This window comes from Balaenoptera borealis (genome assembly GCF_965194805.1).
Source record: "Balaenoptera borealis genome assembly, chromosome: 4".
Classification (NCBI taxonomy): domain Eukaryota; kingdom Metazoa; phylum Chordata; class Mammalia; order Artiodactyla; family Balaenopteridae; genus Balaenoptera; species Balaenoptera borealis.
In genome coordinates this window covers 39,234,060-39,306,148 of record NC_138861.1, presented here as the reverse complement: position 1 = coordinate 39,306,148, position 72,089 = coordinate 39,234,060, and the positions used below count along the sequence as shown (strand labels likewise).

The 72,089-nt window shown below is 37.4% G+C and overlaps 1 protein-coding gene across 5 annotated transcripts; it reads left to right on the top strand.

Moving 5' to 3' along the window:
• Positions 1-11,639: 11,639 nt before the first annotated feature.
• LOC309627239 (uncharacterized protein) lies at positions 11,640-70,980 on the top strand. Of its 5 annotated transcripts, none has more exons than XR_014243612.1 (6): positions 11,640-26,232; positions 33,262-33,391; positions 50,103-50,177; positions 63,621-63,715; positions 65,291-65,351; positions 68,026-70,980. XR_014243612.1 is itself a non-coding variant. In XM_082389043.1 (5 exons), the coding sequence occupies exons 1-5, from the start codon at positions 26,427-26,429 to the stop codon at positions 68,075-68,077; spliced, it is 369 nt and encodes a 122-aa protein (XP_082245169.1). In that variant the 5' UTR covers positions 11,640-26,426; the 3' UTR covers positions 68,078-70,980. The 5 variants fall into 5 exon arrangements, 2 of the variants coding, with proteins under 2 accessions (XP_082245169.1, XP_082245170.1); XR_014243613.1 differs by having other exon boundaries at positions 11,640-26,512; XM_082389043.1 differs by lacking the exon at positions 33,262-33,391 and having other exon boundaries at positions 11,640-26,512.
• Positions 70,981-72,089: the final 1,109 nt, after the last annotated feature.

Sequence of the window (72,089 nt, the reverse complement as noted above, 5' to 3'; positions counted from 1 at the left end):
GGGTGAAGTAAGTCAGAAAGAGAAAAACAAACACCATATGCTAACACATATATATGGAATCTAAAAAAAAGAAAGAAAAAAATGGTCATGAAGAACCTAGCGGCAAGATGGGAATAAAGATGCAGACCTACTAGAGTATGGACTTGAGGACACGGGGAGGGGGAAGGGTAAGCTGGGACAAAGTGAGAGAGTGGCATGGACATATATACACTACCAAATGTAAAATAGCTAGTGGGAAGCAGCCGCATAGCACAGGGAGATCAGGTGGGTGCTTTGTGACCACCTAGAGGGGTGGGATAGGGAGGGTGGGAGGGAAGGAGACGCAAGAGGGAAGAGATATGGGGATAACAGGGTGTTAAAGTGAAGGGAAGGATTCAATCCCTTTTCAAGGAGGGTGTCTCCATGTGGGCAGAAGTAGAGAATAAATGGGTCTTTAATTAAAAAAAAAAAAAGACTGCATCAAGTCTTCCAAACCCTAAGGTCATAATGAATGTGTTTGACAGGTTCTTTTTTTCATGAGTACTCAGTTATGTGTCCAAGTTTAAAAATATATATATAAGCTTTTATTTAGGTCTCACATTTTTTTTTGTTTGTTTTTTAATTTTGGCTGTGTTGGGTCTTCGTCTCTATGCGAGGGCTTTCTCCAGCTGCGGCAAGCGGGGGCCACTCCTCATCGCGGTGCGCAGGCCTCTCACCATCGCGGCCTCTCCTGTTGTGGAGCACAGGCTCCAGACGCGCAGGCTCAGTAGTTGTGGCTCACGGGCCTAGTTGCTCCGCGGCATGTGGGATCCTCCCAGACCAGGGCTCGAACCCGTGTCTCCTGCATTGGCAGGCAGACTCTCAACCACTGCGCCACCAGGGAAGCCCCACATTTTTTACTTTAAAAATTGTATTAGTCTGCTAGGACTCTCCTAACAAAGTACCACAGACTGGATGGCTTAAACAAATTTTTTTTCTCATAGTTCTGGAGGCTAGATATCCAAGATCAAGGTGTTGGCACAGTTGGTATCTTCTGAGGCCTCTCTCCTTGGTTTATAGGTGGCCGTCTTCTCCTTGTGTCTTCACATGGTTACCCATCTGTGCATGTTTGTGTCCTAATCTCTTTTCATAAGGATACCAGTCATATTGAATTAGGACCCACCTCACTGACCTCATTCAATTTAATTACCTCTATACAACCCTATCTTCAAATACAGTTACATTCTGAGGTATCGAGGGTCAGGATTTCAATGTATGAATTTGCGGGGGGACACAATTCAGCCCATAACAAAATATTCATTACTGTCTTTCTTCCTCCACTAAGTGTAATATTGTTAATAAATTGCCAGTAATGCATCTATATCTTGTTTTATTTTTTTCCCAAACTATTTCCTAAACCCAATCTAGGATGTTTTGTTGTCCTAAAAACTTCACTAATTCTATTTCTTTTTAAAAAATCTCTTTGATTTTGCTTTTTTGTTGACAACAAAGCAGCTCATCAATTCAGTCAAACTGGACAATTCTCTGAGGAAAAGAAAAATTAAACTACATGTTTAGTGCAGTTGTTTGGTCTATATTGCCAAGATCACTTAAGCCAGTAGCCTTATATCTAGCCTTGGTAGTTTTCTGCCTTATTTCCATTTCAAATGTAGCTCTGTGTACAGAAACTTCTCTTTTTTTCACCTTTCATTATGTTTTATGATATTTTCCAAGAGTATGCTTAACTCTTTTGGACAGCTTGGCTCCTTAAGCTCTCTTAGTATAGAAGAGAACTTCTAAGTTCTCTTAGTATTTTTTTTTAAACTAGCTACCTAAGATTATTGAAACCTGATTTCTGAAACATGTTAACTTTACTTAACTAATAGAAAAGAATCTATGAGGTAGCTACAATCACCAAAGACATGAATAATTGGATTAAGAGATGAAGAGTCAAGATTCCCCGGTCTCAGATCCAAGTGGAACTGCTTGGTTAAAATGTTGGGATGTATTTCACCAACATTGCCTTAGATCCTCTTCTCCTTTTGATCAGGTCCCCACATGAATCATTAATTCCTTTAATGCTCCCTCTGTGTAGATTATTTTCAGTCCAATTAACATACCAACGTTCTCAGCTTTACCTTGGGAACCTCTACCTAAATAGCACTCCACGTCATTAATGACCCCTTCAAATCTGCTCCTTCTCCATTTCTCTTGACCCCTACTCTCCTAGTTACCCAGGCTGGAAACTTTATAAACAGACATGTGGTTTTTCTCTTCCTTCACTAAACTGTCTTCCACTTTGCCTTCATTACCTCTGACTTAAACCATCCACTGATCATGTAAAAAGCATCTTAATTTATTGAATTTCTCTTCCACCACCCCCACCACCCATTCAATTCCAGACCCTATCTACTGCTAGACTGGTAGATATAACAATACAATAACAAGCTGTGTAGAGAAAGGAATGGAAATAAGGAAAGAGCCACTTTCTTAGAGATAAAGAAGAGAGATATTAAAATAAAGGAAAAGTTGCCTCCCTTAATTAAACAACTCCCAATTCAAATATATATATATATATATATATATATATATAATGCCTTCCAAGGCCTACTGAGCAAAATTCAAATTCTTACCCTAGGTAAGGTATTCAATGCCTTCCATATTCTGGTGCTAATTTCCCCATAATTCTCCTTTGATACTCTAAAATAATGGAATTTCATTATTCCTTCCATATACCCTGTGTTTCCACAGCAGTACTTACTCTCCTCCAGTTTCTACTCATCATTCAAATTTAAGTTCCTGTGTAAAGCTTTCTCTAATGTGTTCAGATATGAGGGACTCATTCCCAAACCATCCTCCAACCTAGAAGTCTCCAAATTAGTATACACACACTCCAAGAGAAGAGCAAACAATCTATTGGAGTGCGGAAAGAAAATATTTGAACGTCTATGATAGTTCCTTTTAAAAATAAGAAAGAAGTTAAAGGCTACTATTATTTAATATACATACTGACACTAGGACCCTCACTAGATCCATGCATCAGACGTGGATTCCATGGAAAATTAGCCTTCAAAAGTCTGGAGTTCCACAATGACAAAACATTTGCTGTGACACATATCCATCATCCATTTTCAGTATATTATGACATATTGCAGTTTATACAGGTTTTTGGATAGTCTTATCTAGTTTTTAGCTAAACTAAGCCTCACAACATGCTTAATATTTTTTCTACAAGACCCTACAAATTAAAAATAATATAAGCACCAGCAAACAAGAATTAAATGACAGATATAACATTCCCCTCTCCCAATATGAGATTTACATCAACCACACTAGATGCAAAAATCAGATCTGACATATAAATCGCATTCTTACTGCCAAAAAATTATTAATTGTATACTTAAGAAAGTAAGAAGAGTTTTCAATTGTTCAACAAAATTAAAATCATTTCAAAAAATACTGTTTCCTCTTAAAATTATCTTTTTAATTTCTAATATTGTTTTTGATTATAATGTATATAATATATTAGTATGGAGTGCATACATGTAACATATATAAATATCATATATCTCCAGCAGGCATGCAAAATAATTTGTTAATGGGCTGCACAAACCAAAAGTGTGGGGACCAGTCTTCCGAACTGACATAGCACTGTTCATACCTCTTAAGTGGAATTCATTTCTTTCTTACTTGTATTCTAGTCACTTACAAAGAGGCACTTTTGGCCCCCCCATGTCTTCTAAACTACAGTCTCTTGGAGGAAAGGGATATCTTATTCACATTTAATTGTCCACTGTGTTAAACACATTTATTGAGCACATTAGTGACTGATCATTCGATAAATGTTTGGTAGGAGGATAAATGGAAGGCTGGATGAGTAAATGGGAGTGTTCCCATGAAATTAAGGTTCTTGCCTCGTCACGGAAAGAATTCGGAGAAGAGGCAGGGAGGTTAAGAAAGGAAAGTGGGAATTTATTTAAGCAAGTATACGCTCTCAGAGGGAGAGCGGGCAGACAGGTGAGGAGCTGCTGCCCTGGGTTTCTCTGGCAAGCTGGTTATGAGGGGCATACAAATGAAGGGGTGGAGTATTCACTGAGGCAGGAGGAGTTTGGGGGTCGTATTCCCTGATTTTCATCCCAGCTCCACCTTCCCGAGGGGAAGATTTTTGTCCTTATTTAGCTTAGATCAGAAGTGTCATGGCGTTAGTGTATGATGGGTACTTCTTATCTGCAAGGCTAATTTTATTGTAATGACAGCACAATAAGCAATAGGTTACATTCGGATGCGGGAGATTCCTGCCTTTCCTCACCTTTCTTTGTCTGCCTCCTGGACACTTGTCACCCAAAATGTGTGGTTTCCTGTCAGTCTGGAGGTTCCTGCTTTTCTTTGTCTGCCCATGGACCCCTGCTGTTTACCAGATGCTTGATTTCCTGCCACCTGGCCCCTGCCCCCATTTCTCTGCTCATATCTAGCTGCCTGCCTGCTGTAACAGGAGGATGAATATATTGTGGTTTAAAGTGCTATTTAAATTGTCCCTGGTTGGATGACCAAGAAAGAACACTTCTGATAGCCCTCCCCAAGCAAGAGGGGTTAAAGAGCATCTTAGGTGGAGCTACAAGAACCAACATAAGACCCCAGATTTCCCTGAGAAGAATGTCATGTTTCAGGAAGTAGAAAGAAGGCAGAGTCAAAATTAGTAGTGACAATGGTTTTCCTCTTTGAAGAGAACCAGGGCTCCTGACACATTCTCCAGGCTGCTCTCATCATCAGCACTAGTTTTCTTCTGACACGTATTCTGTGAACGTGCTACAGGCACTATAACCCAGGCTCTGGTTTGTTACCTAAAATGAACTGACTCACCAGGACATGCATTTTTACTGCTCTTTTTTAGATGAGTATCACAGCTCTGTTTACAGTATAAACGTTCATCAAGGTAGCCACATTAAAAATATCATGCAAGACAACCACCAATGATAAAACATTTTAATCACATAAGTCCTTCACAAGGCGAGCACTGTAATTACCAAAGTTTTAGTATCGCCTGCATTTAAGGAGACATGCTAGGCAATAATAGATGATAATGCCCTATGACACCAATAAACCTGAAAAGGAAGAGTAGGAATGAGTCTGAAGGCAAGGAGGTTGCTGGGGAAAAGAAGTGTCTGAATCTGATAAGAAAACTGTAGCACATGCTGCATTCAAAGCAAGGGATGAGGTAAGAGGATGAACTGATGTGGGGAGAGAAAATCCAACAGCATCCACAGAGATGGAGAAAGAGCAAGGCAATGCACACTCCCCGTGTTGTGTAAGTGCTATTTTGGGGTATAGATGTTTTACTGTATTTTGGGACACTGTGGAGTTTCAAGCACCACAAGTCATTTTGTTTCTGACAATTCTTAGCTAAACACAGAGCTCGTGAAGTCCAGATATCACTAAGCCTAAAGCCAAGTTCAGCCATGAAGTTGCCTCCAATTGCTCAGCCAGAAGGTGACTAAAAGAACAAAGGGGTCAAATCAGCCAACAGAGAGGCCCTGCCCTCCCACCCACTCCTCAGCATCACAGCATCTCAGGGCTTGTAGAGGATAAGGTGAGCTCTGAAAGCACAAAGTCTCAGGGAGTCCTGGGAGGGGAAATAATGCCCCTTTCACATGTCAGATCCAGCTGCAGTTGAAGTGTGACAACTCCACTAAGTGTTAAGAATTGACTAGTTGCACAGTTGAGAAGGGGAAGGGAAATTGGAGGCATACCAGAGACTCAGAGTTGAGAATGTAGGTTTGTTACCACTTCCCTGAAGCTCAGCTAGAAGCCTGACTGGCCTATTCCAAGCAGTTCAGAGCTCCCTGTGTGCCTTCAAACCAGTCCAACACTAGAGCCCTTCCTATGGAGGGTGCTCATACAGTGGGAGAGGTCAAATCCCCACACTAGGTGCAAAAGAAAGGTGTTAAAATGAAGTAAAAAACAGATTGGAGGTGCACTTTGGTAAAAGGTTGAGCAATTCCTTATAGTTACATACATATCTACCCATGCCACAGCAACTCCATTCTTATACATCCAAGAAAAATGAAAACATATGTCCACACAAAGACTGGTACAAGAATGTTCAAAGCAGCTTTATTCATAATAGCAAAAAACTGGTAACATCCCAAATGTCCATCAACAGGAGAATGGATAAACAAATTGTGGAGTATATACATATAATGAGACAATTCTCAGCAAAAAATAAATGAAAAAGCAAAACAAAACTATTGACACGCACAACACATATGCATGTTACAGAAGACATTATGCTGAGCTAAAGAATCCCAACACTAAAGAATACACATTGTGTTTTTCCATTATATAAAGCTGTAGAACAGGCAAAACTCATATATAATGAAAAAACATTAGAACTGTAGTTGCTCAGGGGAGAGAGAAAGAATTGCCTGGGAGGGGGAAATTGTTGGGATGATGGAAATGTTCAATATCGCTATTGGGGTGTGGATTTTACTAGGTATGCGTTTATCAAAATTCACTGAATTGTGTGCTTAATATTTATTTTACTGTATGTAAACTTTACCTTAAAAAAACAGTAAACAAATGTTGAAGCCTAGTTAGAAGGTTTCTTTTTTACCCCTCCACAGTGGTATGGGTTACCAATTCCTATGCTAATTTCTGTGTATTATAATCTTGAGCAAATGAGTAAATGTATTAAGGGTAATGAGATTCAAGTTTCATGTAGTTGTAGAAGAGTTACAAATACGGAAAAGAGAGAATCAGAATGTACCCTGTAGTGTTAGATTGGAATTGAAAGCACCAAGGTCATAAGGTGCTTATGCATATGACCATAAGCATAAGGTCATAGTTTTAATAGATGAATGAATATAAACAGAGATAGATAAATAGATAGATAGATAGTTTCCCAGCTCTATACATGTGAGAGGACCTAGAAGCAATGACATCCATTAACAATGAGCATATGTAGTACTTATAATATTTGGCTTCTAATTTTTTTTAATTAATTAATATATTTTATTTTTTTATTTTTGGCTGCGTTGGGTCTTCGTTGTTGTGTGCAGGCTTTCTCTAGTTGTGGTGAGTGGGGACTACTCTTCATTGTGGTGTGCGGTCTTCTCACTGTGGTGGCTTCTCTTGTTGCAGAGCAAAGGCTCTAGGCATGCCGGCTTTAGTTGTGGCACGTAGGCTCAGTAGTTGTGGCTCACGGATTCTAGAGTGCAGGCTCAGTAGTTGTGGCACACAGGCTTTGTTGCTCCGCGGCATGTGGGATCTTCTGGGACCAGGGCACAAACCCATGTCCCCTGTATTGGCAGGCAGATTCTTAACCACTGTGCCACAAGGGAAGCCCTTGGTTTCTAATTAATAGTGGCTTCTCCTTTAAAAATAAGCCAGAGATCCATGGGAAAGGTTGATTATAGAGATGGAACAGAGAAAGTACAAATTAATCCTGGAACATCTCATTATACAGAAATTCAGAAAGTGGTCAAAGAATGATGGGACTATATCAAAAGGATACAAAATCCTAATTTCTGCTTCCACTTCGACCTTAATATCAAAAACAAGCTTAATAACCTACAGTCATAGTTTTTTGTAAACTCATCAGATAGTTGAGGATAAAAAAAGCCAAAATGAACTAAAACCTAGAAAGTGGCAAGCCCTTTGTAGGAAATGCCCTACAGCTTCTATCGTCTTTTGTAGGGCAGTGGGACTAGGAAGATGCCACCATTAATGGGTTTAAGGAAAAACTAACTGAACTCTGTAAGAACTTTAAAGACTAAGGGACAGTTGGTGTGATGTTTGAATCCTGAGGAGTTCTGTCTACACCCACTCATCAGATCTTTCTCATAGGCCCTCACTAAGTGCTCATGCAAAAGATTATGAGCAGAGCAAGAGAGCTGAGACAGAACCCGTAAAACACAGGCGCTTGTTAAATGCTAGAGGAAGACAGGAGAAATGAGAGAGACTGTTCAAGGCACTGCAGGTTCTTATTCCATCCTTCTCGGAGGTTGCCCACAGCTGGAGGAAGAATAGGAGAACCAGGAGAGACCCCTTTGAGAAGCAGGTGCCCAGGGCCTGAGAGTGTCTTTCAGCTCTTTTGCCCTCCCTGTCATAGTTAAGCCATGCTAAATCCCTACAGACATTCTGAGCATTCACTGAATATACTTCCCAGCACTCCAAAGATGCAAGAGCAAGGCAGAAGAGCAGAAAAAGATCTCTTGAACCACAAAAGTCAGGAGGCAATTGCCATAATTTGCCATGGTGGAAGTGTGTGTCTGCATCATGTCATGGCATTCCTTATAGAGGAAGGTATTGGAGTTCCAAGGAACATGAGGGCTTTGTTCCTCCTGGGAGCAGCAAAACTCTTTACCACATTTCCCCCTTTCAGGTTACCTCCTCTGAGTACAGATTCATCTTAATTACTGTCCCTTCTATTTTTATTGACCGGCTGTAGAGATTTATTGAACGATCGATGTGTACTTAACCACTCCCCTATCACATTGATAATATGACTTATTACTGTCCATTTAGTCATTCCCCGATTAAGCACTCTTGAATTAAATAAGGGTGTGGTGTATATGTGGGGAGGAGTAGGAAAAGTTGGCCCTTCCTTTCTCAAGAAAGGCATTCAGTAGTATGTAACTATGTGACTTCTGATTGGCACACCAAGCTAATAAGGAGAAATTTTGGATTCCAAACTTATGCTGATCTAGGGCTAGCCTGATTAGTCTCTGTGGCCACAGGGAAAGTCCCAAACCTCACAGCCATATCATAATGAGAATCAACAGAATTTCCTCCTTCCCTGGAGAAATATTTTATAGCAATGATCCCACTGGAGGCCTGATAATCTCTTTTTCCTAGGTGAAGCCCAGTTTGGCCACAGCTGTAATAATTATTTTGGCCATAAGTCCCAGAAGCTGCAGTGTTTTCTTAGTACATCATATATAATAGGTATTAATATCTGTCTCCTGAAAAATGATTCATTGATAGCAATATCTTTGCAGTCACCCAGACACGATGGGCTGGGAATAAGGGGGTTTCCTCTGTCTGAAATCATCGTGACCCTCCACTTCCTCCATCTCCATACCGTCAGTAACCACGCCCTTTTGCTACTTTTTAAAGTTTCCCCCATCTTCCACTACCATTTAGTTCCTACTGAGGGCTCTCTGGTGTAGGCCTGCTATTACTTGAACTTGAAAGAAAGAGTACCTTGACGGAATTAAATGAGCTGATATTAAAAAAAAAAAAAAAAAAAAAAAAAAAACAGGAAGGAAGCAATGAACAAGAAATAATTAGGTGATATAGAGATACTGAGCTGGACATTTCCAGCCACCAGCTGGCACAAAGTAGAGCTGACCATTGGCTTTTTATATCCTATAATGTTTTTAGCACTATTTTTCACAAATCTCTATGAGACATATTCTCAATAATATTTGTTAACTGAATGACCTCTACTATGTATGTACAGAAGTGACAGCACACAGCTTTTACTGAAACTAAAAGAGGAAACCACTTTATGTTGTTTTTTTTTTTTTTACTTTATTATTTATTGATTTATTTTTGGCTGTGTTGGGTCTTCGTTGCTGCGCAGGCTTTCTCTAGTTGCGGTGAGTGGGGCCTACTCTTCGTTGCAGTGTGCAGGCTTCTCATTGCAGTGGGTTCTCTTGTTGCAGAGCATGGGCTCTAGGCACGCAGGCTTCAGTAGTTGTGGCTCATGGACTCTAGAGTGCAGGCTCAGTAGTTGTGGCGCATGGGCTTAGTTGCTCCGCAGCATGTGGGATCTTCCCAGACCAGGGTTCGAACCCATGTCCCCTGCATTGGCAGGCGGATTCTTAACCACTATACCACCAGGGAAGTCGCTATGTTGGTTTTTTTAAATTTTATTCAGCACACTTTTCACAACCCCCAACACACACACACACACACACGGTAATATATAAAGATCTAGGACTTTGAGATCAGACAAACTTGATTTCTAATCCAGTTCTCTCCTTATTACATTTGTGACCTTGAGAAAGTCACTTAATCTCTGTAAGGTCTAGTTTTCTTGTCTATAAACACGATTAGATGAGATAATGTAAAATTCACTTACAAAAGTTAGATATTATTCTACTTCTTTCTAGTATTTTATTTATGTTTATATAAATTATTCCCTCAAAATGCTAGTATGATTTTATATTGGCCACATATAAAACATGTTGAAAACTTTCCAGAAGTTAGTTTTCCATTAAGCACATGGCCACATAGATACAGTTCTCATGAGTAAGATTGTGCCACTATCCTCAAATAATCTCACTCCAATTTTCAACCATGGCTGCCTGTACTCAGAGAAGGTGCACACACATGGGAAAAATATTCTACTCAAGGTTTTCACAGTCTTGCACTCATCTTCCTTAGATCACATGGTGTATATCCCAGTGACCCAGGAACAAATTACCACCAATGGCTAATATCCTGCATTTACTGTGCTGGAGACAGCATCCACCTTTATCCATGGGATGCCCTCAGGGCTTCACAGAGCCACTTTGGGGGCTCATTCCTATTCCAGAGAACCATAAAGAGATGGTGAGAGAAAGCAACTTTCCTGACTCACCCTGCTACCAATATGTTCCATCCCTCAGAGTAGTTAAGGGCAAAGTGTCTGGAGCCAGATGCCTGAATTCAAATCCTGGCTCTGCTCATTACTTCGTCTATGACTTTGGGGAAAATTGTTTAGTCTCTCTGTGGCATAGTTTTCTTATCTGCAAAATGGGGATATTTGTAGAACCTACCTCAAGGTGTATTGTAAGGATTACATGAACCAATATATTTAAAGCACATAGTCCACACCTGGCACACTGGAAATGCTCATTGTAAGGTTTGGTAGACTTGGTGAATGTCCTGAGAAAGACCAGGCTCTACCTGAAGAGACTTAAAATCCTGGCCCACTATTGACTCACAGCACAGGCTGGTCATTTCTTAGCTCAAGAAATGAGGGTATTAATAAGTCTGTGGGTGTTAATAAGTACCTGTATCCATACCAGGAAGCATTGCTGTGCCTGCCTAATCTTCTCACCTTTTGTTAATATATTTCTGGAGCACAGGGACCAGAGGGTGTGTCATGGATATTAGTGGCACCAAATACCTATGCAAGTTAATTCATTCGCACAAAGGACAGAGAAATACAAATACTATAGGTGCAAACAGGGGTCTCTAGGGCTGACCTAATTTTTCTTTTTTTCTTTTTTTTTTCCAAAAGTTTTGTATTTAGGTTTAGAATAGAGATTTGTGGCCTGAGGGAAGGCCATGCCCAAGGAAGTTGGTTGTTGGTGTTCAGTAGATGGTGGGAAGGTCTTGACCACCATGAGTCTCTTCTGGCAAATGTGATAGAAAATTGCTGTCTTTCCCTTCTTCTCAACATCATGACACTATCCTGCACACATTCATGATTATTAGATGGGGACTGTCCCTTTATACTCAGGAGAGTTGCTACTCAGAAATGTCTCACAGAGTGACAAGTCAGATCCTGGCAGTCCTCCTCTAGAAGGGTGTTTGAGGGGGAGGTCAAGTTTTTTAAAAGTTGATTTTGGATTTTAAATGTCCTCCCTACAAAAAGAAAAATGTTCCTTCCTTTAGAGGTAAATGATAACTATACTCATATTTGAATTCTTTTTTGAAGAGATAAAGATAGATAATAGATACATTAGATAGATAGATAGATGATAGGCAGACAGATAGATAGGTAGACAGGTTGGTAGGGAGATAAATACTAGATATACAAAGTCTATACTTATATAATCTTTAGTGTGCATGTATGCATGTATGTATACATCTATGTATATTATGTATATGTTAATGTTATTTATAGCTATGTATGTATTTCAGAATGGGAGAACTACACAGTTATCTAGGGTTTGGTTGATCCTTGGTCTACGAGGCCCTTAGTATTCAACAACAGGGTGTTTCAGAGAGGACCTGACCTTAATGAGGAAGAATAGGAAAACAAAGAAAATAAAACACAAGCAGGCAATGCAAAAGCCAAGAGAAAGTGATGGAGTCCACATTCAGACAGGAAACGTGAAGTGTTAACTGCAAAATCAAGGTCACAGGCATCCTACCACAGCATTTTGATAGTTCATTTATCATTGCCCACTTGTGAAGTGGAATAAAGAACAAAATGGCTTATGACTCGTATTGCTGGAAGTAAAATGGCCTAGAACATATTTTAATAAGAAAAAATAGACTCCAATAGCAGAAAAAATGTAAAGAGAAAACACAAATCACTCAGTAACTAACCACAGTAAATAAGCTCCAGCCAATGTGGATAATTCTGGGAAATAAGGGGCAAAAGCATAAAGAAAAACATACAAACTTGTTCAAGAGAAAATGCCATCCTTTGTTATTAGAAGAAGGGGTTGGGCATGGGAATTGAAAATCCAGAAAGTTCACTTGTCTATTTTTGTTGTTTTAATCCAGGGCAAAATAACCCCTTAGTTTAATGTAGTTCAACTAACAGATATCAAACAATACATATAAAAAGCGAGAGGCTACAGCTTTTGAAGAAAACATGAATAGATAACAAGAACTAGACACTTAAAAAAGACTCCTGGGGAGAGGAAGTGACTATATCCTTCTTTGAAGGAAGCTTCTCCTTTTATTTCATTGAGTTAGTAGTGTTGGGAGAAAACACTGTAAAAACTTTAATGAAGCAATAAAACTCACTTTGAAACCTTCTGTATATGCTTTGTTTTTCTCACCGAGCAGCTCACAATTACATCCATGTAAAAAAGAAACAGCCCCGGTAACTGACCTATGATTGCTTATTAAACATTTACCTTAGTGACCACATATAAAACAGTCAAATATAAAAGGAACTCTCAATTTCACAATTTATCTAGTGCACAAATGGCAGCTCCAAACTGCTAAATGGGCAAGGGACCAAAAGAGAAGTGCTCCCTGAGACTTTGAAATCCAACGTCCCCTTGTCTAAAAATGCTTTAAGAGTATAAATTGGCAGCGATCTACACATTGCCTGAGAGCACTCCACCTTCACTCCAAATCTATGTAGATCACCTTTGAGCACAGCTTCCTCTCCAGGTTTATGCTCCTACCAAAGCCATGCTCTCCTAGGTCACAGTGCTTTCCACATGGCTTCCCTTCTTGCTGCAACGTGCAGCTTCAATCCCCTCTCCTCTACAAGGATTCCCTTCATTTAATTGAATGGCAATGATATATTGGGTTGGCCAAAAAGTGCCATTGGTTTTTAAGTAAAAATAAAAGACAAATTGTTCATTTTGACCAAGAACTTTATTAAACAACGTATTCACCATTTTGTTCCACTACGTTCTGCCATTTTTCAGGCAACTTCATATTTCCATCTTCCCAAAACTTTTTATCTTTTTGAGCAAAGAACTGTTCCAGTTGCATTTTACAGACTTCCAGAGAGTTGAAATTTTTTCCATTAAGAGAATTTTGTAAAGACCGAAATCAATGGAAATCTGAAGGTGCAATGTCTGGTGAATACGATGGTTGAATCAGAACTTCCCAGCCAAGCTGTAACAGTTTTTGCCTGGTCATCAAAGAAACGTGTGGTCATGTATTATCCTGATGGAAGATTATGAGTTTTCTGTTGACTAATTCTGGATGCTTTTCATCGAGTGCTGCTTTCAGCTGGTCTAATTGGGAGCAGTACTTGTTGGAATTAATCGTTTGGTTTTCTGGAAGGAGCTAGTAATAGAGGACTCCCTTCCAATCCCACCATACACACAACATCACCTTCTTTGGATAAAGACCGGCCTTTGGTGTGGTTGGTGGTGGTTCATTTCACTTGCCCCACAATCTCTTCCATTCCACATTATTGTACAGTATCCCCTTTTTAACTCCTGTCACAATTTGTTTTAAAAACAGAACGTTTCGTTACGTTTAAGTAGAGAATCACATGTGTAAATGCGGTCAAGAAGGTTTTTTTTGCTTAACTTATGTGGAACCCAAAACATCAAAGCTATTCACATAACCAAGCTGGTGCAAATGATTTTCAATGCTTGATTTGGATATTTTGAGTATGTCAGCTATTTCCCACGTGGTATAACATTGATTGTTCTCAGTTAATGTCTCAATTTGATCGCTATCAACTTCAACTGGTCTACCTGACCGTGGAGCATCATCCAGAGAGAAATCTCCAGCACAAAACTTCACAAACCACTTTTGACACGTTTGATCAGTCACAGCACCTCTCCATACACTGCACAAATCTTTTTTTGCGTTTCAGTTGCATTTTTACCTTTCTTGAAGTAATAAAGCATAACATGCCGAAAATATTGCTTTTTTTCTTCCATCTTCAATATTAAAATGACTACACAAAAATTCACCAATTTTGATGTCTTTTTTTAAATGTATGCTGATATGACAGATGTCACATGCAATCTAACAAAACTGTTTCGAATGAAGTTAAAGACAAGTTAGTGACTACAGCCATCTTACGGAAAAAACCGAATGAACTTTTTGGCCAACCCAATATATATTTCTAACAAGCTAACATAAGCAAGAACTTTTAGCTGTCATCACCAGTAAGATGACCCACAGGATAAATTACTATTGTATATTTGTTTATGTACCATGAGGACAGATGCTATGTTTTTCTTTCAACTCTACAAAGAAGGTATTACAGTATCAAAGGCCCTCGATGCCAGATGATGATGTTAAACTTCCTCTGGTAATGGGTAATAAAGAAGGAAAATAGGTGGAGGGTGGGGGAATTGGACCATTAATTGATTAAAAGTGTAGAAGTAATATATACATGACATATATCATAAGACATATATATATATATATATATATATATATATATAAAATCTTAGTTTTCTAGCTATAATAGATTACAGTCTATAAGTTATTTAATTTTCATACCACAAACTTCAATTATATTTCTAGGTGTAATTTTATGTGTAAGTTTATAGTATACCATTTTTGTTTCACTAAAAATGATCTTGATCATCATTATATTGTGTAGGGTCAAATACTAAGTATCCTAAAATAGCCATTGGTAGACTTTTCCCCCACTCTTGTAGCTCTCTTCTCTATGAAGTCCAATTGGCTTAAAGTTACAAATGCCTCTCTTGACTATTTCTTTTTCTATTGGCTCTTTTCCAGTCTAAACTTACCTCTATTTTTTTTTCTCATTATGAAAGTGAGATTCACCTTTCCTAGTTACTGGGTACTCCAGATAAGAAATAGAATTTGGATTGGGAAAATATGGGCTATAAATGGGGATTCATGGATTTTTCCCCCTTGAAATTTAAGTTCTTCAGACAAAACACAAAAGGTCATTATTTCCAAGTTCTTTAAGGATTTTTTTCCCTGGATTTATATTCTACGTCCATATTTTCAAGACAATAGCTGTGGCTCTCTTTGTCAAGTCCTATGATATAATTGACTAATATTATTTCCATTATCTACTTAAAGTGTTCTGTGAAAGTGTCATGGCGTTTCAAGTATCCAATATTAGCTATTGATTTAAGGGAAATTTCTGGCACTTTTTTTTTTGCCTTAGTGGTTCATTACCAAGTCAAATTTACAAACTAATTCCATTGAATTTACCACACTTCTATGTTGGGAATTAATAACATTCCCTTCTATTTGAGAAACCATTTCTTCCAGCTACTTGACAATTGTGGTTGCTGCTGTGTCCAGTGAAATACCACTAAACTAAGAAAGTATGTTTCTATCTCTAAATTAAAATTCAAAAAAAACCCTTCAATCTAGAAAAAAATAAAGATAATAGAAATAAGAACACCCCCCGCCCCAATTTTTTCTTTCTGCATTCTGCTGAAGAGTTTCCCATCCTTCACAATACTGTCAAGAGCACTGGCAATGCTACATGGGTCAACTTGTTTCTGCTCTAGCTCTACACTTGATTTTAGAAAATAAGTGAGCAATGGAGGAAGCCACTAGTTTTGTCTTTCAAAATGGTCTCTCTCAGAGGTGCAGTCACACCCAACATGAGAGCAACTGTCTGTCTGAAAATGGCAGCTGTTTTGAAGTGAGATTCAGCTGAATATTCTCGTATGAGATTTCATCATTAACGACAGTGTTATTTACTTATATGGTGAGGAAAAGTGCAAGAGGAATTCTGCAGCATGTGACCTGTAAATCCTTTTACTTCACCTGACATATTTGCTCCATTTGGGGCTTCTTGACCTGACCAAGAGCAACATCAACCAGTGTTTGATTTTTCCAAATTCTCTGATCATTTTTCCCAGTCTGTCTTGTGTCCCATAACTTTTGAAAGTTCAAAAGACCAATAAACCTGTTCTCTAATTGTTTATGATCTTGTCCTTACTGATTGCATTTAGGACAATAAAACTTTATGTTTCCCATAGTATTGGTACTCCCTGACAAGTAATGTTAAGCACTCAAGAAATATACTAGAAAAAGCTGTGTAGAATATTTCTAAAAATAATCTCCAAGTTACTAGCAAATGGACCAGTTTGGTTTGATATGGTTTCAGAACATAGGAAAAGTTATAAATCCTATATGAAAGAACACATAGAGGAGGCCAACAACGAAGATCAAGAACTAATTTAATTAAGAGATACAAACCTCCAGTTACAAAATAAATGAGTCACAGGGATGAAATATACAGCATGGGGAATATAGTCAATTATATTGTAATATCTTTGTATGGTGACAGATGGTAACTAGACTTATCATGATGATCATTTTGTAATGTATAGAAATATTGAATCACTATGTCGTGCACCTGGAACTAACATAGTATTGTAGGTCAATTATACTTCAATTACAAAAAAAATATGTAGACACTGGGAAGAAATGCATCAACATGCTAACGGTGGTTATCTCTGGGGGTGGTGATTATGGGTGATTGTTATTTTTTATTTTATGCTTTATGTATTTCTAGTTGTCTGCAATGAACATGTATTGCTTATAAAAGTAAAAAAACAATACATCATTAAAAATGAAAAAAAAAAGACCTAATTGAATTAGAAGGAAAAAGGTAGGAGAAATGGAATCATTTATAGAAGACAGGCTTAATCAGTGCTACTTGAGACATGCACTCCATGTATGTGTGAAATCACACACACTCCATGTATGTGTGAAATGTATTTCTTCACAGAATCATAGAAGAAAATGTGCAGCTAGAATGCTCCTTTGAGTTATTCTAGTCCCAACCTATTTAGGCACCAAGGAGTTAACATGGGTTGTTTTTTTAGCTATGTTTGGGAACTCTCAAATCAACTTTGATTATCTTTGTGATTTGCTATCTCAGGGCAAAATGTACTTTCCCTATTCTTTGGTTAATGTATATTTAAGGGTTTTCAGAAGAAAATCATAAAACTAATAGACCCACTTAACTGAATATTGTGCCTTTCCTCTAAAGAAACCAAAAGATTTTCTCCTCATTTCTCCTTAAACAAATAACGTGATTTAATATATGAGGAAAAGGTACCATTATTCTTCTTTTATAAATGTAGAACCAAGGCCCAGGGAAATGAAGCAAAAATCATACCATTCTTTTTTTCAGAAAATGAATCTTCTCACATAAAGCTATACTTGCACGTTTAGTATCTTCCTCAGTCATTGTCATGAATTTATAGTGAATTTCATAACTATGCTAACACTCTCATTCTTACCTAATCCTTCTTGGATACTTTGGATATACTTTGATGTACTATATTAGACATACACATGTATATCAATACATGTGCACACACACACATATAAATGGCCTTTTGGAATTTGCACTGCTGTGTTCATACTGACCAATTTCATCAGCACTCTCATTTTGAGCATTATAAATCCACATAATGACTGGCAAGGATTAGAAGTTCAGTCTGTGATCAAGAAACAAAGAAAAGCTTACTGGCCCACACTGAGATCAAATGGGTAAACTTAGTCTCATTACTGTCTTTGTTAATAAAGCTAACCAATTGCCCTAAGACAGAAACACAACAAAAGGTAAATTCAATGCATCTAATATCTAACTAGCAGCTCTCAAATTTATCAAGTGGTACTATAAACTATACATTGAGATTTGCCACTAATAATTACTAAATTTTGTGGATCATTCATTTCAAGACCTCAATCTTTAAACAAGATTAATTTATATTTTGTTACAAATCTGCTACTTATAATTCTACTCATTGGTCTGTTTCAAACTGAGTTTCTCTGATTTGAGGATTTTCACGCTACAGACAGTGGTAACTAAGGCATTTAGAAAATGTAAGTACTTACTCAAAGTCAGACTTTAATAAAATGGTAAGCTGCCATAATTTGAATCCATTTTAGTTTGATTTAATTTAAAGTTGTTCATTTTAGCTCGCATACAATTAATTCCCAAGAAATTAGCAAGTGCTAATGAATGATTACTATGTGTTAAGCACAGACTAAGCTCTAAGTAATTTTATTAACTTATTTAGACTTCATAAATACCCCCCCCCCCCATTTTATAGATGAGAAAATCAGTAACCTGGAGTTAAAGATACAATGTAGTTCATACCTATAACTAAAACTTGGCCTATATGTAGGCAATTAGCGGATCACCTACAGAGTTTAAGGGCATTATTTACAAGCACATGCTTCCACACACCCCTGACTTACATGGGCATGCTATTCCATCACTAGAGAGTAAGTCCTTTGAGCTAAAGCATCATGTCTTCTGTATTCACAGCTAAAATATAAAGGATAATAAAGCAGGTAACACACTATCTTAAGTCAGGCACACCAGAAGCAGAGCCCAACAAGAATTTATGTGGAAGAGATGTATATACTTCCAGGGGATATCAGAAAGGATGGGGGGACAGGAGAGGCACAGGGAGGAGGCCAAGCATTCTGCATGCCTGATCGACAGGGGAACCCTGAAGGGTAAGCTTTGTCTCAGTGTTGTCTGACCCAAGCTGAGAAAGCTGGCCTTTCATAATCCTATATTCCTCAGCTGTTCTTTAAAGCCTACTCCAGAAGAGTGTAAATCCCTGCAAGGTCTCCCCACTGCAGAATTCCCTGAAATTAAAAAAAAAAAAAAAGAGCCAAAGACTTTAACAGACCCCTTACCAAATAAGATGTACAAATGGCAAATAAGCACATGAAAAAATGCTCCACATCATATGTCATCAGGGAAATGCAAATTAAAACAACAAGATACTACTATACACCTATTAGAATTGCCAAAATCCAGAACACTGACAACATCAAGTGCTGGTGAGAGTGTGGGGTAACAGGAACACTTATTAATTGCTGGTGGGAATGCAAAATGGTACAGCCACTTTGGAAGATAGTTTAGCAGTTTCTTATAAACTAAACATACTCTTCCCATGTGATCCAGCAATCATGCTCCTGGTTATTTACTGAAAGAAGTTGGAAACATGTTCACACAAACACTTGCACACAGATATTTATAGCAGCTTTATTCATAATTGTTAAAATTTGGAGGCAACCACAATGTCCTTCATCGTAGATAAACTGTGTACATGCAGAAAATGGAATATTATTCAGTGCTCAAAAGAAATGGGCTAGGGCTTCCCTGGTGGTGCAGTGGTTGAGAGTCTGCCTGCCGGTGCGGGGGATGCGGGTTCGAGCCCTGGTCTGGGAGGATCCCACATGCCGCGGAGCAACTGGGCCCGTGAGCCACAACTACTGAGCCTGCGCTTCTGGAGCTTGTGCTCCGCAACAGGAGAGGCCGCGATAGTGAGAGGCCCGCGCACCGTGATGAGGAGTGGCCCCCGCTTGCCGCAACTAGAGAAAGCCCTCGCACAGAAACGAAGACCCAACACAGCCATAAATAAATAAATAAATAAATAAATAAATAAATAAATAAATAATAAAAATAAAGGAATTCCTTTAAAAAAAAAAAAAAGAAATGAGCTATCAAGCCATGAATAGACAAGGCAGAAATATAAATGCATATTGCTAAGTGAAAGAAGTCAATCCAAAGAGACTATACACTGTATGTTTCCAATTACATGACATTCTGGAAAAGGAAAAATTATGGAGATAATAAAAGGATCAGTGTCACCAAGGGTTGAGAGTGGGGGAGAAGAATGAATAGGTGGAGAACAGGGGATTTTTAGGGTAGTGAAACTAGTCTGTTTGATGCTATAATGGTGGATACCTGTCATTATACATTTGTCCAAACACATGGAATGTACAATACCAAGAGTGAACTTTAACACAATCTATGGACTTTGTGTGATAATGATGTATCAGTGTAGGTTCATCAATTGTAATAAATGTACCACTCTGGTGGGTGATGTGACAATGGTGGAGAATAGGGGTTATGTGAGAAATCTCTGTACATTCTCCTCAATTTTACTGTGAGCCTTAAAATGCTCTAAAAATTAATCTCAATTAAAAAATTTTAAAAACAACCCAAAATTCAAAAATTGCTCTTTTTCACTTTTAACTAATCTTTAAAAAAATGTTTTCTGGCCAAATATATCTATAATAACTGCTCTTCTGAGAAGTCAACATTTACAGCTGTTTGTTTCCTTACTCTTGAAATCTCAAATTATGGAAATGTTATAGAGTTTATATGACGGTGGGGAAAAATATACTTTGTACCTGCTTTCAGAAACTCTGTTCCATGTTCACATTAATCATGTTTGGGATGATTTATTTCTGCATTCATGCTGGCCAATTTTATTAGTGTTTGGTTTGGCTGAATGGAAGAAAATCTGCTTTCTATTTCACCTCTGTAAAAAGAAGAATTAGATTTGTGCTAAATTATATAAAGTTTATAGCTCTGCTTTGTCCCCAGTATCAGGCACTTCCATATTCATCTTTCTTCTATATTCTCCCTCTACAGCATCCTCTAGAAAAAGTCTCTTGATCTAGGTCTGCTCAAGTAATGCCTTTGGTTTGTTTTCCAAACTCTTCAGAATCTTTAGCACCTACAACAGGAACGTTTCATGTTCACCATACGGATCTTGTCACAACCATTCCCCACTTTAGTACTTAGTGTTCATTGCTGGCCTCAAATACTTTTACTATTGAGACTGCTCCCTTCATGCTCACCATCCTCTACACTGCCACCATTAGCCTGGCCCCTGCACAGCCCCAAAAGCCACCTTCCTTTGACCACTGACACACTAATGGCCCATTATTCCCAAATACAGCCACATTCTTTTATACCACAAAGCAAACGCCCTTCATCTTTGCAACCGCTGTTCAACTCTAAACATTCAGAAAGTTTTCCCAACTTCCTCCCCAAAAATATTGCCTCAAACTTTGCAAAATGGTCAACAGCACGTTTCTTTCATAACCACTACTACTCCAGCCTCCCGGAGGGCAGGAGTTCACATTCAGCAATTCCTAAATTCCTAATACAAGATAAGAGTCCATCAGCCTGAGCAGTAAATTACTCTTGGATTTACTATGTCATTTTGGTCATACTATTTTGATTTTCTTTTTCAGGTGGGAGTACTTCTGAGATAGAATTTCAGAGGTTCCCACACTCCACTTCCCATGTTCAAACTTCCACCATTTTCCAGCACTTCTGCCGAAGAGCAAATAGTTTAATGAAAATCCCATCTCTCTGCTATATATTTGTATACCTACAATGTTTCAACCTTGTGACAAATATTTGGCTAAATTTGGTCCCTACCTTATAGTAGATCCATGTGAATAATCAAAGGTAGGTCTAGCTTCAATTAACTCGAAAGTTATAAGCTATAAAATTGCTGGCCAAGTTCCTGACTTTAAATGGTTCAGGCTATTTTAAATCATATGGATGAAGAGTAAGACATCAATCTTCTGGATACTTAGTCTACGAGAGAGCAGTGGTTAAGATTTTAAGCTAAATTTTTTAATATTCTCTACAGATATCCCTGCTGCTATAGACTCAAATGTATAAAGAGATTTGAAGTTTCCAGCAGCACATTGAATATAATGTTTTCCTTTTCTCACGTTCCTTTATGTCCTACTTCATCTGGCAAATAATTGGGGACAAGAACTATTGTTCTGTGGTTGTGTAAGAAGCTGGTTCTTGTAGAATGGGTAAGAGAAGAGGGCCATGGATTTTATTGTATTGATTTGGAGCTTAGACTTTGAAGCTTGATGAGACCTAAAGTCCTGGCTCTCGCCCTGAGCCCAGGGCAAGTTCTTTAGAATCTCTATACTTTTGTTTCCTTATCTGTTAAATAAGGACAACACTAGTACCCATTTCACAAGGTTTTATAAGTATTAAATGAGGTAATGGATGTAAAGTATGTAACTTGGTGCTTAGATAAATCAATGATTAGTAAATGTAAATTACTATTATTATTGTCACCACCTTTATTCCATATGCTCTATATATTCAAATCTCAGTGAAGCTCTAAGCAAAACATGGTGGAATAAAGGAACTATGAAAACTGTTGATGGAAAGAAAACCCAACCAAATAAATAACTTATTTCCACAAAATAAAGATCAGAAGCTTGATACATACTCATTAGGTAGGTTGACTATATAATTTATCATCCTAATTGGGACACTTTGGAGACTGAAGGGAATGCTATTAGTAATTACTCCAGGACAAAAGCATAAACAAAAACCATCAATGGTTGAACCAGGAGTTAGGGTCACCTTTTGTTAGCACACTCTGATTTCTGGTATTCTAAAATGAAAGAGAAAGGAAAAACAACATTCAGCTCTGAGATTTTCTATGTGTTATAATCCTTGTATCCCTTGGTAGTAGAGAGAAAATAGTCGAAGCCCCCCCAAATTACCAAGGTACAGTTAAACATCTAGAAACACAGAATGAAATTCAAAATAATGAATTTGTAGAAAGGATGCAAATTTTAACATCAAAACTGTGGGTCAAGTTCTAGTTTTGCATTTAAATCGCCATGCTACTTGAGGAAGTCAGAATCTCTGACCCCTTGTCTATCACCTGTGGATAGGAATGATGGCGGTGATAATAATAAATCTACCCAGTCATTAGGATATATAAAAAGCTGCATTATATATTATAAAGCAATAAACAACAGTTATTACCTGAATGAGTTATTTTGGGGTATTTCTTGAAAATCCTAACATGATTCTCTTCCTTTGGGATATGAAGAGAAAAGCAAGAAGCTTGTTTATGAAATGCAAGAACTCTAAGAATAATAGCAATACAGAAGTCTCTACCTTACAATGGTGATTGCTGAGCTGATCCTAGAATCGTTTAGTTATTATTAAAACTTTATGTCCTTCAACAAAATGTGGCAACTGACTCAATAAATATCGTGGATTCACTTTTTCTTAAAGCATGTCTTAAAAATAATTAAACCAATAAGAAATAAATCTTTTTTTAAGAGACTAGGTTTTCAGTGGTTTAATTCAAACAGAACCTGTGGGTAGATTAGGGGGAACTAGGTAGAAATGTTTCCTGTGCCTCTATTTCTTCTAATTCCATGGTTTTCAATTCTACAAAATATTTGAATTGCCTAAGGGGCTTTTATTATTATTTATTTATTTATTTATTTATTTTGTTAACATCTTCATTGGAGTATAATCGCTTTACTATGTTGTGTTAGTTTCTGCTGTATAACAAAGTGAATCAGCTATACTCTACATATATCTCCATATCCCCTCCCTCTTGTGTCTCCCTCCCATCCTCCCTATCCCACCCCTCTAGGTGGTCACAAAGCACTGAGCTGATCTCCCTGTGCTATGCAGCTGCTTCTCACTAGCTATCTATTTTACATTTGGTAGTGTATATATGTCCATGCCGCTCTCTCACTTCATCCCAGCTTACCCTTCCCCTCCCCATGTCCTCAAGTCCATTCTCTACATCTGAATCCTGTCCTGCCTAAAGGCTTTTAAACACTGAAGATCCCCTCCCTAACCAATTAAATTAAACCAATTAAATCCTAATCTCTGAGCTGTGGGGCCTGTGTTGGTATTTTGTGAAAACTACTGAGGTGATTCTGATGGGCAAGGGGAGGCTGATGTCTTGATTCAGTGGCCACAAGTGAGAAGAAGACACCTTGGAGGAACATTTTATCCCTGTATCCCTGAAGGCATTGCTCCTTTAATCCACCTCCATCAACTCTTTCTTAACCCCTCAGGCCCCAGAATCCCAGCACCTTAAACTTCTCTTTCTCTTTACTTTGTTCTAATCAAATCCCATGAAAAGTAAAGTCTCTGATAAATCCATTCACATCAAAGGGTAATCGTTGATAAAACAAAGTATTCATCCTCCTAATGGTGTTTACATTTTAACAATGAATTGAACTTAAAGGTAAAGAAAGAACACATGGAAGGTGAAAATAGAGACATCAGGCCAGTATGTCAGAAAGTGATTTCTGAGCATTTCTGGACCTTTCCAGGATTCCAGAAATCACATCAAGGATGTGGTACTCCATTTGCCTGGGCCTAACTCTAAAAAGTTGACGTAGGTATCAGTTCATGGACAAAACAAATAGTCCAACTTAATGAACTAACATAATATGTGATTCATACCTTTCATTTCCCAAACACTGTTGCGTGTTTTCATGTTATCGTCAATCCCATAACTCTGATGGAAAGTTAGGAACTGTTATTCTCATTTTACTTATGAGAAATGAGGCCAGAGAGGTGAAGTCATTCCTGCAGATACAGATAAAGGGTTGTCACCTCAATCTGACTTCACGCCCCAGCTCTTCCCAGGTTTCTTCTCCAAAGGTGATCATTGCTTTAGAAATGATTAAGGCCACAATAAAGGGAGTTCAGAACAACAAAAAGAGAAAACCTGTTAGAGAGGTTGGTAACCCCTGTAGAAGAAATTTAGAGCTTTTTCTTTTTTTGTTTTCTGTAATTTAAAGCCTGTTATCATGGGGAAATGCAAACAAGTTCAATCCAAAAAATATTTACTAGCGTATTCAACCTCTACTGTTTCTGCTGTCACTTCAGATGTCATGGGGACATCAGTAAGTACCCACAAGTTGCCCTTGGCAGGAAAAGCCTTTGTGGCGAAATTGTAAGCGTCACATTTAGTGCGATCTTGTAAGGGTAGAAGCAAGAATCTGCATCATCTCAGGAGTAAAGAGGGAAGTGAGTGATTTGTATATTCTATATACCTATGCCAATCCGTTAAAGAACCTCTGGGTACACTTAATAATGTATTGGTTTGATATTTTAGAGAACATATCATCCATTCACCCAGGTGAATAGTTTATGCCAAACAAGTCATCTAGAATCTTGGCATATTGATCATTTTTAAGGATAACTCAGTGACTGGAAAATGAGTGGAAATAATTTGTTAGATGGCAAATTGTGTTCTTATTTTTTAACGATGATTTAGAATTTTGTATTTAGGCACCTGATACTGAATTTCTTAGTGTTCGTTGCTAAAAACTTAGATTTTAAAATAACATAAGATGAACTATGTTTAGGTGTTAGATTACATTGTAAGATTAATGTGCACATATAAGGATGGAAATTGCTAGAAGGAATTACTTTGAAGGAAGAAGGAAGAGAAAAAGAGACAGAAAAGAGAAAGGAAGAGGAATAAAAAAAGAGTACCTGTTGAGCAAAAAATAAGTTTCTCACATCGTACCTTCCTTTTGTCCAAGAAAGATAAAAGTTAAGTTTGAAGAAGAAAAAATAGCTTTGATCTTGTTTCCAGTAGGGAAAAGGTGGATAGACAACCTAGATGGAAGACCCAGAGACAGAGTAAGCTTTACTCTCAAGGAGAGAGGAAAAAGATGGTATAGAAAATGACAAAATTTAAGCAGTCGATATAAGTAGATAGAAATGGAGCGTGTGGCAAATCCACAGAGAGTTTTGAAATGAGCAGGAAAAACAATTTCAAATTGTATAAAGACATAAAAAGACAGTAAAGTGGAAGTAATGTTGATTCGTCATGATGTAGCATAAGCTACATCACTGAGCATGAGCTTGTAGCAGCAGCTAGAGGAGGAAACCATCGAGTAAGCAATGACAGAAATCTCAGTGATAGATCGCAAAGCAAATGGCCTTAGGAAGGACCAGATGAGAACCAGACATCAGGGAGCATACTGGAATGAACAAGTGGCAGGGGGCCAGCCATAAACGTGCTTAGTCTTGGTGGCAGTTGAACCTTCAGTGACGACTCACAATCTTTATATGGGGGCAAAACATGAGCCTGATGCCCTTAAAAGTCAATTAAGTTCTTCAGCCCAAAGAAAAAAAACACACGTTACCCAATACGCAAACAGTGCTGAAAGTTCACTTCCTCTTAAAGCTACTCACTCAGGATAGCATTACTCTACGGCCAGGCACTGAGGTCAGGAAGTAGTTTATTTTCACTGAAACTGAAGGAGGAAGTTAGAAAAACGGCTGCAACTAGATCAATTCGGGAAAGCCAGGTACCAATAAAGAGAGCAAGTTTTTACTTTCTCTTTTGAGAAGGCCAGCTCAGATTTGCTGCGAGCTAAATTTTGCACACCAATAAAAGACAAAAACCCCAGCAGTATTCATCTATACTCAGTATGAAAGACGGAAGCTGAATTGGTAATGGAGGCTTTTCTGTGTCGGAGGGCAAAGTTAGCTGTAGGAGGCTATGCGGCTCTCAGTGAGACCACTTGAAAAACCGAAGAAAAATAGACGGAATAGATTGAATCACTGGATTTCTCCAAGTAGGAGTGGGTGAGTGAGGACCAGGGCCGGGGAAGGCCAGAGAGGGGAGGAGAGAAGGGAGAGTTGCGGGGAGGCGGAGGTTTTGAATGGAAGGCAGGGAATGCGGACAAAGGCAGAAAGAGCTGCTTGTTTAAAATCAGTATTTTTCAGAGCGGATGTCGTCTTTCCCCAGGGATATTCCGAGGGAGTCACAGGACCAGAGCTGCAGCATTCCTAACATCTGTTCAGCAAGGGCAGCTTTAGATTTGCAGCAAAACCTCTTCCTCTGCATCACCCCTTCCTTCTCTTACTTGGAATCATAAGGCCTGATTTCCTGCCCATCCTACATTCCAATCCCTTCCCACCTTCCCCTGAGTGCTTCCCTCCCTTCTTCAGTGTCCAGAAAAGTAAAAACGTCACCTGCTTCTCCTCCCAACAGCTGAATTATTCTTACACACTTTTATTTCGATAGCAAAGTGGTTCAAGGTATGTTTCAGGGTTGTGGAAACCCTCAAAGGGATTATGGAATGAAAAAGTTTTGAGAACCATGCTCTAAATAAAAAATTGGAGATGAAAACCTGTCATAATGAAAAATTAAACTACCTCAAATAAAGCAAATGATCAACCAATGCCTTGGCAAGCAAGAAGAGAAATTCATATACCGTGGGGCTGGTAATGAGCCAGTTTCTTGCCAATGTCTAAGCCTCTTTCTACCTGGCTAGGGAAATGCAAGGAAAGAATTTATAGCCATGCAATAAAACATACAAGAATCAGAAAATAGAAGTTTGAATATGTTTATTTCTAAGTTTGAAATTTTTTGTCAGTAACTTCTACCCCAGGGCTAACTAAATCTACATGAATGAATGGGTATGATAACCCACAGCTCAGCAGACTACAAGGCCAGTCTGTGAAAGGTAATCATTCTCTATAAGCATTATTTAATTTGTTAAAATGGATATAATACCTATATCATAGAAATGTAGTGAGGATTATGGTTAAAAACTAGGTATTATTTTTAAGTGCTTTCTATGTTTCAGGTAGTGTACTATATATTTTACATGCATTATCTTATTCCTATAACTGCCCTCTAAATAACTGCATGAAAGCATGAATGCATGCATGGATGCGTGGATGGAACGAATTATCAGTTCCCACTTCTTTTTTTTTTTTTTTTTTTTTACTTTTCAGCCGCGCTACAAGACATGCAGGATCTTAGTTCCCCGAACAGGGATCGAACCTGTGCCCCCTGCAGTAGAAGCACAGAGTCTTAACCTCTGGACCGCCAGGGAAGTCCTCAGTTCCCACTTTAGAGATGAGAAAATGAGACCTAGATTAAATAATTTATACAAGGTTCCATGGTTATCTGGTCATCAGAGGAAGAGATAGATTCTACCTGACTCCAAATTCTTGCTCTGTATTATACTATTACTTTATTATTCTGCTTTTTGTATCCTATACTTCCACTCTCTTTTTATTCTCCCCCTAACCTGAAAGTCCTACTGGCTGACTCTTACCCCTAACACAAGCACTAGGATTTTCAGATTGTCTTTTTTTTCTCTTCCTAAATCTTTTCTGATAAAAAGATCTGAAAATCTCTCTTATTCAACTCAGCAAAAAATAATGGGATAAGAGCAACATGCTAGGCACTGGGTTAGAGGCTAGAGAAGTAGAATAAAACATGGTTCATTTTCTCAAATGATTCAGAAGTAATACATGAAGCTTAAAGTCTTGAATTTCGTCCCATCTCTCCAACTCTCCACCTCCTCAATCCTCAATCTCCAGCTTACTCTCCTCGCCCCTTCTCCCCCAAAACCCTGCCAAATTTTCTGTAGAAAGTGAAGAAATGCAGTAGGGTGATTGTTCAGCTTTGATAGACATGTCTATTTCTTTTGACATAGGGTCTTTTTGTTCTTCGGAAATCACACTCCTGAGATGGGCTCTTTCTCTGCCTGATTGGAAAAGATCTTATTTTCAAGGCTAATGGCCTGTGTGCTTCTAACTATCTTTGAATCAGAGCAATCATATTTTTCTACCACCCAGTGTTCAAAAGTCATGAAGAAATGTCCCCAACATATTTAGAAGCATAAGGTTTTCTGAATGAGGACTATACATGTACAAGGAAATCATGGTCTTCATAGAAGTATAGCTGCTTGGGACAGAGGAAGACTTCGGATTCAGAAAGCCTGGTTTTTGAATGTCAGCTCTGCCTCTCACTAAGGATGGGATTGTGGACAAACTGACTAACTTCTCTGGGCATCATTTCCCTGTCTGTAAAATAATCGCTATAATACCTTTGTCTCAGGGTTTTTCCTAAAATCCAATAAGATAATTATGTACAACACTTAGACACATAAGTGGTCAATAAATGGTAGCTGTTATCACTAGTATTTTCTATGTGGAAATCAAGTAATCAAAACTCTGAAAAGAGATTTAAGATAAACCTGTCCCTTTTGTCTTATTAAGTCCTTCTACACACGTGCTTTCTCTGCATTTTTACGTCACACTTTTTTTTTAAGCCCGTGGTGGACAACTAACCTCTGTATCCTGACACAGCCAGAATGTTTTTTTGCTTAGTGGACTTTAATCGCTACTGCATTACATTAAGATTCCCATGGAATTACTTATTATAGCCACACAGTGCCAGAATGAGTAATAATGAAATCTATTAGAATGGCTACCAAGGAAACTACATATGAGTTTCCATTCTGTAAAGTATTTGGTCACATGAAACCAACATCCAATGCCTAACATGAGTAACATCCCAGGGATTTTATGGCATCATGGACAGTGAGTAGGTAGTTTTACATAACAAATAGATGCTTAAGTGACAGTATAAATTTAGGTCCTACAATGTACTTCCTTTTTCAATACATTAAAATTAAATTAAAGATATAATTTTTATATATCTTTAATCATTCATATATATCTTTTGATTTTAGTGAAGCCATAGAATAAATGAGTAACTAAAATTCATTGATACAATATATGATTATGTAAAAATGTTAATTAGCTTTGTAATCTACACAGCAAACGTAGAGTACCAAGTCTACCATATATTTCTGCAAAAAGCACTGAAATAATGAATAAAATGTTAATACCTCCTCCTCTGATTGAATTGTTTCTTAGAAAATAATTTTTTAAATCTATAAATATCAATATTGGTCTGTTTTAAAGTTAGCATATAAATTAACATTGCACTGATGGTTTCAGATCTTGGGATTCAGAAATAAGAAGTAATAAAAACTAGTACCATGCTGTGTATTGCTTGATTCCATAAAGATGTAAAAAGTATCTTCACATTTCAACAATATTGCAATTGGGTTTGTTCTGATATGGCATCACATTTTACTCATGTCAGATTCCCTGAATTTTGGTCCCCATTTGCCTGTGCTGCATGGCAACACTATACCCCCTGAATCACAGGAAGAGGCAGGTGAGCATCCAGAGGCAGAATGGGAGGGATTGGAAGGGATTAAATGCAAACTCCATGAGAAATTAGGTTTGTTGGGTCAAATGCTGGTGGAGCCATTCTACAATTTTATTCAATCTGTAAAATGTATAACTTCAACGCACTATATTTAGAAGGTACTATTTTGTGAAGTGGGTCAAGATCAGGCAACTCCCTGAATATTTTGGTTTTGCTTTTTTTTTGTTTTCTAGGAGCAACCCTCCTCCCAGAATTTACAGGATAGCACAAATATAGATTAAAACATTTCATACTTTTATGACTTCAGTTGGCTCTACACATCATTTACTCCATTTTTTTCAACTTCATGTACAGTTGTTTACATATCTGAAGGCACTGAGCTTATTTTGTGTAATCATGAAATATTATTTCTTAAAATGTCATTGGGCTTCCCTGGTGGCACAGTGGTTGAGAATCTGCCTGCCAATGCAGGGGACACGGGTTCGAGCCCTGGTCTGGGAGGATCCCACATGCCACGGAGCAGCTAGGCCCGTGAGCCACAACTACTGAGCCTGCGCGTCTGGAGCCTGTGCTCCACAACAAGAGAGGCCATGATAGTGAGAGGCCCGCACACCGCGATGAAGAGTGGCCCTCGCTTGCCACAACTAGAGAAAGCCCTCGCACAGAAACAAAGACCCAACACAGCCAAAAATAAATAAATGAATAAATTTAAAAAATAAAAAAATAAAATAAAATGTAATTAATATAAATAATTTTTCTAATGTCACACCATATTTATATTATTTATGAATGTGAAGGATATTATTTCCATTTGTCTTAAAGGTGACAGAAACTGAGGTTAAGCATTTACAGCTGTCAAGTGAACAAATAGCAGCTAAAACCCCAGAAATCTTTCCTTTAATCCCTCTCACTTTGTTATTAACATAAGGAAAGACTCAGTCATTTTCAGCTTTCTTCCTTTTCCCCCATTTGTGAATGGGGTGCACTTCTATTCTTGTCTTTCTTGCACTTTCTGCATCCCCATCAAATTTCAAAGCAGGAGACAGGAGGGAAGTATGCTAGTAACTGCGGGGGTTGGAGGGGTGCAGAAATTGCACTCAATGGAGAGTGGATCTCTTGAGCATGTTGGCATTTCTAGTAATTTTCTCACTCTATTCTCCCATTTACTTCCTATCACTCTGCTTAAGCAAATCTCTTTGAGGGAAACCCTAGGACTCAGGAAAGAGAGCCTAGGTCTTCACGTTGGAGAGATCTGTCCTAGAGTCTCAGAGCCACCCACTTCCTCATCTTTAAAATGAAGGTAACATACTTATTTCTTACAAGCACTAAATATCATAACTAGTTAGGCAGCAAAAAACACCCAATCCTCACTCATAGTAAGAACTTAACAAATGCAGTTGTTAAATGGCTCATAACTGTTACCTTCACCCCCATCTCCACAAGCCCCTACCCACCCTGACCCACCTGTTCTCCCTTCACAGAAGGCCACTCTCCATACATCAGCCAGGCCTCTCCAGTTGCATCACTCTTTCAACAAATATTTGTCAAATATTACTATGTTCAAGGCACCGTGTAGAGAATTGCAGAAAACACCACTGTGTATGGAACCTTTAAATAGTCAACACACCTCTATGCCAGGTCCCAGGCCAGGTGGTAGCTGAGCTTAGGCAAGTCCCTTCACTTTCCTGAGACTGACTCCACATATTTACATTGATCTTAACACTATCTTTGTTTTAATATTATCTTTTCTATTTCATTACATTATTATATACATCAGATAACATAAATTATGAGACTAGATTGTTTAAAACTATAACAAGTAAGCCATGAAATGTTTGGTGTAAATGTAACGTATATATCACAACTGTGATTAGTCTGGGAGAATTTTGCCCTCTCTATAGGGATATGTAGCTCGTGCTTCTTTTTTTTTTTTTTAATAATCTGCCTTAATATCTCAAGGCAGTTTTGTTTTGTTTTGTTTTTAATTAATTTATTTATTTTTGACTGTGTTGTGTCTTCATTTCTGTGCGAGGGCTTTCTCTAGTTGCGGCAAGTGGGTACCACTCTTCATCGCGGTGCACGGGCCTCTCACCGTCACGGCCTCTCTTGTTGCGGAGCACAGGCTCCAGACGCGCAGGCTCAGTAGTTGTGGCTCACGGGCCCAGTTGCTCCGCGGCATGTGGGATCTTCCCAGATCAGGGCTCGAACCCATGTCCCCTGCATTGGCAGGCAGATTCTCAACCACTGTGCCACCAGGGAAGCCCTCGTGCTTCTTTAATTTCATCTTTTTATCCAAATTCTAATTCTTACTCATATAGGGCTTTTGAAGAACTGACCCTGCCTCAAAATGTGGGACACTCTCCCCTCTTATTATCACCTTATGAAAGTCTAATGAAGTGTGGAGGGAAAAAGGGTCATGTGTTGGCCTTTAGATCTATTCCATATACATTGTTGGAAGCAGTGTTTTAATACCAGAATGAAGACGAGCTTGCAAAATAAAGTTACTTCCTAAAATTCTTTAAAGAATAGGGCTTCATGGGATGAAATATGAGTTTCACTCTTTGTATGTCCCTACATTTTCCCTCTGATTTTACCCAAGTGTTCTGCTGTTGGGCTCCAGTTAGCATCTGAATCCAACACTTTACCCAGTCCATGTAGACTGGTTGGATTAGGTGAGGGGAAGTCCCATCAAGATAAAGTTGCCCTAAGGGGCACAAAAGGGCATTACAGAGAAGTCAGGTAAGCCATGAATGGAGTCTTCTGTGTGAAATAAATTAACTACAAAAGGCCCCAGGTGGCTTTTCCTATCTTCCAAGAATTAACAATGTTTCATTGTTATTGAAAACTTATGGGATTTTTTTTTTTTTTAATGACAGAATGAATGTTAAATATACAACATATAATTTATTCCATCCTGGCAGGAAATTGCCTTCAGTTTTCTCTGGGGAACTGTGCAAACATCTGGATAATATTGAAATCTTTTAATATAAAAGAGTAGTAATTACCCCCAAACTTACTACTTCCCACATTTATTTCCTCTTTTTCAACAATTAGGAATTTATTTCTTTCTCAATGAGGATTTAAAGACTGCTTATGAAGGAATTAATTTTGCAATGCATCCGCAAAGAACACAGTTCTTTTAGCCTGGTCCCATGGAAATTCACAGAAAGTTAATTTTTACCATTTTTCTTCAAGGCAGCCAAATTTCCTTATTTTACAGATGTTCATTTTTTAAAAATTTTGCCAACATAGTTTCCTTTGGTTTTGAATGTTGTGCTGAAATGCCTTTTTAATGTAATGAGCAGTATTACATGGCTATTTATATTTAGCTTTGATTCTCATTCATCACCAGTCTATGGAAGAATTTTGACAAGCAATGTACAAATGTGACATGGGTACAAAAGCATATCTCAGAGGTCTGGAATCTCTGGGTGAATGCCACGCTCCGTATAGTGCTGCATAACTCTGGAGGAGAATTTCCAGTAAGTTACATGGGATATGAAACTAGCCTTGACATTTTGCTCCATAATACTTTTTTGCTTCTCAGAAAGCAGTGTGAGTTCTTTCCTCTCACTTTTTCCCTATATTCCTTTCTTTTCTTATGTGTTCTTGAGTGTTGGTTCTTTATTCTTTTACTCAACTCACTCTATTTTTTTTAATAGTTTAGTTGGTAAAATGTTAATTAACCTCAAGTAATTTTCTTTCTTCTATTGCTATGTCTGAGCATTTTTGATTTTTGTTTGTTTTGTCTCCTTGTTAATAGTATACCTAGAGCTGTGTTATTTCCCCATATAGCCTACATTTGAGTTCATTTATTCTCCTTGTGTTGGTTTTAGTGTTCTATGTTGAATTACAAGGACTTTGAAGGGAGAGAAAAAGTTGAGTAGTCCAGTTGGTTGCTGAGTCACCAGCTTCATTTTGTTAAGAATGCAGTTTTTGAACTTTGACAAGTCTACTAATCATTTTGGACCCCAATTTCTGAGCTGAAATAATAATTTATATGTTCTGTCAATGGGTTCACTATGGTAATTAGTCATTCCTTCTAAAGTTTCTGAAGATGTAAATTATATTTAATGCTTACTAGCTTAGAATATTTAATGAGCCAAATATATGCCTAGCACTGTGCTGTGTACTGGGTGTACAAAGATGAATTGGGATCCCTTTCCTCCAGGACTGTTTTGAGAAACAGTTTCATGTAGAAGGATAGTTTGAATAGACCATAAGAAAGGCTTTACATTACAATTACACCATATTACCAGTTAGTGTTAAATATGTTTGTGTACCATGACATGATTTTTAACATTCTATATTGCAATAATTGTAAATTAAAGAAGAGAAATAAATCTCCAACATAATCTAGTCTTTCTAGATTCAAGCACAATTATCCAAACAACTCTGAACAAATTTTACCCAGTTAATACCAATCATCAAATTTATATTTTTAAAAATTGTCCTATATCTAATAAGTATTGACTTCTGCTTCATTTTAATTCACATATTACCTGTTTTAAATATAGAGAAGGGAAGAGGGAATTAACATTTGTTGAACACCTATCACATGCCCACTATGATGCTAAGTGTTTTAAGAGCATTATTTCAATAAGTACTCAGAATAATTCTCCAAGGTAGAAATTGTTATTTCTAATTTAAGAATATGAGAAGTTAGACTGAGAGATCAGGTGATCTGTCCAAGGTCACCCAACCAGAAAATATTAGTCAATATTCACACCCAGGTTCATTCACTCCAAAACCCATGTTTGCTCTGCTACACCACATCCCTACCCCAAAGGAAACCCAGAGAATGAGAGTACGAACAGTCCTTTAAAGATATTGTAGGACACTGGTGGCCTCTGAACTAACTGCCTCACCATACAGATGAAGAATATGAGGCCTGGAGCGTTTAAATGACTTGCCAGAATTCATCCTGCTAGTTGATGTCAGAGATTGGAGTGGGCATTATTTTTTTTCTAGGACAAATCCATGCTCGGGAACATTCTGTTTGAAAATGAAAGAATGAACTGCCTGCTTCAAGAAATGCTTAAACAGAAACGTGGTGATTTGGGTTTTGACTAGTGTATATGGGTTTTGACTAGTGTATATGACCTGTATCCACCAGTATGGTATCATACTGATGAGTTTCACTGCCCTAAAAATCCTCTGTGCTCCACCTATTCATCTCTCCCCCTCCACTCCCAACCTCTGGCAAACACTGATCTTCTTACTGTCTCCATAGTTTCTCCTTTTCCAGAATGTCATACCTTTGGAATCCTGCAGTATATACAGCCTTTTCAGACTGGCTTCTTTCACTCAGTAACATTCATTTATGGTTCTCCATGTATTTTCATGGCCTTATAGCTCATTTCTTTTCAGTGCTGAATAATATTCTATTGTCTGGATGGACCACAGTTTATTAATCCATTCACCTACTAAAGGACATCTTGGTTGCTTCCAAGATTTTACAATTATAAATAAAGCTGCTGTAAACATCTGTGGGCAGGTTTTTGTGCAGAGGTAAGTTTTCAGATCCTTTGGGTAAATACCAAGGAGTGTGATTGATGGATAACATGGTAAGAGTATGTTCAGATTTGTAAGAAATTGCCAAATTGTCTTCTAAAGTGGCTAGACCATTTTGCATTCCCACCAGCAATGAATGAGAGATCTTGTTGCTCCACATCCTTGCCAGCACTTGCTGTCAGTGTTCTGGATTTTGGCTGTTTTAATAGGTATGTAATGGTATCTCACTGTTTTAATTTGCATTTCCCTGATAACATACAATGTGGAGCATCTTTTCATGTGCTTATTTGCCATCTATATATCTTCTTTGGTGAGATATCTGTTAAGGTCTTTGGCCCATTTATAAATTGTGTTGTTTTCTTATTGTTGAGTTCTAATATTCTTTCATATATTTTGGATAGCAGTCCTTTATCAGATATGTCTTTTGCAAATATTTGATCCTAGTTTGTGGTTTGTCTTATTCTCTTGACATTGTCTTTTGTAGAGCAGATGTTTTTAATTTTAATGAAATCCAGCTTATCAATGATTTCTTTCATGGATCATGCCTTTGGTGTTGGATCTAAAATGTCATCACCATACCCAAGGTCATCTAGGTTTCTTCCTAGGTTATCTTCTAGAAGTTTTATACTTTTCTGTTTTACATTTAGACTACTTTAATTTTTGTGAAAAGTGTACAGTCCAAGTTAAAATTCATTTATTTGCATGTGAATGTCCAGATGTTCCAACACCATTTGTTGAAAGTACTGTTTTTGCTCCATTGTATTGTTTTTGCTCCTTTGTATTGTCTTTGATCCTTTGTCAAATACCAGAGAACTATATTAAATCGTGCTATTTCTGGTCTCTCTTGCCAATAACATACTGTCTTGATTAGCTTTATAGTAAGTCTGAAGTCTGGTAGTGTCAGTCCTCCAATTTCGTTCTTCTCCTTCAATATTGTGTTGCCTATTCTGGGACTTTTGCCTCTCCATATAAACTTTAGAATTCGTTTGTAGATATTCACAAAATAACTGGCTGGGATTTTGATTGGGATTACATGGAATCTATAGATCAAATTGTTAAGAACTAATATCTTAACAATATTGTCTTCCTATCCATGAACATGAGATAGCTCTCCATTTTATAGTTCCTCTTTGAAATTTTTCTTCAGAGTTTTTGGTTTTCCTTATACAGATCATGTACATATTTTGTTAGATTTATAACTAAGTATTACATTTTGGGGGGGTGCTAATTTAAATAGCGTTAAGTTTTTAATTTCAAATTTTACTTGTTCATTGCTGTTGTATAGGAAAGTGATTGACTTGTATGTATTAACTTTGTATCCTGCAATCTTGCTAAAATCACTCTTTAGTTCCAGAAATTTTTTTATTGATTCGTTCAGATTTTCTTTGTAGATGATCATGTCATCTGTGAACAAAGTATCATTTATTCCTTCCCAATCTGTATACATTTTATTCTTTTTATGTACTTGTTGCTATATCTAGGACTACCAATATGACACTGAAAAGCAGTGGTGAGAGAGGACATCCTTACCTTGTTCCTGATCTTAGTAGAAAATCTTCAAGCTTCTCCCATTAAATATCATGTTGGCTATTAGTTTTTTTTGTAGATATCTTTATCAAGTTAAGGAAGTTCCCCTCTATTTCTAGTTTATTAAGCGGTTTTATCATGAATCAGTGTTGGATTTTGTCACGTGTTTTTTCTGCAATTTTTTATATAATCCATGTAAGTTTTCTTTTTTAATCTATTGATGTGATGAGTTACATAAGTTGATTTTCAAATGTTGAAAGAGCCTTGCATACCTTGATTATGTGCCACTTGATCATGGTGTATAATTCTTTTTGTACATTTCTGATTTCAATTTGCTAATATTTAGTCAAGGATTTTTGCATCTATGTTTAAGAAAGATGTTAGTTTGTGGTTTTCTTATGTTTTTGTCTGTTTTTTGGTATTAAGGTGATACTGGCCTCATAGAATGGGTTAGGAAGTATTCCCTCTACTTCAATCTTCTGAAAGAAAATGTAGGAAAATGGTACAATTTTTTCCTTAAATGTTGGTAGAATTCACCAGTGAACCCAGCTGGGCCTGGTACTTTCTGTTGTAGAGGTTATTAATTATTGATTAGATTCTTTAATAGTTATGTCTATTCAGATCGTCTACTTCTCCTTTGTGTTTTGGCAGTTTGTGTCTTTGTAGGCATTAGCCTATTTCACCTAAGTTACCAAATTTGTGTGCATAGAGTTGTTCATACTATTCCTTCATGATTCTTTTAATGTCCATGGGATCTGTAGTGATGTTCCTCTTTCATTTCTGACACAATTTGTGTCCTCTCCTTTTTTCTTAGCCCAGCTAAGGAGGCTTATCCATTTTGTTGGTCTTTTCAAAGCCTTTGGTTTTGTTGCTTTTCTATATTGATTTCCTGTTTTAGGTTTCATTAATTTCTGCTCTAATATATTTTCTTCTGCTTATTTTGGATTTAATTTTCTCTTCTTTTTCTAGTTTCTTAAGGTGGAAACTTTAATTATTGATTTTCGATTTTTCTTCTTTTCTAATACATGCATTCACTGTTATAAATTCCCCCTCTACGCACTGCTTTTGCTGTACACCACAAATTTGGTGTTGTACTTTCATTTAGTTTAAAACATTTATTTTATCTCAAGATTTCTTCTTATGCTATATAGAAGTGTGTTGTTTAATCTCCATATATTTTTGGGTTTTCCAGTTATCTTTCTGCTATTGATTTCTAGTTTAATTCCACTGTGGTTTGAGAGGAGGCATTCTATGATTGTTATTCTCTTACATTTGTTAAGATGTGTTTATGGCCCCAGATGTGGTCTATCTTGGTGAATGTTCCATGTGAGCTTGAGGAAAAAAAATGAATATTCTGCTGTTGTTGGATAAAGTAGTCTACAGAGGTCAATTATGGCTGGTTGATTGACAGTGTTTTGAGTTCAACTATGTGTTTACTGATGTTCTGCTTGCTGAATTGGACCATTTCTAATAGAAGGGTATTGAAGACTCCAACTGTAGCAGTGGACTCATCTATTTCAACTTGTAGTTCTATCAGTTTTTGCCCCCTATGGTTTGATGCTCTGTTGTTAGAAACATACACATTAAGGATAATTATGTCTTCTCGGAGAATTGACCCATTTAGCATTATGTAATGCCCCTTTTTATTCCTGATAATTTCCTTACTCTGGAGTCTGCTCAGTCTAAAATTAATATAGCTACTGCTTTTTTTGGTTAGTGGTATCGTGAAGTGCCTTTCTCTACCCATTTAATTTTAATGTATATGTCTTTATATTTAAAGTGCATTTCTTGTAGACAGCATATTGTCAGGTCTTTTTTTTTTTTCAAGTCTTTATTGAATTTGTTACAATATTGCTTCTGTTTTATGTTTTGGTTTTTTGGCCATGAGGCCTGTGTTATCTTAGCTCTCCAACGAGGGATCAAGCCCACACCACCTGCATTGGAAGGTGAAGTATTAACCACTGGACAACCAGGGAAGTCCCTAGTTGGGTCTTGTTCTTTGATCCCCTCTGATAATCTCTATCTTTTATTTGGTGCAATGAGACCATTGATGTTCAAAGTGATTATTGATAGGGCTGAAAGAATACCATATTTGTTACTGTTTTGTACTTGTTGCCTTTGTTTTTTTTTTCTATTTTTACCTTCCATTTTATTTCCTCTTTGTGGTGTTTTTTTTTTTTAAACACCTTTATTGGAGTATAATTGCTTTCAAATGCTGTGTTAGTTTCTGCTTTATAACAAAGTGAATAAGCTATACATATACATATATCTCCAAATCTCCTCCTTCTTGCATCTCCCTCCCACCCTCCCTATCCCACCCCTCTAGATGGTCACAAAGCACCAAGCTGAACTCCCTGTGCTATGTGGCTGCTTCCCACTAGCTACCTATTTTACATTTGGTAGTATATATTAGTCCTGCAAATCTCTCACTTTGTCCCAGCTTACTCTTCTCCTTCCCCATGTCCTCAAGTCCATTCTCTACATCTGCATCATTATTCCTGTCCAGCCCCTAGGTTCTTCATAACCATTTTTAAATTTTATTTTAGATTCCATATATATGTGTTAGCATATGGTATTTGTTTTTCTTCTTCTCACTTACTTCACTCTGTATGACAGACTCTAGGTCCATCCACCTCACTACAAATGACTCAGTTTCATTTCTTTTTGTGGCTGAGTAATATTCCATTGTATATATGTGCCACATCTTCTTTATCCATGCATCTGTCGATGGACACTTAGGTTGCTTCCATGTCCTGACTATTGTAAATAGAGCTGCAATGAATATTGTGGTACATGACTCTTTTTGAATTATGCTTTTCTCAGGGTATATGCCCAGTAGTGGGATTGCTGGGTCGTATGGTAGTTCTAGTAGTAGTTTTTAAGGAACCTCCATACTGTTCTCCATAGTGGCTGTATCAATTTACATTCCCACCAACAGTGCAAGAGGGTTCCCTTTTCTCAACACCCTCTCCAGCATTTATTGTTTGTAGAATTTTTGATGATGGCCATTCTGACCAGTGTGAGATGGTATCTCATTGTAGTTTTGATTTTCATTTCTCTAATGATTAGTGATGTTGAGCATTCTTTCATGTGTTTGTTGGCTGTCTGTATATCTTCTTTGGAGAAATGTCTGTTTAGGTCTTCTGCCCATTTTTGGATTGAGTTGTTTGTTTTTTTGATATTGAGCTGCATGTGCTGCTTGTAACTTTTGGAGATTAATCCTTTGTCAGTTGCTTCATTTGCAAATATTTTCTCCCATTCTGAGGGTTGTCTTTTCGACTTGTTTATGGTTTCCTTTGCCGTGCAAAAGCTTTTAGTTTCATTAGATCCCATTTGTTTATTTTTGTTTTTATTTCCATTTCTCTAGGAGGTGGGTCCAAAAGGATCTTGCTGTGACTTATGTCATAGAGTGTTCTGCCTATGGTTTCCTCTAAGAGTTTTATAGTGTCTGGCCACCTTAAGTTTAGGTCTTTAATTCATTTTGAGTTTATTTTTGTGTATGGTATTAGGGAGTGTTCTAATTTCATTCTTTTACATGTAGCTGTCCAGTTTTCCCAGCACCACTTATTGAGGAGGCTGTCTTTTCTCTATTGTATATTCTTGCCTCCTTTATCAAAAGCAAGGTGACCACATGTGCTTGGGTTCATCTCTGGACTTTCTATCCTGTTCCATTGATCTATATTTCTGTTTTTGTGCCACTACCATACTGTCTTGATTACTGTAGCTTTGTAGTATAGTCTGAAGTTAGGAAGCCTGATTCCTGCAGCTCCATTTATCTTTCTCAAGATTGTTTTGGCTATTTGGGGTCTTTTGTGTTACCATACAAATTGTGAAATTTTTTGTTCTAGTTCCGTGAAAAATGCCATTGGTAGTTTTATAGGGATTGCATTGAATCTGTAGATTGCTTTGAGTAGTATAGTCATTTTCAGAATGTTGATTCTTCCAATCCAAGAACATGGTATATCTCTCCATCTGTTTGGATCATCTTTAATTTCTTTCATCAGTGTCTTATAGTTTTCTACATAGAGATCTTTTGTTTCCTTAGGTAGGTTTATTCCTAGGTATTTTATTCTTTTTTTGCAATGGTAAATGAGAGCGTTTCCTTAATTTCTCTTTCAGAGTTTTCATCACGGGTGTATAGCAATGCAAGAGATTTCTGTGCATTAATTTTGTATTCTGCTACTTTACCAAATTCATTGATTAGCTCTCGTAGTTTTCTGGTAGTGTCTTTAGGATTCTCTATGTATAGTATCATGTCATCTGCAAACAGTGACAGCTTTACTTCTTCTTTTCTGATTTGGATTCCTTTTATTTCTTCTCTGATTGCTTTGGCTAAAACTTCCAAAACTATGTTGAATAATAGTGGTGAGAATGGGCAACCTTGATTTAGTCCTGATCTTAGTGGAAATGGTTTCAGTTTTTCACCATTGAAAATGATGTTGGCTGTGGGTTTGTCATATATGGCCTTTATTATGTTGAGGAAAGTTCCCTCTATGCCCACTTTCTAGAGAGTTTTTATCATAAATGTGTTGCATTTTGTCAAAAGCTTTTTCTGCATCTATTGAGGTGATCATATGGTTCTTCTCCTTCAATTTGTTAATATGGTGTATCACATTGAATGATTTGCATATATTGAAGAATCCTTGCATCCCTGGGATAAATCCCACTTGATTGTGGTGTATGATCCTTTTAATGTGCTGTTGGATTCTGTTTGCTAGTATTTTGTTGAGGATTTTTGCATCTTTGTTCATCAGTGAAATTGACCTGTAGTTTTCTTTCTTTGTGACATCTTTGTCTGGTTTTGGTATCAGGGTGATGGGGGCCTTGTAGAATGAGTTTGGGAGTGTTCCTCCCTCTGCTCTATTTTGGAAGAGTTTGAGAAGGATAGGTGTTAGCTCTTCTCTGAATGTTTGATAGAATTCACCTGTGAAGCCATCTTGTCCTGGGCTTTAAACAAAAGATGGAAGATTTTAAATCACAGTTTCAATTTCAGTGCTTGTGATTGGTCTTTTCATATTTTCTATTTCTTCCTGGTTCAGTCTTGGAAGGTTGTGCATTTCTAAGAATTTGTCCATTTCTTCCAGATTATTCATTTTATTGGTATAGAGTTGCTTGTAGTAATTTCTCATGATCCTTTGCATTTCTGTAATGTCAGTTGTTAATTCTCCTTTTTCATTTCTTATTCTGTTGATTTGAGTCTTCTCCTTTTTTTTCTTGATGACTCTGGCTAATGGCTTATCAATTTTGTTTATCTTCTCAAAGAACCAGCTTTTAGTTTTATTGATCTTTGCTATTGTTTCCTTCATTTCTTTTTCATTTATTTCTCATCTGATCTTTATGATTTCTTTCTTTCTGCTAACTTTGGGTTTTTTTTTTTTCTTCTTTCTCTAATTGCTTTAGGTGTAAGATTAGGTTGTTTATTTGAGATGTTTCTTGTTTCTTGAGTAAGGATTCTATTGCTATAAACTTCCCTCTTAGAACTGCTTTTGCTGCATCCCATAGGTTTTGGGTCATCGTGTTTTCATTGTCATTCATTTCTAGGTATTTTTTTATTTCCTCTTTGATTTCTTCAGTTATCTCTTGGTTATCAGGTGGTGTATTGTTTAGCCTCCACGTATTTGTATTTTTTACAGATTTTTTCCTGTGATTTATGTCTAGTCTCATAGCGTTGTGGTCAGAAAAAATGCTTGATATGATTTCAGTTTTCTTAAATTTACCGAGGCTTGATTTGGGACCCATGATATGATCTATCCTGGAGAATGTTCCATGAGCACTTGAGAAGAAAGTGTATTCTGTTGATTTGTATGAAGTATCCTATAAATATCAATTTAGTTCATCCTGTTTAAGGTGTCATTTAAAGCTTGTGTTTCCTTATTTATTTTCACTTTGGATGATCTGTCCATTGGTGCAAGTGGGGTGTTCAAGTCCCCTACTATGATTGTGTTAATGTCGATTTCCCCTTTTATGGCTCTTAGCTTTTGCCTTATGTATTGAGGTGCTCCTATATTGGGTGCATAAATTTTTACAATTGTTATATCTTCTTCTTGGATTGATCCCTTGATCATTATGTAGTGTCCTTCTTTGTCTCTTGTAATAGTCTTTATTTTAAAGTATATTTTCTCTGATATGAGAATTGCTACTCCAGCTTTCTTTTGATTTCCATTTGCATGGAATATATTTTTCCATCCCCTCACTTTCAGTCTGAATGTGTCCCTAGGTCTGAAGTGGGTTCCTTGTAGACAGCATCTATATGGGTTTTGTTTTTGTATCCATTCAGCCAGTCTATGTCTTTTGGTGGGAGTATTAATCCATTTACATTTAAGGTAATTATCGATATGTATGTTCCTGTTACCATTTTCTTAATTGTTTTGGGTTTGTTATTGTAGGTCTTTTTGTTCTCTTGTGTTTCCTGCCTAGAGAAGTTCCTTTAGCATTTGTTGTAAAGCTGGTTTGGTGGTGCTGAATTCTCTTAGCTTTTGCTTCTCTGTAAAGGTTTAAATTTCTCTGTCAAATCTCAATGAGATCCTTGCTGGGTAGAGTAATCTTGGTTGTAGTTTCTTCCCTTTCATCACTTTAAATATGTCCTGCCACTCCCTTCTGGCTTGCAGAGTTTCTGCTGGAAGATAAGCTGTTAATCTCATAGAGATTACTTTGTATATTATTTGTTGTTTTTCCCTTGCTGCTTTTAATATTTTTTCTTTGTATTTAAGTTTTTGAGCGTTTGATTAATATGTGTCTTGGTGTGTTTCTCCTTGGATTTATCCTGTATGGGAGTCTCTGCACTTCCTGGACTTGATTGATTCTTTCCTTTCCCATGTTAGGGAAGTTTTCAACTATAATCTCTTCAAATATTTTCTCAGTCCCTTTCTTTTTCTCTTCTTCTTCTGGGACCCCTGTAATTTGAATGTTCGTGCATTTAATGTTGTCCCAGAGGTCTCTGAGACTGTCCTCATTTCTTTTCATTCTTTTTTCTTTATTCTGCTCTGCGGTAGTTATTTCCACTATTTTATCTTCCAGGTCACTTGTCCGTTCTTCTGTCTCAGTTATTCTGCTATTGATTCCTTCTAGAGAATTTTTTTTTTAAACATCTTTATTGAAGTATAATTGCCTTACAATGGTGTGTTAGCTTCTGCTTTATAACAAAGTTAATCAGTTATACATACACAATATGTTCCCATATCTCTTCCCTCTTGCATCTCCCTCCCTCCCACCCTCCCCATCCCACCCCTCTAGGTGGTCACAAAGCACCGAGCTGATCTCCCTGTGCTATGCGGCTGCTTCCCACTAGCTATCTATTTTACATTTGGTAGTGTATATATGTCCATGACACTCTCTCACCCTGTCACATCTCACCCCACCCCCTCCCCATATCCTCAAGTCCATTCTCTAGTAGGTCTGTGTCTTTATTCCCGTCTTGCCACTAGGTTCTTCATGGCCTTATTTTTTTTTCCTTAGATTCCGTATATATGTGTTAGCATACTGTATTTGTTTTTCTCTTTCTGACTTACTTCACTCTGTATGACAGACTCTAACTCCATCCACCTCAGTACAAATACCTCCATTTCATTTCTTTTTATGGCTGAGTAATATTCCATTGTATATATGTGCCACATCTTCTTTATCCATTCATCTGTCGATGGACATTTAGGTTGCTTCCATGTCCTGGCTATTGTAAATAGAGCTGCAATGAACATTTTGGTACATGACTCTTTTTGAACTCTGGTTTTCTCAGGGTACATGCCCAGTAGTGGGATTGCTGGGTCGTATGGTAGTTCTATTTGTAGTTTTTTAAGGAACCTCCATACTGTTCTCCATAGTGGCTGTATCAATTTACATTCCCACCAACAGTGCAAGAGTGTTCCCTTTCCTCCACACCCTCTCCAGCATTTATTGTTTCTAGATTTTTTGATGATGGCCATTCTGACCAGTGTGAGATGATATCTCATTGTAGTTTTGATTTGCATTTCTCTAATGATTAATGATGTTGAGCATTCTTTCATGTGTCTGTAGGCCATCTGTATATCTTCTTTGGAGAAATGTCTATTTAGGTCTTCTGCCCATTTTTGGATTGGGTTGTTCGTTTTTTTGTTATTGAGCTGCATGAGCTGCTTGTAAATCTTGGAGATTAATCCTTTGTCAGTTGCTTCATTTGCAAATATTTTCTCCCATTCTGATGGTTGTCATTTGGTCTTGTTTATGGTTTCCTTTGCTGTGCAAAAGTTTTTAAGTTTCATTAGGTCCCATTTGTTTATTTGTGTTCTTATTTCCATTTCTCTGGGAGCTGGGTCAAAAAGAATCTTGCTGTGATGTATGTCATAGAGTGTTAGAGAATTTTAAATTTCATTTATTGTGTTGTTCATCACTGTTATTTTGCTCTTTAGTTCTTCTAGGTCTTTGTTAAATGTTTCTTTTATTTTTCCCATTTTTTCCAAGATTTTGGATGATCTTTACTATCATTACTCTGAATTCTTTTTCAGGTAGACTGCTTATTTCTTCTACATTTTTTTGGTCTGGTGGGTTTTTACCTTGCTCCTTCATCTGCTGTGTGTTTCTCTGTCTTCTCATTTTGCTTAACTTACTGTGTTTGGGGTCTCCTTTTTGCAGGCTGCAGGTTCATAGTTCCCATTGTTTTTGGTGTCTGCCTCCAGTGGCTACGTTTGGTTCAGTGTGTTGTGTAGGCTTCCTGTTGGAGGTGTCTAGTGCCTGTGTTATGGAGGATGAGGCTGGATCTTTACTTTCTCGTGGGCATGACTGTGTGTTTTGTGGTGTCTGTGACCTTAGTATGATTTTAGGCAGCCTCTCTGGTAATGGGTAGGGTTGTGTTCCTGTCTTGCTAGTTGTTTGGCAAAGGGTGTCCAGCAATGTAGCTTGTTGGTCATTGAGCGGAGCTGGGTCTTGGAGTTGAGGTGGAGATCTCTGGGAGAGCTTTCACCATTTAATTTTACATGGAGCTGGGAGGTCTCTAGTGGACCAATGTCCTGAACTCAACTCTCCCACCTCAGAGGCACAGGCCTGACACCCAGCTGGAGCACCAAGACCCTGTCAGCCACACCACTCAGAAGAAAAGGGAGGAAAAAAGAAGAAAGCAAGAAAGCAAGAAAGCAAGAAAGCAAGAAAGAAAGAAAGAAAGAAAGAAAGAAAGAAAGAAAGAAAGAAAAAAAGAAAGAAAGAAAGGAAGGAAGGAAGGAAGGAAGAAAGAAAGAAAGAAAGAAAAAGAAAGAAAGAAAAGAAAGAAAGAAAAGAAAAGAAAAGAAAGTTATTAAAATAAAAAATAATTATTAAAAAGAAAAAAACAGACAGACAGAACCATAGGACAAATAGTAAAAGCAAAGCTATACAGACAAAAATCACACAAAGAAGCATATACATACATACTCACAATAAGAGAAAAAGGAAAAAAATATATATATCTTTGCTCCCAAAGTCCACAGTCTCAATTTTGGGATGATTCGTTGTCTGTTCAAGTATTCCACAGATGCAGGGTACATCAAATTGATTGTGGAGATTTAATCCACTGCTCCTGAGGCTGCTGGGAGAGATTTCCCTTTCTCTTCCTTGTTCACACAGCTCCTGGGGTTCAGCTTTGGATTTGGCTCCCCCTCTGTGTATAGGTCGCCTGAGGCCATCTGTTCTTCGCTCAGACAGGACAGGGTTCAAGGAGCAGCGGATTAGGGGGCTCTGGCTCACTCAGGCGGGGGGAGGGAGGGGTACAGAATGCGGGGCAAGCCAGTGGTGGCAGAGGCTGGCATGACGTTGCAGCAGCCTGAAGCGTGCCGTGTGTCCTCCCAGGGAAGTTGTCCCTGGATCACGTGACCCTGGCTGTGGTGGGCTGCACAACCTCCTGGGATGGGAGGTGTGGATAGTGACCTGTGCTTGCACATAGGCTTCTTCATGGCTGCAGCAGCAGCCTTAGCGTTTCATGCCTGTCTCTGGGGTTTGTGCTGATAGCCGTGGCTCGCGCTTATCTCTGGAGCTTGTTTAGACGGTGCTCTGAATCCCCTCTCCCTGTGTACCCTGAAACAATGGTCTCTTGCCTCTTAGGCAGGTCCAGACTTTTTCCTGGACTCCCTCCCGGCTAGTTGTGGTGCACTAGCCCCCTTCACGCTGTGTTTACGCAGTCAACCCCAGTCCTCTCCCTGGGGTCTGGCCTCCAAAGCCCGAGCCTCAGCTCCCTGCCCCAACCCGCCCCAGCGGGTGAGCAGACAAGCCTCTCGGGCTGGTAAATGCTGGTCGGCACCCATCCTCTGTGCAAGAATCTCCCAGCTTTGCCCTCTGCACCATCCGTGTCTCCGAAGATTCCCCCACCCCCACCCCTGTCTCTGCCAGTGAAGGGGCTTCCTAGTGTGTGGAAACTTTTCCTCCTTCACAGCTCCCTCCCAGTGGTGCACGTCCCATCCCTATTCTTTTGTCTCTGTTTTTTTTCTTTTTTCTTTTGCCCTACCCAGGTGCATGGGGAGTTTCTTGCCTTTTGGGAAGTCTGAGGTCTTCTGCCAGCATTCAGTAGGTGTTCTGTAGGAGTTGTTCCACATGTAAATGTATTTCTGATGTATTTGTGGCGAGGAAGGTGATCTCCACGTCTCACTCCTCTGCCAGCTTGAAGGTCTCCTCTTCTTTGTGGTTTTGATTAAGCACTTTATATGATTCCATTTTCTCTCCTTTTTAGCATATTAATTATGCTTCTTTTTTTAATGGTTGCCCTGGAGTTTGCAATATACATTAACAATTAATACAGGTCCACTATCAAATAACACTCTATCACTTCACAGGCAATGCAAGTGCCTTATAATAACAAAACAATTCCTCCTGTCTCTTGTATCATTGTCATTCATTCATTTCACTTACACATAAGCATACATATACACACAAGCATACATAGTTAAATGCTATGGTTATTTTGAACAAACTGTTATCTGTTAGATAAATTAAGAATAAGAAAAGTAAAAGTTTTATTTTACCCTCACTTAGCCCTTCTCCAATGATCTTTCTTTTTTTATCTGAGTTTCTGACTAATATTTTTCTTCTCTTTAAAGAACCTCTTTTAACATTTCTTACAGGTTAGGTCTACAGGCAAAAACGTATTTCAATTTTTGTTTGACAAAGTATTTCTCCTTTTTTAAAGGATAATTTCATGGGGTATAGAATTCTAGGTTGCTGGTTTTTTGTTTTGTTTTGTTTTTTTCTCCTACACCAGATATTTGATTCCACTCTATTCTTGCTTATGAGATTTTTAAGAAAAGTCAGATATGTAATTCTTAGCTTTTTTCCTCTATAGGTAAGGTGTATTTTTCTCCTCTGTATTCTTTCAGGAATATTTTCTTTATCTTTGTCTTTTCCATAGTTTGCAAATGATATGCCTAGCTACAGTTTTCTTTGTGTTTATCCTACTTGTTGTTCTCTGAGCTTCCTGAGTCTGTGGGTTGATGTCTGACACTAATTTTGGAGAAATTCTCATTCATTATTGTTTCAAATATTTTTTCTGTTTCTTCCTCTCTTTCTTCTCCTTCTGGTATTCCCTTACAAATATGTCACACCTTTTGGAAATATCTTGCAGTCTTTGGATATTCCAGGGTTTTTTCCCAGTGTTTATTCTCTTTTATTTAACGTTTTCATTTTTAAATGTTTCTATTGAGACACTCAGATCAGAGAGTCTTTCCTCAGCTGTGTCCATTCTATTAATAAGCCCATCAAAGACATTCTTCATTTTTGTTATGTTGGTTTTGATCTCTAGCAGTTTTGTTTTTTCTTAGAATTTCCATCTTTCTGCTTACACTTACCATCTGTTCTTGAATGCTGTTTAGTTTATCCATTAGGACCTTTAGCATATTTATCATAAATATTTTAAATTCATGGTCTGATAATACCAACATCACTGCCATATCTGTGTCTGGTTCTGATGTTTGCTCTTTCTCTTTCAACTGTGTCTTTTTTGCCTTTTAGTATATCTTGTACTTTTTTCTTGATATCTGGGTATGATGTGTTGGGTAAAAATAATAGCTATAAATAGGTCTTCCATAGAGTCAGCCCTCTGTATCTATGGGTTTCATATCCACGATGCAATCAACTTGGATTGAATTTTTTTTTTAATTCCAGAACGCTGTAAAAAGCAAAACTTGGATTTGCTGTGCACTGGCAACTATTTACACATTTACATTGTATTAAATGTTATAAGTACTCTAGAGATGATTTAAAGCATACGGGAGGATGTGCAGGTGTGCATATGTTACATGCAAATACACACCATTTTATATAAGGGACTTGAGCATCTGAGAATTTTGGAATTTGTGAAGGGTCCTGAAATCAATCCCCCTCAGTTACTGAGGGACAAATATAATGCGGCGGTAAGGTTTAGGGGGAAGGGAAGTGTTTTGTACTCACATGATTAAGTCCCAATATTTCAGTGAGCTTGTGCCTCTAGACTGTGAAGTTCACAAGTACTTTTCAGTTCTCCCCATCCCATCCCCCTTAGGTGGGAAAGGATGGCTAGACTTGGGGACCATTGCATATTTCCCTTCTCCCACATGGAAGACTAGAGGGGGCTGGAGGTGGTATTTTCTTTCCCCCACATCAGTTAGGTGCTCATTAAACCCCAGCAGGTTAGGCTCTCATTAACTAGTTTCTCCTGTTGGTAGACCTTATTAAGAAGAACAGAATTCTCTGGCATATTTCAAAATGGTTCCTTTTCCCTGTCCTCTGCCAGAATCACAGGGGATTTTTCTGCAGTATGTATTTTGAGAACCTGGTAGAGCTCCAGGAAGTAGAACACACAAGAGCGTGGGTGCCCTCTCCGCATGGCTGGGCCCCATTGGGTATTTAACTCTCAGAGTTGTCCACACTGAGACATCAATTACAGTTTAGGTTTCTCTATCCCATCACTGGTTCCCAAGGGGCTTTCAGTTCATGTGTTTCTATTTTGGTAAGCCCTGATTCCCTGTATTCACCTGTCAGTCTCTCCAGTTTGCGGGGGCAGCAGTTTGCCCTGTGATCTCACTATTCTTATGGATCTAAGGAGAGTTGTCAATTTTTCAGTTTGTTCAGCCTTTTACTTGTTGTTAGGACAGAGTGGCAACTTCCAACCTTCTTACATGGTAGACCAGAAGCTGGAAGTCTCAGGTTTTTACTTTTTGATAACTTTTATCATTTTCCATGTTCTAGGTTTTCTAAGAGTTTACCTTCTCTGACCTTACACCAGAATACAGGACATAAGCAAGGAGAAGTGAACTTTGAGAGGTAAGGACAATTCTCTCTCAATATCTCTCTCTCTAGTTCTCTTTTCTCTCTCTCTCTCCCCCTTCTTCCCTCCCTCCTTCTTCCTCTCTCTCTTTCCTTCCCTCCCTCTCCTCCTTCTTTCTTTCCCCTAACACACACACACACACACACAGAGTTAATATATTCTGTGTCTTTGTCTTTAGGCAATCCATGATCACCTTTATTAAAATAGCAAAAAACATTTGTAAGCCTGACAATGGTATGCCAGGCACTAGTTTTCCCCATATCCTATCCCAATATTTAATTTACATCTTGTACACAGAGTCCTTTGTTATACATTTGGTTTCTGAGCTATTTCCCTTTGAACAAATATCCCTTTAAACCTTAACTATAGTGTATGATGAATTGGGAGATTGGGATTGACATATATACCCTTATATGTATAAAATGGATAACTAATAAGAACCTCCTGTATAAAAAATTAAATAAAATAAAACTCAAAAATTAAAAAAAAACCTTAACTATAGTGCAAGAAAAGATTTTCCCCTTATTTTTCTTTAAAAAAGTTTTATTTAATGCAAATTGATAACATCAGTTATTAAATTGTTTAGTTACTATTTTAATCTTGGCTATTAAAGTGTAAATTGGCATCAAATTGAGTCTATGATTCCAGAGTCATTACATTAATTTTTATCATCAGATTCCAGGATTATGGATGGGAGGTGGGATAGATATGAAATATTTCTCATTTTTTAATTTTTTAAAAAATCAATAAGTGACATAATTAAAGCAGATAAAGTTAAAACTCAGTTTCTACTTGATAAGTTTTATATATTTTAATTATCATAAGATTTCATGCTCACTGTAAATCATTCAAACATCATAGAAGTGTATTAAATAAAAGTGAAAGTTTTATTCCTCACATGCCCCCAGCCTCCACTGCTCCAGGATAACCACTATTAAGAGTTTAATTGCCAGACTTGTAGACCTTTTTGATTTTGCACATATATATATGTGTGTGTGTGTGTGTGTGTGTGTGTGTGTGTGTGTGTGTGTGTGTGTTCATACACAAAAGAACTGCTCATACTATACATAATGTTCTTCAACTTGCTCTTATAGACCCAACATTATAGAAAATCTTTATACAACTATATACAAATATGCCTCATTTATTTTAATGTCTACCTAGTATTCTGTCTTATGGATGTGACATAACTTATTTAACCATTCTCTGGTTGATAAACATTTAGTCTGTTTTCAATTTTTCACCAACACACATAAAGCTGCAATAAACATCCTTGTACATAAATTATTCTGACATGTTTATTTTTACCATTTACCCTAAAAAGCCTGACAAACACACAATCTAGAACTAGACAAAGATTTCACTGTCTATCTCCAAGGTTAAGAGGCAGAGTTCACAGTTGGGCAAGTCCTACAGGGGAGCAAAACAACACAGAGCATGGACCTTAACACAGGGGGCTACAGATGACTTCAAGATTCTGAAGATCAATGGATCTTAATACACTCTCAACAAGGAGAGAGCCCATTTAGATACAGGCTAGGATCCAAGTCCATGTTTATAAAGGGAGGGGATGATTGGGAGGAGAAAAATGCATGTCTCAAAGGGTAGTGCCTGAAATATTAGACATACCAAAGGGCATCTGAGGTAAGATTCAGAGGAGAAAAAAAAAAAAAAAAAACCTGACATTTTCCAAGTGCTTACAGGAAACAGAGGTCAAAGCTCAGATAAGTTTACTGGCTCTTTAGGGGTTACACACCCTCTAAATGGCTATATTCATCCCTTGTCATGAGTGTTAAACTACTGCAGTAGAATCTAATAGCAAGTGCCATATACAAAAGTAGCAAATATGCAATGTCATATGCAAGTAACACCTTGATTCTTGGCAGAATATTCAATCTCCTAGCACCACTGCATTTCTATCATGTTGGAAACCTCCTCCCAAACTTTATTTCTCCTTGCTTCTATACCATATCTCTTTTTCAACATGATAGTTTAGGTACAATTTTTGAGCAATTATAATGTGTCCAGCACTATGCTAAGTACCTTTTGGGTGGTATTTCATGTAACCTTCACAACAGTGCTATGAAAAGAATGTTATTATTACTCCCATATGCAGACACAAAGAGATCACAGTGCCAGTAAGTGGCAGAACCAGGGCTCAAATCCAGGTAGGCACACTCTGAAGCCCATGTGTCTAATCACTACAGGATATCATCTATTTTATTCTGAATATTCAAGGAAGAAATCTTCAGATGGAAGTGATAGAACCCTATTAATGCATGGTAATGAGACTGGAACTGTTCAGTTTCTATCAAGTTCTATCTTAGTTGCCAGGGAACATAATTTTTAAGTTTTTGGAAGCAGAATATTGATGAAAAGGCCCTAAAGCCCAAAGTAAGGAAGAAAAATTAGCCCTTTGAAATGTGTTTGAGATCTTTCCAAAAATTCTAAAAGAATACCAAAGAAGACTGTTGAATCAAATTTGAAACCTTTGATAAATCATGGAGAATGAAATAAATGCATGATAATAGGTAATAGACAAATATAGATTTGAAATTCAAAGAGGAGAAAGTAAATTTTGAAAATTTATATCTAGGAGTATTTATCACACACGAGGAAGATTCCAGGACTGATTATTAAAGGCATTTTTTATTTGAAAACAAAACAAAAATCTCTAGACAGAACTACAGATTTCAAAGGGAGAAAATCTGTTTCTTCTTTTTCTTCTTCTTTTTTTTTTTTTTTTTTTTTTTTGATGGACTGATGTATCTGGACTTTGCTAAAGTCTCTGATTACCATTTTTCAGGAAAGTATTTAGCAAAAGCTTTCATGATGGAGGTACACATGACAGAAAAATACAAGGTCAATGACATGAGCTGATTATTTCAATCATCAGACCTAAGACTGTTGGTTAACTGTCCAAATATGTTCAAAATAAGAGTCTCTGTTAGCAAGTTGCAGCAAATCCAGTAGGTAGCAGAATCAGAATTTAAAGTTTTCTACTGGATGTTCAGGCCTAAATCTAGAAAGATAAAATGTAATGTGGAGAAATAAAACTAAAATATCTGAGACAGTTTATTTCTCCAATAACTTTGGATACTACTTCCTAATGATATGATTGAGCATTCCTGATAATATCTGAAAAATGGGACTAGCAAAACAAAGTTCTACCACAAAGTTTAATTAAATAGCTAACACTACATTGGGCATTATAAAGCCTTAGAGTACATAAAGATATAAAAACAGTTGGGTAATCTCAAGCTGCATGACTCAGCCACCTTACCGCATCCAATGTTATTTCATTTCTTTCCTATGTTGGAAAAAGTTTTTGTTACTTTTTAGCTCACATTTGCTTCTTTCTCTATTAACCCTACTTTACTGAAAACCTACTGCAAATGCTGACTTCTGCCCCCACACAAAATCCCCAGCTCTGACATTTAGGGCAGACCATGTGTATTACCAACCCACTTGCCTCCTTTTCATGCTGCGAGGGTCCCGATTGGTTCTGGAGTTTACCCTTCCCCATTCAACTCAGATAAACTCTGAAGGGTCACAGTCAGTCACAGGGTCTCATCGTCCTTGTCTATGACTGGTTTGGTGAAAGTGCGTGCAATCCACTTTGGCCAATAAGACATGTATACATATATTTATTCATTAATTTCACAAACATTTACTGAGCACCTACTACATGGCAGACACAAGGGGAAAGAGGAGTAGACAAAACAGAAATATCTCTGGCCACATGGGCCCTAGATTCTATTTGGAGAAGGAAAAAAATTAATAGAAAACATGAAGAATAATAAAGGACTTTTGGGAAAAGACTCTTCATTTTTAATATTTTTTAATGCCAAAGGAAGAAATTGTTCTTAATCTTTCTCTGACACTGATGTATAGAACATGATGTTTGGAGCTTCAGCAATGTGGAGAGGAGCTAGCCCACCTGGCCAGGACAGCAGTGCAGAAAGATGGAAAGAACGACCACTGAGCTGCTAAGCTAATCAACCTGGTCACTATAATGCTTAAGGGTTTTATTACATTCTGTTGAGTGTATCGTAACTGATATGATATGGTATACAGGGTTGGCAGAAAAGACTCCAGAGCAAGCTACCCCTTCTCTGACCCTTTTTTTTACAGGCAGAGTTGATTAGGACATCCATCACCACCTTGGTAATAGAGGACGTTAAACAAGAAAGTGAATGAATATATGCCCCGCTTTCTTGTGCATTGGCGTGGAGGAAGAAAAAATATATAGAATGAAGGTGCACAGACAACTAGCCCACTAATATAAGAGTATACATCCTTTATAAGTATACTTCAGAATAGATTTAGATTGCTGTTTTCTGGCACTGAAATAGTAGGTATTTATCATCACAGAAAGATTAAGGTTATTTTGAGGCTTTACTTATCTGTGTTCTTAATGTAACAATGACCCATCCATAATCAGTATCTGTTTAGTAGATGAAAGAAAAATATTCTTTTTATGCAGATATAGAAATGGAAGATGTAGCTAACAGATATTCCCAAAAACTTGGTGAGAAGAAACTGTTATTCTCCCGAATGTTGCGATGATGAGGCTAAGAGCTGTGCAATTCTTCCTGTGATCGCAGAGAGCAAAAATCCCTCATGGATACAGAAAAGGAGTAACTTAATAGATACTTATTGAATGAATGAGTATTTAAGCATCTCAAATTCTGCAATGCATATTCATGGTTTCTTTTCACCCAAAGACATAGCCCTTATCTTTCAAAACCTTACATTCTTATTGGGACAGGAGACAAATCTTTCTCTCTCTCTCTCCCTCCCTCCCTCCATCCATCCCTCCCTCATTTCCTCTCTATTTTCTTTCCTTCTTTCCTTCCACTCTTTTTCAGCAAACAGTGTGTGCCTTCTATAGAGCAGGTATTATGTGCAGTATATGAATAAGACAGATAAGACAGTTTTTGCCCTTAAGCTTAATATACTCCAAGAAAAGAAAAAGATACATTTAAAGTTTTCATGTATTTGCCTGGTGAATGTTATCTAATAAACAGTGAATGCTACTGAAATCCAAAGTCAGGAGAGAGAGAGAGCTATGAGCAGAATTCCTGTGGAGATACTTCAATCAAAAAGTGATTCTTAAATTGGATTTAATAAGGTAATGAGTATATAGAAAGGGAAAGGAAAGACAATGAAAGCTAGAGAAAATGTAAAAAAGAAGTACTCATGTACAGATGTATGTCGGGTATTGTAGGGGCAGTGACTAGATTGCTTTGTGAAAAGTACACGTTTCCTGTGAAGAGTCAGGAGAGTGAAGTTCCAAAGGGTAGCATGAGGTCATGTAAGAGAAGTCTTTGAAGGACAGGCTAATACTTGGTCTAAAGCTACTGGCAATGAGAAGCTTATTTAAGCAAGGCAAGAAACACAGAACAGAGCTGAAGCAAATTGTCTATCGTTGATGTAGGCAATGGAAAACAATTCTTGTATCATTACTGGACTGTGATGTTTGAGTTGAAGTAAGATTTCTAAAAAGGAGAAAACAATTGTGGGCCAGAGTACCAGGGACACTGTGATTTAAATTAAGAAATATGTATTGGGTCTTCATCCTGGTTCCTGTGATGAGGACAAAAGTGTCTTCTGTTATGTTAATGAGGTGACTTTTGAAAAGCACCCAAGGATAGAGGCTGGTTGTCAATGGAGCCAACCCTGCCATTAGGGGCTTAGAATCCTCCCCCATGCCCCCATCCCCACCTCTGGGTAGGAGAGAGGGAGTACAGATTGAGTTCAGTCACCACCAATGGCCAATGATTTAATCAACTATGCTTATGTAATGAGGCCTCCATAAAAATCCAAAAGGACAGGAGTCAGAGAGCTTCCAGGTTGGTGAACATGTGGAGGGGCTGAGAGGGTAAGGCACCGGGAGAGGGCAGGGAAGCTCTGCGTCCTTTCCCTGTACCTTGCCTTACTCATCTTTTCCATCTGGCTGTTCCTGAGTTTTACCCTTTTATAATAAACCAGTAATCTAGTAGTAAAATGTGGTCTCTAAGTTCTGTGAGCCACGCTAACAAATTAATCAACCTCGAGGTGGCAGAGTCCTTGGAACCTCCAATCTAGCTGGTCAGTCAGAAGCATAGGTGACAACCTGGACTTATGACAGTGTCTGAAGTTGGGGCAGGGGAGTGGGGGAGGGGTCAGTGCTATAGGACTGAGCCCTTAACCTGTGGGATCTGACACTATCTCTGGGTAGATGGTGTCAGAATACAGTTAATTGCTTGGTGGTACTGGAAAACCCCCTCATTGGAAAACAAGAAGGATAAGGTGAATATTTAAACAGTTCACTGAATCTAAGACCCCGATAATAATGGTGAATAACAATATGAATATTTTTAACTGTTAAATTTGATTATAGCATGGATAAGAGTAGGAAATCATTTAAGCAACAGAATCACCAAACCCATCATTACTCCAAAAAATGTGGAGTTTTCAATTTCAAAACTGTAATCAATATGTTAGTCTAAAAATGCATACTCTATTTAACTCATTTATCAATTGTTTCAAAATATAATATTATAAATGCTAATTTTGATAATAAAAATCCTATTAATGAATTGAGCTGTCTCCTAGAAAACCTTTTATTAATCCAATCATATTCTATAACCATTCAAAAAGCTTGGGAATGCTAGTAAGAGAAAACCTGTTTTAAGGAAATGAAACATCCTAACTTAAAGCTACCCCGATTGTGCTACTTAAGAGTCCCAATGGAAAAATGCTAAATATTATCCAAGGTCTCTCCAAAACCAAAGCCCTGGGGCATAACACACTCCTTCAAGAATTATGTTCTAAATTAACTCATGTTCTCCTAGATCGTTCATTAGAACTTTATGACCAGATCTGGAAATTAAAAACCATCCATATTACACACTCTGTCAATATTTTATGCATTTTATGAAGAAGGAAAACTGCTACACTTTAAATTTCTCATTGGCTCCCCACCTCCAAAAACAGCAGTTTGGAAAGTATGACTCAGATTCTCACCTGGCAGGTAGAATACAAAATGTTCTCTTTTCACTCATGAAGACAAGCCTGGATTCATGCCAGGAAGAATCTCTCTAGCTAACAGATGAACATTCATTGATAATATTTTAAACACAGGCCTTTGTACTGAGATGACTTTTATTTTAATATTTAGTGAAAATGAGTACTTACTTGGCTTAAGCTTACTTAAATGACTCCCTTCACCTTGAAAACAGTGTGAAAGTTTCCTCAACTGCTAATGATTACATCCCAAAGGAAAGCTAAGGATGAAAGGCGATGACACACTGAATATTGCAAAGGTGAAAGAGTATACCTAGTATAGAGATTAGAAAACTGAAAAGAACTCACAGAGGAATATATTAATATTCTGCCCAATTCGCCCCTCAAAATGTATAATTATTACACCCATGTAAATGAAAAGAATGGTGATGCTCTTCTTTTTATACCCTGCCACGTTTCCCTTCTAATGTGCTTACCCCTGGGTCAAGCAGAAAACTATTCAGCTAGAATTAACAATTAATGCAGCTTTGATATATAATGCAAGTTTAAGCCTTTAAAATAATCTGATGTAAGGGAGGGGATGGGAGAACAGGTGACAGCCCTCTCTGGATCTGGCCACTCCTCCAGTCACAAACTGTGAATGTGCACAAGAGTATGCAGGGCACTGCCCCTGCTGGTGGAGTTTCTTCTCCATTTCCTGTTTCCTTCCACATAAGTGGGTTTATATGAGTCCCACATCCAAGGCTGGAGTGTAATTTTAAGCTCATTCATCAATGTTAGTACCTCATATATCAGTTTTAGACACCACCTAAAACTGAATATACCAACTCAAGGATAGATGTGGCACATATTACAGGACAAAGTGAGACTACAATTTTGCACAGAGAGTACACCAAATACTTTGTTTTTAATATCCCCTGATTTTTTTTTTAAAGAGTGATTATGTCTTTTTTTTTCTTTTTTTTTTAATTAAACTTTACAACTACCAGTTGGTCTTAAGGGAATTTTTAGGTACTGTGAAATTAAGGTCAAATTCAAAAAGAAAAATTTTCAGATAGAAGTTGAGAATACGGAAGGCATTTACTCCTTAATAGAGAGATGACATTTAATTACATTTTTTTCTTGACTTGTTTTAACCTCTTTAACATTATAAGAGATTGCCCATAAGCTCAGACAAGCACAGATCTCAGAGACTCTACCCAAATGGCCATTCAGCAATCTCTGTAAAGCTCTAGGAAAAGAACTAGGAATAACTGAAGTTCCAATCTGGACACTTGCATGTTGTGTTGTAAGGGGGGGACACACAGTATTCTGTCCACCAGGAACAGCTGAGATGGCTGAAAACTGAGAGAATAAGACCAATGGCAGAGTTGTGAAACTAGGAAGAAAAAAAAGAAGATAAAGTAAAATTTTTCAGAGAAGAGTAAGCACATAAAAAGCCTTTGAAAAATAACCATCTGATAAATAAAAATGTGTTTAGCTTTTCCCAAAAACCAAGATATGACATATATTTAATCAATCATTTCTTTGAGCCCTATCAGGAAAAAAAATACTTATTCCAACAAACCAGTTCAGCTTTTTACCCACTTGCAGGCATTTTAACTATTCTCTGTACGTGTTGCCTTTAGCATTTCAGGAAAAAGCCTTTAATATCCTCATTTAAAAATACTTACATCATTGCTCTCACTCCCTAGGATGCTGTCATTTTCATATACCCATCATTAAATGAACACTGCATCCCCAGTTCCTTTTTCATTTTCAAAGGAAGATTGGCCTGGGCTTTATTAACATATAAAATCTATTTTTCTAAAGGGAAAAAGATACCAAAAATCAATGAAACTTTTCCCTGTGATATTAAAAATCACTAAGTGGTCTTAAATTTCCTGCCTTTTTATGCTTCTTTCATGTCAGGAACTTGAGATATATTTTGAGTTGGCTTTTACCCAGAGAGAACTTGAGTTGGCTCAAACTTGAACAAGGTGAACAGTGGCTTCTTAAAAAGAAAAAAAATCTTTTTGTAACACTTTTACCTGACAATTCACCAAAAAAGAGTGTTAATTCAAATTACTATTCAAAGACACGAAATAAGTGAAGGCAGTATGTTGCTTTCTTAACTTTATGCATAGGAAGGGCTGAGACCGAAAAATTTATCCAGAATCACACAAATAGCCAAGGGGGGTAAACCAAATCGGATGATAGAGTAGATTGCATAGATCCATCAGAAAAATGATGACAAGAAACTCAAAGCTAGAAGATGATTATATATGGCAGACCAGTTGGTTTCACCCAGTTTGCCACAGATAACTTTGTGGCAGGCAGCCGTCATACAAATTGGTAGTCTGTGACACCAGGAGCCTCCAAGTGAGAATGGAGACAGCTTAAAAAACCCTTAATGTCTCTGGAAAAAACTCAAAGCACACACCTTACTAGGTCATTAGCTTCAAGTCTACACGAAGGTTTCTTTTCAATATCATCTATACAACATTCAAGAACACTGGCCCAATTATCTTTTTGATCCAACACCATGTTCTTCATGGAAAACACTCATAGCAATAAATAAATTTGTTAGACTTGATATGGTGATGTAAATGTTAATTTCCTTTATTTGTATGTGTTATTCTAATACCAGATAACAGAGTATAATCATAACAAACCTAACAGTTCATTTGCTCTAAAATTGCTCTAGATTAAGTTGAGCGTGGTTTAACACATTGAGATGACTTTTATTTTTGTTGTTCTCAGTATTTCTCTTTGGGAGTAAACTAAGAAATATGTACCTTTTCTAATCCTGTATTTATAAATGAAAGTCTTTGTTACCAAGCATTAGATGTATTCCTATCCAAAAAAAAAAATCTACTTTTGAAATCTGTTTAAAAACAGACTTCCTAAAAGTAAAATCATCTATCTAAAATATATTACATATTCATAGTATATAGATTTCTTTTGTTCAGATTGAAAGTCTTGCTTAGAAGAAGATAATTATAACACCAATTATAGGGCTTTGTCATAGGCAGTGTAGCATAGCAATTAAGAGCACACAAAGTCTAGAGCCAGACAACCTGGGTTCACATCCCAGCCCTGCCATTTATAAGCTGTAACCTTGGGCAAGATACTTGAATTCTCTTTGCTTCAGGCTCCCTATCTGTAAAATGAGAATAAAGATAGTCTCTACCTCATAAAGTTGTTATGAAGATTGTTGAATAATGCATATGGATTATTAAGTAATACACTTGAGACAGTGTCCCACAAAGAATACATAATATGCAAATATTAACTGCTACTTTTAAAAAGTCTAATAAATGACAGCTATTATTATGATGAGGAGGAAGAGGTAGAATGTGAGAGGAGAAACAGATCAAATGGTTCCATTCAAGAGAGCTAGAATGATCCAAAAACAACTTGTGCCACTGTGAAAATGTTTAAAACAGCTCTATCAAAGTGATTTCCAGGGTCCAGAACCTGAAGAATTTTTTCAAATCAATCATAATCCGACACATGCTTTTGAAATTGCCCAGTTTGTATAACCAATGGTCTAATATGAAATTTTGAAGCTTCTCAATTCCGTATTCAAACCATGTTTTATACTTTTTAATGATCCTTTCTTTGTTCGTTTCTTTATTTTTCCTGAACACACCTTTTCCCCTCAACCAGGTTATCAGTTACTTTGATAACAAGAATTTTATGTTATTCACATTTATAGCCTACTCTGTCCCAAGCCAGGAAGAAGGTTGTTAAACATATACATTATTAAACTTACATATGTTATTAAACCTAAACAACTAATCACCTCCATGGCTAATATTTTAGATTCCTGTATGGGACACAAACTTTTATCACTACTATTCATGTTTAATAAATCAATGCTTTATCTAGTGTTTTAATTCAAATTTAATTCAAATTTAACTCAAATTTATAAATCAACCTAGATGAGATTTTAGTCATGTGTTTAAACTTTGCTTGGTGCATGTCTGTGTACTAGGCACTGTGCCAGACATTTTAGATGTATTGTCTAATCTAATCCTCATAACGATATGAAAGAGGTACTGATATACTGGCTTTAGAGTAATGGAACCAAAGCTAAAAGAGGTTAAATAACTTGCTCGAAATTACTTAATCCCATGACCAAAATCGATGTCTTCATCATTTTATTCTCCACTTATGCATCGTTTTCTCCAACTTCTCATAGTTTCCCTTCATTAAATTAAAATCAACACACAGCATAAACAGTTTCATATTTAAATAAAAGAATGATTCAGTGAAACTGGTAATATCCACCAGCTGCCAACCAATTTCATTTCCTATAAGTTGAACCAGATAAGTGAGAAAAAGTCAAAACTTTTTCTCAATCAAACAGATACAAATATATTATGAGCTAGAAATGTATAGTTTAAGGGAAAAACAGAAAATTCATTAAAGTAGTACAAACATACAGCCTTGGCTTCTCTTCTGAACAAACCAGGTTTCCCTGTAAAGCTCCCTTAATTTTCTTGTATTTCCACTCATTCAGTTCCAATAGTAATTGCAATTTCTACAGAAATAAGGCCTACAACCTCTAGGTACTCTATTTTTATAAGTACTGCAACCAGTGTTTTTCTTTACCAAGGGAACCAAATCAACTTTTAAACTCATTCCCTTGGAGCAAGGGTCTATAAACTTTTTCTGTAAAAGGCCAGGTAGTAAATATCTTAGGCTCTGTGTACCATATGGTCTCTATCACAACTAGTCAACTCTGCCATTGTAGTGCAAAATTAGCCCTAGACAATACACAAGCAAGTAAGCATGACTGTGTTCCAATAAAACTATAATTATGGGCACTGAAATTTGAAATTTTGTATGTTTTTACATTTCACAGAACATTCTTCTTCTTCTTTTGAGTTTTTCAATCATTTAAAAATGCGAAAGCCATTCTTAGTTCACTATTTTCCTTTGTAACATTGTTCACATGCATATGTAAGTAACTGGTTTTTGTATTTACTTGAATAATACTATGTTCCCCCATTAGACTATAAGTTCCATGAGGACAGGGATCATATCTGTCATTTTTATTGCTTTCACCAGTACCTGATAGGATAGTGCCTGGCATTCCATACATAATTGTTTAATCAATTAATCAATGAACCAGGATTCAAGCAGTTTAACTCTTCTGACTGCTTGAATCTTGGTCCAAGCAGTTTAGGTCCAAGATTCAGTCTTTAGGCCTTCTTTTTGTTTTCCAGGCCAAGTCATGAATTCTGTATTTTGACCCTTTTGCCATTTTGCCTCAATTTGTTTTAGAGGAAAATAACTCATTTTTGCCTCATTTAAAAAAAGTATTTGTTACATTGTGTTAACCTAGATACACTAATTCTCCCTGAGGGTTTTCATCCCCTTGGAATTTCTTCAAGTTACTGCTTCACATCACAAAAATTCCTGATTCCTGGGTGTGGAATCACGATAACCACAGAATCTATACTAGAAGGAGAACAGTGGAAAGGCCAAGCCATCTGATTACCAAATATAAGCAGGGAAGCTTCAAATGTTAACTGAAAGTCGGGGAAACAAAGGCATGAAAGGGAGACTATTGGTTATAAATCTTTACTCTCACAGTCCTCGAGAATTTAGGGGGAACCACATTCAAAATTTTACTGTATTGCAAAAGGTAGGTGTAAGTATTAGTACCAAAAAGCCAATGATAATGTAGTTTAAAACAAAAACGAGCACAATTCCCTACAACTCCAAAATGGAAAAGACATCGCAAGGAAAGAAAGTATATTTGATAATAGAATTATGTGTCTTTTTAAAAAAAAAAAAAAAAAGCTATTGAAGCATCAAAAGAAGAAGTGCATTTCACTGAAGGGACTGAGAAACATGAATATTACAAAATGGACAATCCCACCAAATTAAATATAATGTTCTGGAATACCCCTTCTCCATCTATTAGCTCTAATTCTGTAACCCTTCAGAGGAAAATGGAACTGCAAAAGAAAACTCCAATTATGTCTCTGAGCCTAAGGCATATTCAAGCCTTAGTGATCCAACTGGAATGGCTTTATAATTCAAAGGTAATCTGGTGATGTCAGTCAGGGCTTTCTCACCATCCTGCATCTTTCCTCCATCAAAGAAAGGAAAGAAAAATGCCTGAATATGATACAGCTCTAACAAAGAAACCTCTAACACAGAGGAAATGCTATTTCCCCTTGACACACTGTCATTAGCCAACAGAGGGCCAAATGGAGAGGCAGGTGTTTCCTGGGGAATAGGATAGATCAGCAAGGGCATAATCAGAGGTTTAAACAGGAGGACGACTTTGCCTAGAGGTATGTGTTTTGTTTTGTTTCTTTCATTTATTCCCTTGAAAAGAACCTGAAAGTATGGTGTTCCTTCTAATTTTTCCTGTCCAGGTTTCAATGAAAGTAAGAGATGTCTTAGTCCATTTTTGTTTTCCACAGTCTTTGGGGACAGAGAAATGTGTGTGTGGAGGATCAAACTTTTATGAAGAAGACACTCCATGAAGCATCAGACAGATATTTGAGAACATGGAAAGGTAAGCCCCTTAGCTGGGGAATTTTGATGGATATGCTTCATTTCAATCCAGGTTGTAGTCAGTCAAGGATAAGAGCAGACCTGGTGTTGTTCAGTGGCTAGAATTTGTTTGAAATCAGTGTTCTCAAGGGCAGGGAAATAAGCTCCAATTATAATGTGCAGATGAATGAATTTGATTCCATTAATTCATGCTTAATTAGGTACCTGTTTTGCTTTTTAAATTGCAACTTGGTCTTTCCCACCACTGATTTGGTCCATGCCTCCCTGCATGAGGATAAAAGGAAAAGGACCATTCCCCTCTGACTAGACACTGAACATATGACATTGCATGTTCCCATCAGAGAATCTGGGCTTTCCCAGCATGTGGGTTCCAGCAGTCAAAAAGATGCTGAATAGTAGACACAGTCCTGGTGAAAGCCTCATCCATCTTCCTAAGAAACCACTCCCTCCAAGCTTTACTTCCTCCAGGCAGGGCCCAGAGAAACCATACAGCAAGACATCCCTCTCTTTGAAAAGATTTCATTAATCAATCAAACAGGCTTAAGGAGAAGCAAAAAGTGTGGCTTGCTTTTCAACCAATCTGAGGCCCATTCTTTTGGATGTTTTTGCATGTTAAAATAGGAACTTTAACATTGATCACTTAGTTCTTTTCTCTGAGTGTTAAAAGGTATTAAAAAATTGTAAACCTTTATTAACTTTTTGATGTAAACCACTTTTCACATCAAAAGTGCTTCCTTATTTTGAACTGTGAAAAGTAGGCAAATGTGTTTTCTATAATGTTTACCACTTTCCAAGACATAGATTTAATATTACACAACCTTCAACATCCAAGACAAATTGATCTCTTCCAGTATAACTATAATAATTATAGTATATTCCCATAATGGCATGAAGATAAATCCAGATTGATATGGATTTCATTAATCAGATAACTGCTGAGACACGGGTTGATGTTCACCTTTGCACTATCTCTTGAAAAAAGGGCTAGCTAAGCAAATTACTATGGCATGGGCAAAACTATACGTAGAATGCTTACCTAAGTGAATCCATTTATATACAAATTATGTAATTGCAATGCATGAGCTGGCTGTTTTGATACATTACTTCCAAATCATTTGTCTTTTTAGTGTAAAGCTTCCCACAGACCAGGGGTCCCCGACCCCCGGGACTGCTACTGGTCCCGTCTGCAGCCTGTTAGGAACTGGGCTGCACAGCAGGAGGTGAGCGGTGGGTGAGGAAGTGAAGCTTCATCTGCTGCTCCCATGGTTCGCATTATGGCCCGAAACATCCCCCCACCTTCCCCCCACCCCACCATCTGCAGAAAAAATTGTCTTCCACCAAACCAGTCCTAAAAATGTTGGGGACCGCTGCCGTAGACAACACTTGTTTAGTATACTATTAGTGACTGTGAGAACTTGAATAATTTAATTTCTAGGGGAAAAAAAGGATTCAGATGATGTTTTTTCCTTGAAACTTGGAGCCAGGAGACTCAATTTAAACCCTTGGGCAAGGAAGCTCTAGCTTACTGATGTTCATTTTCATCATCTGAAAAGAAAATAATAATATTTTTTTATAGTATCACTGTGGGGATTAAACTGGATGAAAAATAAAGCAACTGCTGGAGTGCCTGGAACATGGTAGGTTCTAAATCAACACTTTTTGAATAGGGCTGTGAACTTTTAACTAAATCAGGCTTTTTCCTCAATACTGTAATCACTCAAGGGATTTTATTCTAGAAAATATAGAAAATTTCTCTTACATTCATCCCTTGATAGTTATTTTAGTACTATTCCCTTATTTACAATCTCTCTTTTTTTAAAAAGTCTATAGTACTCTATTAAAATACTATTTTTTAATATAGAGGGTTTTTTTTTGTTGTTATGAACACTACTTCAAGGGTCTTGTGATGATGGGGGATTTAAGAGTACATACTCTAAACTCCATTCCCTATATACCTACAATCCAGAAATAAGAAGTTCAAGAGCATGCTGGCTTTGGAATTCCCGGGGAGGGAAGAAAAGCAGTGAAAAGGTGGAAAGGTTTCATTCCAGATGTCCACACATTCTCAATGCTACCCACCACGGCCCTTCTAGAAATGTCTTCCTGTTAGTTGGGAGTGAATGGCTTTTTACAATTTGAATGATTAAACGTGGAATTCTTGAAGGCTCTAGTTTAGCTAAATTAAAAATACTTTCATAGAGGTTTAACTTCTAACATCTTAGTTAATTTAAAGTTAACACTTTGGTCAGGGATGGAGAATTTTAATTACTATAATCAACATCTGTGGATTATAAATTCCCAAACCATAGAATATTAGGGTTTTTAAAAATGGCTAAAACATCTAGTACAACATTCTTATTTGTCAGAATGAGAAAATGGGGGCCTGGAAAAGTTTACCACCTTGTCAGACATCTAATGAATGGAAGTTCCAATTCTAGAATTTATACCTACTGACTGGAGTCTAAGTATCATTTAATAGCACAATGTTTCTTCTATGAATGTAATCCCTTGAAGACTTAGCTCTCAAGAATAACTTGCGAATAGCTACCTGAAATGTAAGGCTCTGTCCTTTTGTCAAAATGACACCATTAATAATTAATTGGGAATTTGGTTTTATAAATGATTACAGAGGTAAGGGACCCCAAAAAGCAAAGAATAAAGAAATAGTAAATACATAGAATGAGGAAGAAAAAAGCCTAGTTTGCATGGACATTTTATCAAGTTTTAAGACAGAAATTTCAATGTATGAAGAGAAAGTCACTCTTCATAGTTACTCTGAGGATGCGGAAAGGGGGGGAACAAGGGCAGAGAAATGTTTGGTGGAAAACATAAAACAATCCCCTTTCCAACCAACAAAAAAAACTGCTCAGACTTCTTTTCATTTTTTCCTGTTTGGGAGTATTTCAGCTACCTACTCTGAATCTTGGGATACCTAGCCAATATCCACATTACAAATCGAGAGTCAGAAATAAAATCTCTGGAGAAAAACAAAATATTTAACAGAACCTGTTGAGGATACAGCTGGTTGACCAGCCAGTACAACGAACCCAAAATCTCCCTCAATTTGTTTGTCAGAATGTTGGAAAGAATTCCATATCTGGGGAAGGCATCTAAGTCCTCTCAGCCTGAGCAATGAAATAAGGAAGAAGAGACTCACTATTTCTGTTTTAATTTTAAAATACAAGTAGGACACAGCTCAAGAACCCATTTTGAGAAGCTGTAATAAGTAACTCAAAGCTCTTAATATGGATTACTCTTGTGTTGATGTTTGGTACCAGTTAAATGCTACATTATTATTCATTTTACATTAAATGTCTCCTCATAGTTGCTTCAATACCCACCAAGTCATCATGCCTAATCTTCAATCATTTCCATAAACCTCCCTGAGAATGTTTTCCAAGGAGGCTGAACATTTTCCAAGGAGGCTGAAAACCTCTACAAAGCTTCCTTGGAGGTGAATCCCCACGAGTAACTTCCTGTTCATGTGGCCAGGAATAAATTTCATATGGGGTTCCTTCAAAGAGGCTTGATAGTAGTGTGTGTGTGTGTGTGTGTGTGTGTGTGTGTGTGTGTGTGTGTGTGTGTGTGTGTGTGTGTGTTGTGTGAAGGTGGGGTCTCTAAGGCACAACTACCTGCTGTGTAAAACCCTAAGAGGCCTACTAGGCTTCCCAATATTCCCCTTTCTGAGCTGATTAACACCTTTCATAGTAATTATCCTCAGTAAACAAGGAGACTGACATAGTAAAATGTTAGGGCTGTAAAAATTGCAGTCCAAAATGGTTTTGCAAAAAAATGTACTTCTAATAATTCAGCCAAATCTCTCGCAATTGAGATTTTCTCCATTCCATGAATGGGTGCACCTCCTTCATACTCTGGCTCCCATCCAATTCTAAGTTAGTAGGTGTATTACTGTCACAACCAAACACAGGAGCACAGTCACTGCAGCCTAAAATGACAAAAAATAAAAGAGCAGACCAATTTTACACTGCACTTTCCCTTTTCACATCCTTCCAGAAAGAAAAGTAACCTAAATAATATCAGGATGAACTGAAAAGGCAGAAGGACCCTACTGAAATCAAAGAGGCAAGCCTACCTGAGCAGCCTAAATACTGAACAATGTGTTATTTGGGACAAAATAAAAACTACCCCACTTTGCAAAGGAAAGCAACTGGCATGACTGTTAAACATGCTGAAAATTCTTGTATCTCTATTAAAATTCTCCTAGATAGCTCTTTAAAAATCTCTGACTTCTGAAATTCATTGTTGAAATATGTGTCCAGTTCTCAATGGCTTCTCTTCTTTTACTGTCAGGACAGCAAGATTTTCTGCCCATATTCAAGCCTGGAGATTGACACTTTGCTGAACGCCTGACCAAACCACTCTAAAACAACAGAAAGAGAATGAATACATCTCCATGAAGATCTGGTACTGACCAGCTTATCTAAAACCCTGAGCTTTCCTTGGATCGCTTCCTGCACAACAACAAAATCAGGTTTAAAATGTGCTTTGTACAAAACAGCAACCCTTGTCCAAAAGCTGGATTTGCAACCAAGAAATAAAACCTCTTCCTTCCAGAGAGTGAACCAGTCAGCTTAGTTCATGCCATGAATATCTTTCTCCTGCAAAGTATGAACTCATTAGTAATGAATTATAACATGAACTTCCCTATTTCAGTTCCAGTTTCAACACAGCTGCAATTACCAAGGGAATTATCTTAAAAGGAGGGAGAGAGAAAAAGGGGGTTAAAAAATCATCTATAAATAGATTGTCCTGAGGATAAAAAGAGAACATAGTGAAAAAATGAACTTAAAGAAGACAGAAGGACACATGAGATACAGTTTAAAATATATAGAAAAATGTATAGAGTAAGCAATAGGATTCTAGTTCTAGCCTCTAAGATCACTGAAACATCTAGAGCCAATCATCACCTCTCACACCTTCAAACTTTCTCTTAACAACAACAACAAAAAAATCTGCTCTCAGCCACAGTCAAGTTCTTTGGAAAACCTAAATAAAATATCTAAAGAAGTCTTTTATAGCTTACTCTTTCATCCTTGGAAAGATACTGATCATCTGACTCAACTCCCCAAGAGGGAAGAGACCAATTCATCTTTGTATTTCCGGAACCTAGGAGAGCACTTGGCATACAGTAGGCTCTCAATCCATGCTAGGGAGATGAACTCAACTAAATAAGCCTGACTGTAGACCAGCCCTTCACCCAACAGAGCCTGAAGACCCAGCTCCCCATCCAGCCCCAGGGAGAGAGGCACGGCCCAGGAAAGGCATGCCCTCTGTCAGTACCAGCGCTGTTAGTGCTAGCTATCGCAACATCGGAAGTCTTAGGGCTCAGTTGTCTGGTGCCAATGACAATACCAGTGCTTACCAAATAAGTTATAATAATAAATATAACTTTACAGGTCTCACAGATTTCTTTGTATCTGCAACTCTAAACCTGCTTCCAACCCCCAAACTCCAGAAACCCAGCTAGCAGGTCGTCCAGTGAAAATAGCAGTGGGTGTCAGGGGTGTGCACTTGTGAGTGGGGCAATGGGTGGACTAGAGCCTGGACCTTAAAGCAGCCCTCCTTTGTTTTCAACAGGAGCCTGAGTCAGGGGTATAGTCATGAGAGAACTGTTCTTCGTTAAAGAAGGGTACGAAGACTATCTTACTTCCAGGAGATGTAACACAGATTCCCTATAACCATAGCAATCAGTTCAGCTGTAAGAGCCCTCATTTGTTCAAGGCACAGAGGCAGTATAGGAGAGAAAATACTATTACAAATAGGAACAATACGGTTTAATTTCAGATGCCAAAACATGATTGCTTCAGTATTGGACTCCCAGCCATAAGAAGTACATTACACTTTCTGGGTTTCATCTGCTCTCTTCTGGTCCTCAAGAGTAATATTAATTTTAGTTTCTTCCAGAAATAATGATTAACTTGCTTCCAGGACTATCCTGAGAGTGAAATAAAAAATTTGGTAAAACATATTCTTGGCAATGCGCTGTGTGCAGGAGAGCAGAGATAACCAGCCAAGGACCATAAAACAATGTCAATGTACACTTTTTTTTCACACTTTTGATGCAGTTTTTTTCGGGTTAGTATCCAACTTCCCTTGGTTAAGTAATAAATGTTGTGCTCCATGATTACTGCTGCTTCTCTCTACTTTAGTCTCCTTACATTTCTGGAATTAAAAAAAATCTTATGGAAGCTGCTTTACCCTATTCTAGACATTCAGTGACAGAAGAAGTATTCTTGATTTTCAAAGCAATTACTTACAATTCATTAATTAGCTAAACTTCAGCGATTCTAAAGTTTTTTAACTGTATCCTGGTATTTCCACTGACAAAACTCAATTAATATTATTTCAAAGGTACATAGATATCAAACATTTGGGAGGAAGAGAGAAAACTACAATAGAATTTTGCTGTCTATGAGGCAATCATTGCCACTTTCTCAGTTAGTTATGGAGTTCCTACCATGCGCAAACAATGTGAGACTTACAAAGACGGGGCAGATGCGTACCCCAAGTTCCTACCATGTGTAAAGTAATGGGAACTATATAAAGATGTGACAAAGATCTTTATTTCCAAACACTTCTGCCTAGAAAGGAAAAAGTCATTGGAAGCCACAAAGGAAATATTTTATCAAAACAAAGAACTCTGGAAATAATCCGTTTAATCAGAAAATTATTAAAGTTGTTACTTTTAGCTTAGTGATAATTGAATCGGTTTGATTAAAGTGTCTAAAATTTTCATTGCAAAATTTGAAGCTTCATAAAGCTATGATTTGAAGACTATTTCACTTCCCTAAAGCTCAGCCCATCTATCATACTTTCAAATCAAAGAGGATTTTAAAATAATGAGAAATAATTTCTTAAACGTACTGAATGTCTGGTTTGATTGTTTTTCTTTTTTCCTTGTGGTCCTGTGCCTCTCGCGAAAGCTTCCTTTCTCAAACTCCTTGGTCTGGGCTGTAAGTGACCACCAGCCAATACCAGCACCTGGCTTGTAAGGTGTTGGAAGAAAACAAGTTCAAGATAACTTTGCCCCATGACCACTTGAAAGAGAGAAATACATTTTAGGGTAAGAGTTAGAGCCATCCAAGATTTGCTTATACTCCTAACCACGAGAAACCATCACTATTTTTTTTTTTTAACATCTTTCTTAAAGTATAATTGCTTTACAATGGTGTGTCAGTTTCTGCTTTCTAATAAAGTGAGTCACTTATACATATACATATGTCCCCATATCTCTTCCCTCTTGCATCTCCCACCCTCCCACCCTCTCTATCCCACCTCTCTAGGTAGCCACAAAGCACTGAGCTAATCTCCCTGTGCTATGCGGCTGCTTCCCACTAGCTACCTATTTTACGTTTGGTAGTGTATATATGTCCATGCCACTCTCTCACTTTGTCCCAGCTTACCATTCCCCCTCCCCGTATCCTCAAGTCCATTCTCTTAAGAGGTCTGCAACTTTATTCCCGTCTTGCCCCTAGGTTCTTCTGACGATTTTTTTTTCTTTCTTTTTAGATTCCATATGTATGTGTTAGCATACTGTATTTGTTTTTCTCTTTCTGACTTACTTCACTCTGTATGACAGTCTCTAGATCCATCCACCTCTCTACAAATAACTCAGTTTTGTTCCTTTTTATGGCTGAGTAATATTCCATTGTATATATATGCCACATCTTCTTTATCCATTCATCTGTCGATGGACACTTAGGTTGCTTCCATGTCCTGGCTATTGTAAATAGAGTTGCAATGAACATTTTGGTACATGACTCTTTTTGAATTATGGTTTTCTCAGGGTATATGCCCAGTAGTGGGATTGCTGGGTCGTATGGTAGTTCTATTTTTAGTTTTTTAAGGAACCTCCATACTGTTCTCCATAGTGGCTGTATCAATTTACATTCCCACCAACAGTGCAAGAGGGTACCCTTTTCTCCACAGCCTCTCCAGCATTTATTGTTTGTAGATTTTTTGATGATGGCCATTCTGACTGGTGAGAGATTGTATCTCATTGTAGTTCTGATTTGCATTTCTCTAATGATTAATGATGTTGAGCATTCTTTAATGTGTTTGTTGGCAATCTGTATATCTTCTTGGGAGAAGTGTCTGTTTAGGTCTTCTGCCCATTTTTGGATTGGGTTGTTTGTTTCTTTGATCTTGAGCTGCATGAGCTGCTTGTATGTTTTGGAGATTAATCCTTTATCAGTTGCTTCATTTGCAAATATTTTCTCCCATTCTTAGGGTTGTCTTTTCGTCTTGTTTATGGTTTCCTTTGTTGTGCAAAAGCTTTTAAGTTTCATTACGTCCCATTTTTTTATTTTTGGTTTTATTTCCATTTCTATAGGAGGTTGATCAAAAAGGATCTT

Coding starts and splice junctions, on each gene's coding strand:
- LOC309627239 (XM_082389043.1), top strand. CDS start 26,427: ATGCGGCTCTCAGTGAGACCACTTGAAAAACCGAAGAAAAATAGACGG. Junction 26,513..50,102: donor ATTTCTCCAAGTAGGAGTGG/GTGAGTGAGGAC, acceptor TCCATGTTCTAG/GTTTTCTAAGAGTTTACCTT. Junction 50,178..63,620: donor GGAGAAGTGAACTTTGAGAG/GTAAGGACAATT, acceptor TGTTTTCCACAG/TCTTTGGGGACAGAGAAATG.